This window comes from Vicugna pacos, chromosome 15 (genome assembly GCF_048564905.1).
Source record: "Vicugna pacos chromosome 15, VicPac4, whole genome shotgun sequence".
NCBI lineage: Eukaryota > Metazoa > Chordata > Mammalia > Artiodactyla > Camelidae > Vicugna > Vicugna pacos.
Genome location: NC_133001.1, coordinates 7,813 through 79,152, shown reverse-complemented (window position 1 = coordinate 79,152; position 71,340 = coordinate 7,813).

Sequence of the window (71,340 nt, the reverse complement as noted above, 5' to 3'; positions counted from 1 at the left end):
TAACGGAGGAGCAGCCGGCGAGTAGGTCTCTCTATTGGCCTGCCTATCTATCTATCTATCTATCTATCTATCTATCTATCTATCTATCTATCTATCTATCTATCTAACTATCTATCAAGTGGAGGCATAGCAGGAGCCAAGTGTGACTTTTTACTTGTGTGTCTGTTGGAGGAGGAGGTTAGTTTGTCTATCTACCTATCTACCTATTGGAAGAGAAGGAGGAGGCTAGTGTGTGTGTGTTTGTGCATGTCTGTCTGTCTATGTTTCTGTCTCCCTCTATAATGGATGAGGAGGAGGAGGTTAGGATAGATGGCTGTGTCTAAATGGAGGAAGACGCTAGTGTGTCTGACTGTCTATTTATTTGTCTCTCTGTCTGTCTAATGGAGGAAGCCTCTCAGTATTCGACTCACCTGGAGGGATGGCAATTGCCACCCTGAAGCAACAGAGGGTGCCCCCATTGCAGTCTGAGGGGGACAATGGATGGGAACCCACAGGCTTGCCAGGGCAGCCCGTGCCTGCCGCTTCTGCTCTTTCTATAGCTGCGCGCGCCAAGCCCCAGCCCGACCCCCGCCGCGCCCCACCCCACACCCGCTTCACGGGAGCCGGAAAACACAGAGATGTGCACCTCGAGTACCTAGGGTAGCAGAAACCAACCCTAGGACCGGCCAAGGGGGAGATCTGAGCAAATACAGGGGCTCGGTGGGGCAGACCCGCCTCCTCACTGCAGCCCCTTATCACACCGGGCCCGCCTTCGGGGCGAAGGCTGACATGGAAACATGGATACTGTGAACCCGGGGCAGGAGAGCCCGTTTCCAGGCCAGGCCCTTGTGGAGATGGGAGCAACCTGATCGGCTCACCCGATGTAGTCTGCTCCCCTCAACGTCCCTGTACCCAGAGATCACCGCAGCAGCCTCCCAGGACCTGGCTGACAAGGAGAATTAAATCCCGCACACCTGGGGTAGCAGAGGACATCCCGAGGCCAGGAGAGGGGGAGATGGTAGGAAAATGATCGACTCCCCGAGGCATCCCCCTTAGCTGCTGTGCCGCCTCCATATCTGCCGCTGAACTCTTCCCCTGACCTCAGCACGCCCGCTCCCAAAGCAGGGAGACTTCAAATGTCTGAGTCCGGTGAACTTGGGGGAGCGGATGCCACCCCCAGGCAAGGCAGGGTGGGACATGGGATAAAACGCTATGACTCGCCAGTGGCACTCCTGCCCCTGGTCAACGCTGCTGATCCCTGTCCACAGACCGCACCCCGACGCTAGTGTGTCTGTCTGTCTGACTGCCTGCCTAGAGGAGGATGGGAGAGGCTAGCCTATGTGTGTGCCCGTCTGCTTATCTAACGGAGGAGGAGGAGACTTGTATGTCTCTGTATCTTCCTGCCTGCCTATGTATCTATCTTTCTATCTATCTATCTATCTATCTATCTATCTATCTATCTATCTATCTATCTATCTACCTAACTACCTATCTATCTAAAGGAGGCATACCTATAGGCTAGTGTGCCTTTTTATGTGTCTGTGTATTGGAGGAGTAGGTTAGTGTGTCTATCTACATAACTTCAAATTTGAGGAAGAGGAGGAGGCTACCGTGTGTGTGTGTGTGTGTGTGTGTGTGTGTGTGTGTGTGTCTGTGTGTCTGTGTGTGCGTGCGGGTCTGTGTATCAATGAACCGGAAAGTCAAGGGGGGTATTCTACTGTATATTTGTATCAGTCTATGTGTGCACCTAATGGAGGGGGAGTAAGCTAGTATGTCTGTCTCTCTGTCACTGTAACAGATATCTATATATGTACGTTTATCTAATCGAGAAGAAGGAGGCTACAGTGTCTATCTCTCTGACTCTCAGGGGAGGAGAAGAGTAGTGTGTATGTCTGTCTGTGTGTCTGTGAGTCTGTCTGTATTATTATCTAATGGAGAAGAAGAAGGATTCCAAAGTGTCTGGCTATCTGTCTGTCCCTCTACAGGAGAACAAAGAGGCTAGTGTGTTTATCAGTCAATCTCACTATCTATCTAATGGAGGATGAGGAAGAGTCTATTGCGTTTCTCGATCTATTATCTAATGGAGGAGGAGATTAGTGTGTCTCACTACCTAATTAAGTGAGGAGAAGTAGGACGCCAGTGTGTGTATGTGTGTGTCTGTGGGTGTCTGCCTATGTATGTATGTGTCTACCTATAGAATGCATGAGGAAGAGGAGGTTAGGATATATGGCTGTTTCTAAATGGAGGAAGAGGCTAGTGTGTCTGTCTGTCTATTTCTTTGTCTCTCTGTGTGTCTACTGTAGGAAGAATCCCAGTATTCGTGCCACCTGGGGGGATGGCAATTGCCACCCTGAAGCAGCAGGGGGCGCCCCAACTGCAGTCTGAGTTTGCCGCAGGTTGGAAGTTCACAGGCTTGTCTAGCCACCCTTGGCCCCAGCTTCTTTGTTCCCTTTGGCCACCACCGCACCGCCCCCTCCCCGCCCCTTGACCACCCCTCGCCCGCCTCCCGGGTTCTTGCCAAAACATGAGTTAACCTCTTGTACCAGGGTACCAGAGACGGACCCCTGGACCGCCAAGGAGGAGATGATAGCTGATACAGGGGCTGGGTGGGGCAGCCCCGCCTCCTCACTGCAGCCTCTGTCCGTAGAACGCCTGCCTCCAGGGGGCAGGTGGACCTGGAAACATTCATTCTGTGAATCTGGGGCAGGAGATACCGCCCCCAGCCCAAGCCCCTGTATAGATGTGAGCAAACTGATCGTCTCAACCTGGGCAGTCCACTCCCTGGTACGTAACTGTCCCGTGAACTCACCTCACCATCATCCCATGACCTGGCTGACAAGAAGACTTAACTCCCGCAAACCTGGGAAGTAGATGCTGCCCAGAGCCCAGGAGATGGGGAGATGGGAGCAAAATGACCAAGTCGCCGAGGCATGCCCCTTAACTGCTGTGCTGCCTCTCCTCTGTCCCCAATCTCTTCCCAGGCCTTCACCACGCCTTCGCCAGGGGAGCAGGCCCGGCGGCAGGCGGGCAGAGTCCTACGAATCTGAAGGAGCGGAGGCCCCCCCAGACAAGGCAGCTAGGGACAAGGGAGAAAATCCTCTGTCTCGCCAGGGGCATCCTAATTCCCTGTCACCGCCGCCGACCCCAACCCAGACCGCACCCTGCCTCTAGTGAGTCTGTTTGTCTGACTTCCAGCCTAACTGCCTATCTATTGGAGGATGGGAGAGGCTACTCTATGTGTGTGTCTGTCTGTTTATCTAACGGAGGAAGAGGAGACTAGCATGTCTATCTCCTTGCCTGCATATATATCTATGTATCTCTCTATCTCTCTATCTATCTATCTCTCTCTCTATCTATCTATCTATGTGAGGCGTAGGAGTAGGCTAGTGTGTCTTTTATTTTTTTGTCTGTTGAAGGAGGAGGTTAATGTATCTATCTACCTATCTACCTATTTGAGCAAGCGGAGGGGGGCAGTGTGTGTGCGTGTGCGTGTTTGCGTGCGGGTCTGTCTACTATGTATCTGTAAGTAAAGGGGAAGGAGGCTACTGTGCCAGTCTATGAGTCTTTATATGCATCTAATGGAGGAGGAGAAGGCTAGTATTTCTGTCTGTGTGTCTGTTTATATATAAGATATCCATGTATGAGCTTATATCTAATCGAGTAGAAGGAGGAGGCCCGTGTGTCTGGCTATCTGTGTGTCTCTCTAGCATGTGTAGGTAGAGGCTTGTGTGTGTATCCATCAATCTCACTGACTATGTATCTAATGGAGGAAGATAAATAGTCTATTAAGTTTGTCTAAGTATTATCTAATGGAGGAGGAGATTAGTGTGTCTATGAACCTGAGTAATTTATGACCAGGAGGAGGCTAGAGTTTGTGTGTGGGGGGGCGTGTGTGTGTGTGTGTGTGTGTGTGTGTGTGTGTGTCTGAGTATGTATGTATCTTTCTAACTATTTAATGGATGAAGAGCAGGAGGTTAGGATATATGGCTGTTTCTAAATGGAGGAAGAGGCTAGTGTGTCTGTCTGTCTATTTCTTTGTCTCTCTGTGTGTCTACTGTAGGAAGAATCCCAGTATTCGTGCCACCTGGGGGGATGGCAATTGCCACCCTGAAGCAGCAGGGGGCGCCCCAACGCCCCAACTGCAGGCTGAGGGGGACACTGGATAGAAACCCACAGGCTTGCCTGGGCAGCCCATGCCTCCTGCTTCTGCCCTCTTGGTTTCCGCCACCGCCCCGCCCCAGCCCCGCCCCCGCCCCGCCCACAGGCCACCCCTGCCCGCCTCCCGGGAGCCGGGAAACGCAAAGATACGCAAAGATGTGCACCTCGTGTACCTAGGGTAGCAGAGATCAACCCTAGAACCGGCCAAGGGGGAGATCTGAGCAATAACAGGGGCTCGGTGGGGCAGCCCCGACTACTCACTGCAGCCCCTGATCGCACCGCGCCTGCCTCCAGGGCGGACGCTGACATGGAAACATGCATACGGTGAACCTGGGGCAGGAGAGGCCGCCCCCAGGCCAGGCCGCTGTGGAGATGGGAGCAAACTGATCGGCTGATCAGAGGCAGTCCACTCCCCACGACGTCCCTGTCCTCTGAAGTCACCTCACCAGCATCCCAGGACCTGGCTGACAAGGAGAACTCAATCCCGGAAACCTGGGTTAGCAGAGGCCGCCCCGAGGGCAGAAGAGGTGGAGTTCGGAGGAAAATGACCAAGCCGCCGAGGCATCCCCGTTTGCTGCTGTGCAGCCTCTGTCTCCGCCTCTGCTGCCGACCTCTTCCCCTGACCTCACCACGCCCGCTCCCAGGAGCAGGGCGACTTTAAAGGTTTGAGTCCGGTGAACTTGGGGGAGCAGATGCCTCCTCCAGGCAAGGCAGCTAGGGACATGGGAGAATATCCTCTAGCTCGACAGTGGCACCCTATTCCCCAGTCGCTTCCGTCAAACCCCTTCCCCAGAACACCCATGTCTGGATTGTGTGTCTGTCTGACTACCAGCCTGACTGCCTAGATATTTAAGAATGGGAGGGGCTAGTCTACGTGTGTGTCTGTCGTTTTACCTAACGGAGGAGCAGCCGGCGAGTAGGTCTCTCTATTGGCCTGCCTATCTATCTATCTATCTATCTATCTATCTATCTATCTATCTATCTATCTATCTATCTATCTAACTATCTATCAAGTGGAGGCATAGCAGGAGCCAAGTGTGACTTTTTACTTGTGTGTCTGTTGGAGGAGGAGGTTAGTTTGTCTATCTACCTATCTACCTATTGGAAGAGAAGGAGGAGGCTAGTGTGTGTGTGTTTGTGCATGTCTGTCTGTCTATGTTTCTGTCTCCCTCTATAATGGATGAGGAGGAGGAGGTTAGGATAGATGGCTGTGTCTAAATGGAGGAAGACGCTAGTGTGTCTGACTGTCTATTTATTTGTCTCTCTGTCTGTCTAATGGAGGAAGCCTCTCAGTATTCGACTCACCTGGAGGGATGGCAATTGCCACCCTGAAGCAACAGAGGGTGCCCCCATTGCAGTCTGAGGGGGACAATGGATGGGAACCCACAGGCTTGCCAGGGCAGCCCGTGCCTGCCGCTTCTGCTCTTTCTATAGCTGCGCGCGCCAAGCCCCAGCCCGACCCCCGCCGCGCCCCACCCCACACCCGCTTCACGGGAGCCGGAAAACACAGAGATGTGCACCTCGAGTACCTAGGGTAGCAGAAACCAACCCTAGGACCGGCCAAGGGGGAGATCTGAGCAAATACAGGGGCTCGGTGGGGCAGACCCGCCTCCTCACTGCAGCCCCTTATCACACCGGGCCCGCCTTCGGGGCGAAGGCTGACATGGAAACATGGATACTGTGAACCCGGGGCAGGAGAGCCCGTTTCCAGGCCAGGCCCTTGTGGAGATGGGAGCAACCTGATCGGCTCACCCGATGTAGTCTGCTCCCCTCAACGTCCCTGTACCCAGAGATCACCGCAGCAGCCTCCCAGGACCTGGCTGACAAGGAGAATTAAATCCCGCACACCTGGGGTAGCAGAGGACATCCCGAGGCCAGGAGAGGGGGAGATGGTAGGAAAATGATCGACTCCCCGAGGCATCCCCCTTAGCTGCTGTGCCGCCTCCATATCTGCCGCTGAACTCTTCCCCTGACCTCAGCACGCCCGCTCCCAAAGCAGGGAGACTTCAAATGTCTGAGTCCGGTGAACTTGGGGGAGCGGATGCCACCCCCAGGCAAGGCAGGGTGGGACATGGGATAAAACGCTATGACTCGCCAGTGGCACTCCTGCCCCTGGTCAACGCTGCTGATCCCTGTCCACAGACCGCACCCCGACGCTAGTGTGTCTGTCTGTCTGACTGCCTGCCTAGAGGAGGATGGGAGAGGCTAGCCTATGTGTGTGCCCGTCTGCTTATCTAACGGAGGAGGAGGAGACTTGTATGTCTCTGTATCTTCCTGCCTGCCTATGTATCTATCTTTCTATCTATCTATCTATCTATCTATCTATCTATCTATCTATCTATCTATCTATCTACCTAACTACCTATCTATCTAAAGGAGGCATACCTATAGGCTAGTGTGCCTTTTTATGTGTCTGTGTATTGGAGGAGTAGGTTAGTGTGTCTATCTACATAACTTCAAATTTGAGGAAGAGGAGGAGGCTACCGTGTGTGTGTGTGTGTGTGTGTGTGTGTGTCTGTGTGTCTGTGTGTGCGTGCGGGTCTGTGTATCAATGAACCGGAAAGTCAAGGGGGGTATTCTACTGTATATTTGTATCAGTCTATGTGTGCACCTAATGGAGGGGGAGTAAGCTAGTATGTCTGTCTCTCTGTCACTGTAACAGATATCTATATATGTACGTTTATCTAATCGAGAAGAAGGAGGCTACAGTGTCTATCTCTCTGACTCTCAGGGGAGGAGAAGAGTAGTGTGTATGTCTGTCTGTGTGTCTGTGAGTCTGTCTGTATTATTATCTAATGGAGAAGAAGAAGGATTCCAAAGTGTCTGGCTATCTGTCTGTCCCTCTACAGGAGAACAAAGAGGCTAGTGTGTTTATCAGTCAATCTCACTATCTATCTAATGGAGGATGAGGAAGAGTCTATTGCGTTTCTCGATCTATTATCTAATGGAGGAGGAGATTAGTGTGTCTCACTACCTAATTAAGTGAGGAGAAGTAGGACGCCAGTGTGTGTATGTGTGTGTCTGTGGGTGTCTGCCTATGTATGTATGTGTCTACCTATAGAATGCATGAGGAAGAGGAGGTTAGGATATATGGCTGTTTCTAAATGGAGGAAGAGGCTAGTGTGTCTGTCTGTCTATTTCTTTGTCTCTCTGTGTGTCTACTGTAGGAAGAATCCCAGTATTCGTGCCACCTGGGGGGATGGCAATTGCCACCCTGAAGCAGCAGGGGGCGCCCCAACTGCAGTCTGAGTTTGCCGCAGGTTGGAAGTTCACAGGCTTGTCTAGCCACCCTTGGCCCCAGCTTCTTTGTTCCCTTTGGCCACCACCGCACCGCCCCCTCCCCGCCCCTTGACCACCCCTCGCCCGCCTCCCGGGTTCTTGCCAAAACATGAGTTAACCTCTTGTACCAGGGTACCAGAGGCGGACCCCTGGACCGCCAAGGAGGAGATGATAGCTGATACAGGGGCTGGGTGGGGCAGCCCCGCCTCCTCACTGCAGCCTCTGTCCGTAGAACGCCTGCCTCCAGGGGGCAGGTGGACCTGGAAACATTCATTCTGTGAATCTGGGGCAGGAGATACCGCCCCCAGCCCAAGCCCCTGTATAGATGTGAGCAAACTGATCGTCTCAACCTGGGCAGTCCACTCCCTGGTACGTAACTGTCCCGTGAACTCACCTCACCATCATCCCATGACCTGGCTGACAAGAAGACTTAACTCCCGCAAACCTGGGAAGTAGATGCTGCCCAGAGCCCAGGAGATGGGGAGATGGGAGCAAAATGACCAAGTCGCCGAGGCATGCCCCTTAACTGCTGTGCTGCCTCTCCTCTGTCCCCAATCTCTTCCCAGGCCTTCACCACGCCTTCGCCAGGGGAGCAGGCCCGGCGGCAGGCGGGCAGAGTCCTACGAATCTGAAGGAGCGGAGGCCCCCCCAGACAAGGCAGCTAGGGACAAGGGAGAAAATCCTCTGTCTCGCCAGGGGCATCCTAATTCCCTGTCACCGCCGCCGACCCCAACCCAGACCGCACCCTGCCTCTAGTGAGTCTGTTTGTCTGACTTCCAGCCTAACTGCCTATCTATTGGAGGATGGGAGAGGCTACTCTATGTGTGTGTCTGTCTGTTTATCTAACGGAGGAAGAGGAGACTAGCATGTCTATCTCCTTGCCTGCATATATATCTATGTATCTCTCTATCTCTCTATCTATCTATCTCTCTCTCTATCTATCTATCTATGTGAGGCGTAGGAGTAGGCTAGTGTGTCTTTTATTTTTTTGTCTGTTGAAGGAGGAGGTTAATGTATCTATCTACCTATCTACCTATTTGAGCAAGCGGAGGGGGGCAGTGTGTGTGCGTGTGCGTGTTTGCGTGCGGGTCTGTCTACTATGTATCTGTAAGTAAAGGGGAAGGAGGCTACTGTGCCAGTCTATGAGTCTTTATATGCATCTAATGGAGGAGGAGAAGGCTAGTATTTCTGTCTGTGTGTCTGTTTATATATAAGATATCCATGTATGAGCTTATATCTAATCGAGTAGAAGGAGGAGGCCCGTGTGTCTGGCTATCTGTGTGTCTCTCTAGCATGTGTAGGTAGAGGCTTGTGTGTGTATCCATCAATCTCACTGACTATGTATCTAATGGAGGAAGATAAATAGTCTATTAAGTTTGTCTAAGTATTATCTAATGGAGGAGGAGATTAGTGTGTCTATGAACCTGAGTAATTTATGACCAGGAGGAGGCTAGAGTTTGTGTGTGGGGGGGCGTGTGTGTGTGTGTGTGTGTGTGTCTGAGTATGTATGTATCTTTCTAACTATTTAATGGATGAAGAGCAGGAGGTTAGGATATATGGCTGTTTTTAATGGAGGAAGAGGCTAGTGTGTCTGTCTGTCTATTTCTTTGTCTCTCTGTGTGTCTACTGTAGGAAGAATCCCAGTATTCGTGCCACCTGGGGGGATGGCAATTGCCACCCTGAAGCAGCAGGGGGCGCCCCAACGCCCCAACTGCAGGCTGAGGGGGACACTGGATAGAAACCCACAGGCTTGCCTGGGCAGCCCATGCCTCCTGCTTCTGCCCTCTTGGTTTCCGCCACCGCCCCGCCCCAGCCCCGCCCCCGCCCCGCCCACAGGCCACCCCTGCCCGCCTCCCGGGAGCCGGGAAACGCAAAGATACGCAAAGATGTGCACCTCGTGTACCTAGGGTAGCAGAGATCAACCCTAGAACCGGCCAAGGGGGAGATCTGAGCAATAACAGGGGCTCGGTGGGGCAGCCCCGACTACTCACTGCAGCCCCTGATCGCACCGCGCCTGCCTCCAGGGCGGACGCTGACATGGAAACATGCATACGGTGAACCTGGGGCAGGAGAGGCCGCCCCCAGGCCAGGCCGCTGTGGAGATGGGAGCAAACTGATCGGCTGATCAGAGGCAGTCCACTCCCCACGACGTCCCTGTCCTCTGAAGTCACCTCACCAGCATCCCAGGACCTGGCTGACAAGGAGAACTCAATCCCGGAAACCTGGGTTAGCAGAGGCCGCCCCGAGGGCAGAAGAGGTGGAGTTCGGAGGAAAATGACCAAGCCGCCGAGGCATCCCCGTTTGCTGCTGTGCAGCCTCTGTCTCCGCCTCTGCTGCCGACCTCTTCCCCTGACCTCACCACGCCCGCTCCCAGGAGCAGGGCGACTTTAAAGGTTTGAGTCCGGTGAACTTGGGGGAGCAGATGCCTCCTCCAGGCAAGGCAGCTAGGGACATGGGAGAATATCCTCTAGCTCGACAGTGGCACCCTATTCCCCAGTCGCTTCCGTCAAACCCCTTCCCCAGAACACCCATGTCTGGATTGTGTGTCTGTCTGACTACCAGCCTGACTGCCTAGATATTTAAGAATGGGAGGGGCTAGTCTACGTGTGTGTCTGTCGTTTTACCTAACGGAGGAGCAGCCGGCGAGTAGGTCTCTCTATTGGCCTGCCTATCTATCTATCTATCTATCTATCTATCTATCTATCTATCTATCTATCTAACTATCTATCAAGTGGAGGCATAGCAGGAGCCAAGTGTGACTTTTTACTTGTGTGTCTGTTGGAGGAGGAGGTTAGTTTGTCTATCTACCTATCTACCTATTGGAAGAGAAGGAGGAGGCTAGTGTGTGTGTGTTTGTGCATGTCTGTCTGTCTATGTTTCTGTCTCCCTCTATAATGGATGAGGAGGAGGAGGTTAGGATAGATGGCTGTGTCTAAATGGAGGAAGACGCTAGTGTGTCTGACTGTCTATTTATTTGTCTCTCTGTCTGTCTAATGGAGGAAGCCTCTCAGTATTCGACTCACCTGGAGGGATGGCAATTGCCACCCTGAAGCAACAGAGGGTGCCCCCATTGCAGTCTGAGGGGGACAATGGATGGGAACCCACAGGCTTGCCAGGGCAGCCCGTGCCTGCCGCTTCTGCTCTTTCTATAGCTGCGCGCGCCAAGCCCCAGCCCGACCCCCGCCGCGCCCCACCCCACACCCGCTTCACGGGAGCCGGAAAACACAGAGATGTGCACCTCGAGTACCTAGGGTAGCAGAAACCAACCCTAGGACCGGCCAAGGGGGAGATCTGAGCAAATACAGGGGCTCGGTGGGGCAGACCCGCCTCCTCACTGCAGCCCCTTATCACACCGGGCCCGCCTTCGGGGCGAAGGCTGACATGGAAACATGGATACTGTGAACCCGGGGCAGGAGAGCCCGTTTCCAGGCCAGGCCCTTGTGGAGATGGGAGCAACCTGATCGGCTCACCCGATGTAGTCTGCTCCCCTCAACGTCCCTGTACCCAGAGATCACCGCAGCAGCCTCCCAGGACCTGGCTGACAAGGAGAATTAAATCCCGCACACCTGGGGTAGCAGAGGACATCCCGAGGCCAGGAGAGGGGGAGATGGTAGGAAAATGATCGACTCCCCGAGGCATCCCCCTTAGCTGCTGTGCCGCCTCCATATCTGCCGCTGAACTCTTCCCCTGACCTCAGCACGCCCGCTCCCAAAGCAGGGAGACTTCAAATGTCTGAGTCCGGTGAACTTGGGGGAGCGGATGCCACCCCCAGGCAAGGCAGGGTGGGACATGGGATAAAACGCTATGACTCGCCAGTGGCACTCCTGCCCCTGGTCAACGCTGCTGATCCCTGTCCACAGACCGCACCCCGACGCTAGTGTGTCTGTCTGTCTGACTGCCTGCCTAGAGGAGGATGGGAGAGGCTAGCCTATGTGTGTGCCTGTCTGCTTATCTAACGGAGGAGGAGGAGACTTGTATGTCTCTGTATCTTCCTGCCTGCCTATGTATCTATCTTTCTATCTATCTATCTATCTATCTATCTATCTATCTATCTATCTATCTATCTATCTATCTATCTACCTAACTACCTATCTATCTAAAGGAGGCATACCTATAGGCTAGTGTGCCTTTTTATGTGTCTGTGTATTGGAGGAGTAGGTTAGTGTGTCTATCTACATAACTTCAAATTTGAGGAAGAGGAGGAGGCTACCGTGTGTGTGTGTGTGTGTGTGTGTGTGTGTGTGTGTGTGTCTGTGTGTCTGTGTGTGCGTGCGGGTCTGTGTATCAATGAACCGGAAAGTCAAGGGGGGTATTCTACTGTATATTTGTATCAGTCTATGTGTGCACCTAATGGAGGGGGAGTAAGCTAGTATGTCTGTCTCTCTGTCACTGTAACAGATATCTATATATGTACGTTTATCTAATCGAGAAGAAGGAGGCTACAGTGTCTATCTCTCTGACTCTCAGGGGAGGAGAAGAGTAGTGTGTATGTCTGTCTGTGTGTCTGTGAGTCTGTCTGTATTATTATCTAATGGAGAAGAAGAAGGATTCCAAAGTGTCTGGCTATCTGTCTGTCCCTCTACAGGAGAACAAAGAGGCTAGTGTGTTTATCAGTCAATCTCACTATCTATCTAATGGAGGATGAGGAAGAGTCTATTGCGTTTCTCGATCTATTATCTAATGGAGGAGGAGATTAGTGTGTCTCACTACCTAATTAAGTGAGGAGAAGTAGGACGCCAGTGTGTGTATGTGTGTGTCTGTGGGTGTCTGCCTATGTATGTATGTGTCTACCTATAGAATGCATGAGGAAGAGGAGGTTAGGATATATGGCTGTTTCTAAATGGAGGAAGAGGCTAGTGTGTCTGTCTGTCTATTTCTTTGTCTCTCTGTGTGTCTACTGTAGGAAGAATCCCAGTATTCGTGCCACCTGGGGGGATGGCAATTGCCACCCTGAAGCAGCAGGGGGCGCCCCAACTGCAGTCTGAGTTTGCCGCAGGTTGGAAGTTCACAGGCTTGTCTAGCCACCCTTGGCCCCAGCTTCTTTGTTCCCTTTGGCCACCACCGCACCGCCCCCTCCCCGCCCCTTGACCACCCCTCGCCCGCCTCCCGGGTTCTTGCCAAAACATGAGTTAACCTCTTGTACCAGGGTACCAGAGGCGGACCCCTGGACCGCCAAGGAGGAGATGATAGCTGATACAGGGGCTGGGTGGGGCAGCCCCGCCTCCTCACTGCAGCCTCTGTCCGTAGAACGCCTGCCTCCAGGGGGCAGGTGGACCTGGAAACATTCATTCTGTGAATCTGGGGCAGGAGATACCGCCCCCAGCCCAAGCCCCTGTATAGATGTGAGCAAACTGATCGTCTCAACCTGGGCAGTCCACTCCCTGGTACGTAACTGTCCCGTGAACTCACCTCACCATCATCCCATGACCTGGCTGACAAGAAGACTTAACTCCCGCAAACCTGGGAAGTAGATGCTGCCCAGAGCCCAGGAGATGGGGAGATGGGAGCAAAATGACCAAGTCGCCGAGGCATGCCCCTTAACTGCTGTGCTGCCTCTCCTCTGTCCCCAATCTCTTCCCAGGCCTTCACCACGCCTTCGCCAGGGGAGCAGGCCCGGCGGCAGGCGGGCAGAGTCCTACGAATCTGAAGGAGCGGAGGCCCCCCCAGACAAGGCAGCTAGGGACAAGGGAGAAAATCCTCTGTCTCGCCAGGGGCATCCTAATTCCCTGTCACCGCCGCCGACCCCAACCCAGACCGCACCCTGCCTCTAGTGAGTCTGTTTGTCTGACTTCCAGCCTAACTGCCTATCTATTGGAGGATGGGAGAGGCTACTCTATGTGTGTGTCTGTCTGTTTATCTAACGGAGGAAGAGGAGACTAGCATGTCTATCTCCTTGCCTGCATATATATCTATGTATCTCTCTATCTCTCTATCTCTCTATCTATCTATCTCTCTCTCTATCTATCTATCTATGTGAGGCGTAGGAGTAGGCTAGTGTGTCTTTTATTTTTTTGTCTGTTGAAGGAGGAGGTTAATGTATCTATCTACCTATCTACCTATTTGAGCAAGCGGAGGGGGGCAGTGTGTGTGCGTGTGCGTGTTTGCGTGCGGGTCTGTCTACTATGTATCTGTAAGTAAAGGGGAAGGAGGCTACTGTGCCAGTCTATGAGTCTTTATATGCATCTAATGGAGGAGGAGAAGGCTAGTATTTCTGTCTGTGTGTCTGTTTATATATAAGATATCCATGTATGAGCTTATATCTAATCGAGTAGAAGGAGGAGGCCCGTGTGTCTGGCTATCTGTGTGTCTCTCTAGCATGTGTAGGTAGAGGCTTGTGTGTGTATCCATCAATCTCACTGACTATGTATCTAATGGAGGAAGATAAATAGTCTATTAAGTTTGTCTAAGTATTATCTAATGGAGGAGGAGATTAGTGTGTCTATGAACCTGAGTAATTTATGACCAGGAGGAGGCTAGAGTTTGTGTGTGGGGGGGCGTGTGTGTGTGTGTGTGTGTGTGTCTGAGTATGTATGTATCTTTCTAACTATTTAATGGATGAAGAGCAGGAGGTTAGGATATATGGCTGTTTTTAATGGAGGAAGAGGCTAGTGTGTCTGTCTGTCTATTTCTTTGTCTCTCTGTGTGTCTACTGTAGGAAGAATCCCAGTATTCGTGCCACCTGGGGGGATGGCAATTGCCACCCTGAAGCAGCAGGGGGCGCCCCAACGCCCCAACTGCAGGCTGAGGGGGACACTGGATAGAAACCCACAGGCTTGCCTGGGCAGCCCATGCCTCCTGCTTCTGCCCTCTTGGTTTCCGCCACCGCCCCGCCCCAGCCCCGCCCCCGCCCCGCCCACAGGCCACCCCTGCCCGCCTCCCGGGAGCCGGGAAACGCAAAGATACGCAAAGATGTGCACCTCGTGTACCTAGGGTAGCAGAGATCAACCCTAGAACCGGCCAAGGGGGAGATCTGAGCAATAACAGGGGCTCGGTGGGGCAGCCCCGACTACTCACTGCAGCCCCTGATCGCACCGCGCCTGCCTCCAGGGCGGACGCTGACATGGAAACATGCATACGGTGAACCTGGGGCAGGAGAGGCCGCCCCCAGGCCAGGCCGCTGTGGAGATGGGAGCAAACTGATCGGCTGATCAGAGGCAGTCCACTCCCCACGACGTCCCTGTCCTCTGAAGTCACCTCACCAGCATCCCAGGACCTGGCTGACAAGGAGAACTCAATCCCGGAAACCTGGGTTAGCAGAGGCCGCCCCGAGGGCAGAAGAGGTGGAGTTCGGAGGAAAATGACCAAGCCGCCGAGGCATCCCCGTTTGCTGCTGTGCAGCCTCTGTCTCCGCCTCTGCTGCCGACCTCTTCCCCTGACCTCACCACGCCCGCTCCCAGGAGCAGGGCGACTTTAAAGGTTTGAGTCCGGTGAACTTGGGGGAGCAGATGCCTCCTCCAGGCAAGGCAGCTAGGGACATGGGAGAATATCCTCTAGCTCGACAGTGGCACCCTATTCCCCAGTCGCTTCCGTCAAACCCCTTCCCCAGAACACCCATGTCTGGATTGTGTGTCTGTCTGACTACCAGCCTGACTGCCTAGATATTTAAGAATGGGAGGGGCTAGTCTACGTGTGTGTCTGTCGTTTTACCTAACGGAGGAGCAGCCGGCGAGTAGGTCTCTCTATTGGCCTGCCTATCTATCTATCTATCTATCTATCTATCTATCTATCTATCTATCTATCTATCTATCTATCTAACTATCTATCAAGTGGAGGCATAGCAGGAGCCAAGTGTGACTTTTTACTTGTGTGTCTGTTGGAGGAGGAGGTTAGTTTGTCTATCTACCTATCTACCTATTGGAAGAGAAGGAGGAGGCTAGTGTGTGTGTGTTTGTGCATGTCTGTCTGTCTATGTTTCTGTCTCCCTCTATAATGGATGAGGAGGAGGAGGTTAGGATAGATGGCTGTGTCTAAATGGAGGAAGACGCTAGTGTGTCTGACTGTCTATTTATTTGTCTCTCTGTCTGTCTAATGGAGGAAGCCTCTCAGTATTCGACTCACCTGGAGGGATGGCAATTGCCACCCTGAAGCAACAGAGGGTGCCCCCATTGCAGTCTGAGGGGGACAATGGATGGGAACCCACAGGCTTGCCAGGGCAGCCCGTGCCTGCCGCTTCTGCTCTTTCTATAGCTGCGCGCGCCAAGCCCCAGCCCGACCCCCGCCGCGCCCCACCCCACACCCGCTTCACGGGAGCCGGAAAACACAGAGATGTGCACCTCGAGTACCTAGGGTAGCAGAAACCAACCCTAGGACCGGCCAAGGGGGAGATCTGAGCAAATACAGGGGCTCGGTGGGGCAGACCCGCCTCCTCACTGCAGCCCCTTATCACACCGGGCCCGCCTTCGGGGCGAAGGCTGACATGGAAACATGGATACTGTGAACCCGGGGCAGGAGAGCCCGTTTCCAGGCCAGGCCCTTGTGGAGATGGGAGCAACCTGATCGGCTCACCCGATGTAGTCTGCTCCCCTCAACGTCCCTGTACCCAGAGATCACCGCAGCAGCCTCCCAGGACCTGGCTGACAAGGAGAATTAAATCCCGCACACCTGGGGTAGCAGAGGACATCCCGAGGCCAGGAGAGGGGGAGATGGTAGGAAAATGATCGACTCCCCGAGGCATCCCCCTTAGCTGCTGTGCCGCCTCCATATCTGCCGCTGAACTCTTCCCCTGACCTCAGCACGCCCGCTCCCAAAGCAGGGAGACTTCAAATGTCTGAGTCCGGTGAACTTGGGGGAGCGGATGCCACCCCCAGGCAAGGCAGGGTGGGACATGGGATAAAACGCTATGACTCGCCAGTGGCACTCCTGCCCCTGGTCAACGCTGCTGATCCCTGTCCACAGACCGCACCCCGACGCTAGTGTGTCTGTCTGTCTGACTGCCTGCCTAGAGGAGGATGGGAGAGGCTAGCCTATGTGTGTGCCTGTCTGCTTATCTAACGGAGGAGGAGGAGACTTGTATGTCTCTGTATCTTCCTGCCTGCCTATGTATCTATCTTTCTATCTATCTATCTATCTATCTATCTATCTATCTATCTATCTATCTATCTATCTATCTATCTACCTAACTACCTATCTATCTAAAGGAGGCATACCTATAGGCTAGTGTGCCTTTTTATGTGTCTGTGTATTGGAGGAGTAGGTTAGTGTGTCTATCTACATAACTTCAAATTTGAGGAAGAGGAGGAGGCTACCGTGTGTGTGTGTGTGTGTGTGTGTGTGTGTGTGTGTGTGTCTGTGTGTCTGTGTGTGCGTGCGGGTCTGTGTATCAATGAACCGGAAAGTCAAGGGGGGTATTCTACTGTATATTTGTATCAGTCTATGTGTGCACCTAATGGAGGGGGAGTAAGCTAGTATGTCTGTCTCTCTGTCACTGTAACAGATATCTATATATGTACGTTTATCTAATCGAGAAGAAGGAGGCTACAGTGTCTATCTCTCTGACTCTCAGGGGAGGAGAAGAGTAGTGTGTATGTCTGTCTGTGTGTCTGTGAGTCTGTCTGTATTATTATCTAATGGAGAAGAAGAAGGATTCCAAAGTGTCTGGCTATCTGTCTGTCCCTCTACAGGAGAACAAAGAGGCTAGTGTGTTTATCAGTCAATCTCACTATCTATCTAATGGAGGATGAGGAAGAGTCTATTGCGTTTCTCGATCTATTATCTAATGGAGGAGGAGATTAGTGTGTCTCACTACCTAATTAAGTGAGGAGAAGTAGGACGCCAGTGTGTGTATGTGTGTGTCTGTGGGTGTCTGCCTATGTATGTATGTGTCTACCTATAGAATGCATGAGGAAGAGGAGGTTAGGATATATGGCTGTTTCTAAATGGAGGAAGAGGCTAGTGTGTCTGTCTGTCTATTTCTTTGTCTCTCTGTGTGTCTACTGTAGGAAGAATCCCAGTATTCGTGCCACCTGGGGGGATGGCAATTGCCACCCTGAAGCAGCAGGGGGCGCCCCAACTGCAGTCTGAGTTTGCCGCAGGTTGGAAGTTCACAGGCTTGTCTAGCCACCCTTGGCCCCAGCTTCTTTGTTCCCTTTGGCCACCACCGCACCGCCCCCTCCCCGCCCCTTGACCACCCCTCGCCCGCCTCCCGGGTTCTTGCCAAAACATGAGTTAACCTCTTGTACCAGGGTACCAGAGACGGACCCCTGGACCGCCAAGGAGGAGATGATAGCTGATACAGGGGCTGGGTGGGGCAGCCCCGCCTCCTCACTGCAGCCTCTGTCCGTAGAACGCCTGCCTCCAGGGGGCAGGTGGACCTGGAAACATTCATTCTGTGAATCTGGGGCAGGAGATACCGCCCCCAGCCCAAGCCCCTGTATAGATGTGAGCAAACTGATCGTCTCAACCTGGGCAGTCCACTCCCTGGTACGTAACTGTCCCGTGAACTCACCTCACCATCATCCCATGACCTGGCTGACAAGAAGACTTAACTCCCGCAAACCTGGGAAGTAGATGCTGCCCAGAGCCCAGGAGATGGGGAGATGGGAGCAAAATGACCAAGTCGCCGAGGCATGCCCCTTAACTGCTGTGCTGCCTCTCCTCTGTCCCCAATCTCTTCCCAGGCCTTCACCACGCCTTCGCCAGGGGAGCAGGCCCGGCGGCAGGCGGGCAGAGTCCTACGAATCTGAAGGAGCGGAGGCCCCCCCAGACAAGGCAGCTAGGGACAAGGGAGAAAATCCTCTGTCTCGCCAGGGGCATCCTAATTCCCTGTCACCGCCGCCGACCCCAACCCAGACCGCACCCTGCCTCTAGTGAGTCTGTTTGTCTGACTTCCAGCCTAACTGCCTATCTATTGGAGGATGGGAGAGGCTACTCTATGTGTGTGTCTGTCTGTTTATCTAACGGAGGAAGAGGAGACTAGCATGTCTATCTCCTTGCCTGCATATATATCTATGTATCTCTCTATCTCTCTATCTATCTATCTCTCTCTCTATCTATCTATCTATGTGAGGCGTAGGAGTAGGCTAGTGTGTCTTTTATTTTTTTGTCTGTTGAAGGAGGAGGTTAATGTATCTATCTACCTATCTACCTATTTGAGCAAGCGGAGGGGGGCAGTGTGTGTGCGTGTGCGTGTTTGCGTGCGGGTCTGTCTACTATGTATCTGTAAGTAAAGGGGAAGGAGGCTACTGTGCCAGTCTATGAGTCTTTATATGCATCTAATGGAGGAGGAGAAGGCTAGTATTTCTGTCTGTGTGTCTGTTTATATATAAGATATCCATGTATGAGCTTATATCTAATCGAGTAGAAGGAGGAGGCCCGTGTGTCTGGCTATCTGTGTGTCTCTCTAGCATGTGTAGGTAGAGGCTTGTGTGTGTATCCATCAATCTCACTGACTATGTATCTAATGGAGGAAGATAAATAGTCTATTAAGTTTGTCTAAGTATTATCTAATGGAGGAGGAGATTAGTGTGTCTATGAACCTGAGTAATTTATGACCAGGAGGAGGCTAGAGTTTGTGTGTGGGGGGGCGTGTGTGTGTGTGTGTGTGTGTGTGTGTGTGTGTGTCTGAGTATGTATGTATCTTTCTAACTATTTAATGGATGAAGAGCAGGAGGTTAGGATATATGGCTGTTTCTAAATGGAGGAAGAGGCTAGTGTGTCTGTCTGTCTATTTCTTTGTCTCTCTGTGTGTCTACTGTAGGAAGAATCCCAGTATTCGTGCCACCTGGGGTGATGGCAATTGCCACCCTGAAGCAGCAGGGGGCGCCCCAACGCCCCAACTGCAGGCTGAGGGGGACACTGGATAGAAACCCACAGGCTTGCCTGGGCAGCCCATGCCTCCTGCTTCTGCCCTCTTGGTTTCCGCCACCGCCCCGCCCCAGCCCCGCCCCCGCCCCGCCCACAGGCCACCCCTGCCCGCCTCCCGGGAGCCGGGAAACGCAAAGATACGCAAAGATGTGCACCTCGTGTACCTAGGGTAGCAGAGATCAACCCTAGAACCGGCCAAGGGGGAGATCTGAGCAATAACAGGGGCTCGGTGGGGCAGCCCCGACTACTCACTGCAGCCCCTGATCGCACCGCGCCTGCCTCCAGGGCGGACGCTGACATGGAAACATGCATACGGTGAACCTGGGGCAGGAGAGGCCGCCCCCAGGCCAGGCCGCTGTGGAGATGGGAGCAAACTGATCGGCTGATCAGAGGCAGTCCACTCCCCACGACGTCCCTGTCCTCTGAAGTCACCTCACCAGCATCCCAGGACCTGGCTGACAAGGAGAACTCAATCCCGGAAACCTGGGTTAGCAGAGGCCGCCCCGAGGGCAGAAGAGGTGGAGTTCGGAGGAAAATGACCAAGCCGCCGAGGCATCCCCGTTTGCTGCTGTGCAGCCTCTGTCTCCGCCTCTGCTGCCGACCTCTTCCCCTGACCTCACCACGCCCGCTCCCAGGAGCAGGGCGACTTTAAAGGTTTGAGTCCGGTGAACTTGGGGGAGCAGATGCCTCCTCCAGGCAAGGCAGCTAGGGACATGGGAGAATATCCTCTAGCTCGACAGTGGCACCCTATTCCCCAGTCGCTTCCGTCAAACCCCTTCCCCAGAACACCCATGTCTGGATTGTGTGTCTGTCTGACTACCAGCCTGACTGCCTAGATATTTAAGAATGGGAGGGGCTAGTCTACGTGTGTGTCTGTCGTTTTACCTAACGGAGGAGCAGCCGGCGAGTAGGTCTCTCTATTGGCCTGCCTATCTATCTATCTATCTATCTATCTATCTATCTATCTATCTATCTATCTATCTATCTAACTATCTATCAAGTGGAGGCATAGCAGGAGCCAAGTGTGACTTTTTACTTGTGTGTCTGTTGGAGGAGGAGGTTAGTTTGTCTATCTACCTATCTACCTATTGGAAGAGAAGGAGGAGGCTAGTGTGTGTGTGTTTGTGCATGTCTGTCTGTCTATGTTTCTGTCTCCCTCTATAATGGATGAGGAGGAGGAGGTTAGGATAGATGGCTGTGTCTAAATGGAGGAAGACGCTAGTGTGTCTGACTGTCTATTTATTTGTCTCTCTGTCTGTCTAATGGAGGAAGCCTCTCAGTATTCGACTCACCTGGAGGGATGGCAATTGCCACCCTGAAGCAACAGAGGGTGCCCCCATTGCAGTCTGAGGGGGACAATGGATGGGAACCCACAGGCTTGCCAGGGCAGCCCGTGCCTGCCGCTTCTGCTCTTTCTATAGCTGCGCGCGCCAAGCCCCAGCCCGACCCCCGCCGCGCCCCACCCCACACCCGCTTCACGGGAGCCGGAAAACACAGAGATGTGCACCTCGAGTACCTAGGGTAGCAGAAACCAACCCTAGGACCGGCCAAGGGGGAGATCTGAGCAAATACAGGGGCTCGGTGGGGCAGACCCGCCTCCTCACTGCAGCCCCTTATCACACCGGGCCCGCCTTCGGGGCGAAGGCTGACATGGAAACATGGATACTGTGAACCCGGGGCAGGAGAGCCCGTTTCCAGGCCAGGCCCTTGTGGAGATGGGAGCAACCTGATCGGCTCACCCGATGTAGTCTGCTCCCCTCAACGTCCCTGTACCCAGAGATCACCGCAGCAGCCTCCCAGGACCTGGCTGACAAGGAGAATTAAATCCCGCACACCTGGGGTAGCAGAGGACATCCCGAGGCCAGGAGAGGGGGAGATGGTAGGAAAATGATCGACTCCCCGAGGCATCCCCCTTAGCTGCTGTGCCGCCTCCATATCTGCCGCTGAACTCTTCCCCTGACCTCAGCACGCCCGCTCCCAAAGCAGGGAGACTTCAAATGTCTGAGTCCGGTGAACTTGGGGGAGCGGATGCCACCCCCAGGCAAGGCAGGGTGGGACATGGGATAAAACGCTATGACTCGCCAGTGGCACTCCTGCCCCTGGTCAACGCTGCTGATCCCTGTCCACAGACCGCACCCCGACGCTAGTGTGTCTGTCTGTCTGACTGCCTGCCTAGAGGAGGATGGGAGAGGCTAGCCTATGTGTGTGCCCGTCTGCTTATCTAACGGAGGAGGAGGAGACTTGTATGTCTCTGTATCTTCCTGCCTGCCTATGTATCTATCTTTCTATCTATCTATCTATCTATCTATCTATCTATCTATCTATCTACCTAACTACCTATCTATCTAAAGGAGGCATACCTATAGGCTAGTGTGCCTTTTTATGTGTCTGTGTATTGGAGGAGTAGGTTAGTGTGTCTATCTACATAACTTCAAATTTGAGGAAGAGGAGGAGGCTACCGTGTGTGTGTGTGTGTGTGTGTGTGTGTGTCTGTGTGTCTGTGTGTGCGTGCGGGTCTGTGTATCAATGAACCGGAAAGTCAAGGGGGGTATTCTACTGTATATTTGTATCAGTCTATGTGTGCACCTAATGGAGGGGGAGTAAGCTAGTATGTCTGTCTCTCTGTCACTGTAACAGATATCTATATATGTACGTTTATCTAATCGAGAAGAAGGAGGCTACAGTGTCTATCTCTCTGACTCTCAGGGGAGGAGAAGAGTAGTGTGTATGTCTGTCTGTGTGTCTGTGAGTCTGTCTGTATTATTATCTAATGGAGAAGAAGAAGGATTCCAAAGTGTCTGGCTATCTGTCTGTCCCTCTACAGGAGAACAAAGAGGCTAGTGTGTTTATCAGTCAATCTCACTATCTATCTAATGGAGGATGAGGAAGAGTCTATTGCGTTTCTCGATCTATTATCTAATGGAGGAGGAGATTAGTGTGTCTCACTACCTAATTAAGTGAGGAGAAGTAGGACGCCAGTGTGTGTATGTGTGTGTCTGTGGGTGTCTGCCTATGTATGTATGTGTCTACCTATAGAATGCATGAGGAAGAGGAGGTTAGGATATATGGCTGTTTCTAAATGGAGGAAGAGGCTAGTGTGTCTGTCTGTCTATTTCTTTGTCTCTCTGTGTGTCTACTGTAGGAAGAATCCCAGTATTCGTGCCACCTGGGGGGATGGCAATTGCCACCCTGAAGCAGCAGGGGGCGCCCCAACTGCAGTCTGAGTTTGCCGCAGGTTGGAAGTTCACAGGCTTGTCTAGCCACCCTTGGCCCCAGCTTCTTTGTTCCCTTTGGCCACCACCGCACCGCCCCCTCCCCGCCCCTTGACCACCCCTCGCCCGCCTCCCGGGTTCTTGCCAAAACATGAGTTAACCTCTTGTACCAGGGTACCAGAGACGGACCCCTGGACCGCCAAGGAGGAGATGATAGCTGATACAGGGGCTGGGTGGGGCAGCCCCGCCTCCTCACTGCAGCCTCTGTCCGTAGAACGCCTGCCTCCAGGGGGCAGGTGGACCTGGAAACATTCATTCTGTGAATCTGGGGCAGGAGATACCGCCCCCAGCCCAAGCCCCTGTATAGATGTGAGCAAACTGATCGTCTCAACCTGGGCAGTCCACTCCCTGGTACGTAACTGTCCCGTGAACTCACCTCACCATCATCCCATGACCTGGCTGACAAGAAGACTTAACTCCCGCAAACCTGGGAAGTAGATGCTGCCCAGAGCCCAGGAGATGGGGAGATGGGAGCAAAATGACCAAGTCGCCGAGGCATGCCCCTTAACTGCTGTGCTGCCTCTCCTCTGTCCCCAATCTCTTCCCAGGCCTTCACCACGCCTTCGCCAGGGGAGCAGGCCCGGCGGCAGGCGGGCAGAGTCCTACGAATCTGAAGGAGCGGAGGCCCCCCCAGACAAGGCAGCTAGGGACAAGGGAGAAAATCCTCTGTCTCGCCAGGGGCATCCTAATTCCCTGTCACCGCCGCCGACCCCAACCCAGACCGCACCCTGCCTCTAGTGAGTCTGTTTGTCTGACTTCCAGCCTAACTGCCTATCTATTGGAGGATGGGAGAGGCTACTCTATGTGTGTGTCTGTCTGTTTATCTAACGGAGGAAGAGGAGACTAGCATGTCTATCTCCTTGCCTGCATATATATCTATGTATCTCTCTATCTCTCTATCTCTCTATCTCTCTCTCTATCTATCTATCTATGTGAGGCGTAGGAGTAGGCTAGTGTGTCTTTTATTTTTTTGTCTGTTGAAGGAGGAGGTTAATGTATCTATCTACCTATCTACCTATTTGAGCAAGCGGAGGGGGGCAGTGTGTGTGCGTGTGCGTGTTTGCGTGCGGGTCTGTCTACTATGTATCTGTAAGTAAAGGGGAAGGAGGCTACTGTGCCAGTCTATGAGTCTTTATATGCATCTAATGGAGGAGGAGAAGGCTAGTATTTCTGTCTGTGTGTCTGTTTATATATAAGATATCCATGTATGAGCTTATATCTAATCGAGTAGAAGGAGGAGGCCCGTGTGTCTGGCTATCTGTGTGTCTCTCTAGCATGTGTAGGTAGAGGCTTGTGTGTGTATCCATCAATCTCACTGACTATGTATCTAATGGAGGAATATAAATAGTCTATTAAGTTTGTCTAAGTATTATCTAATGGAGGAGGAGATTAGTGTGTCTATGAACCTGAGTAATTTATGACCAGGAGGAGGCTAGAGTTTGTGTGTGGGGGGGCGTGTGTGTGTGTGTGTGTGTGTGTCTGAGTATGTATGTATCTTTCTAACTATTTAATGGATGAAGAGCAGGAGGTTAGGATATATGGCTGTTTTTAATGGAGGAAGAGGCTAGTGTGTCTGTCTGTCTATTTCTTTGTCTCTCTGTGTGTCTACTGTAGGAAGAATCCCAGTATTCGTGCCACCTGGGGGGATGGCAATTGCCACCCTGAAGCAGCAGGGGGCGCCCCAACGCCCCAACTGCAGGCTGAGGGGGACACTGGATAGAAACCCACAGGCTTGCCTGGGCAGCCCATGCCTCCTGCTTCTGCCCTCTTGGTTTCCGCCACCGCCCCGCCCCAGCCCCGCCCCCGCCCCGCCCACAGGCCACCCCTGCCCGCCTCCCGGGAGCCGGGAAACGCAAAGATACGCAAAGATGTGCACCTCGTGTACCTAGGGTAGCAGAGATCAACCCTAGAACCGGCCAAGGGGGAGATCTGAGCAATAACAGGGGCTCGGTGGGGCAGCCCCGACTACTCACTGCAGCCCCTGATCGCACCGCGCCTGCCTCCAGGGCGGACGCTGACATGGAAACATGCATACGGTGAACCTGGGGCAGGAGAGGCCGCCCCCAGGCCAGGCCGCTGTGGAGATGGGAGCAAACTGATCGGCTGATCAGAGGCAGTCCACTCCCCACGACGTCCCTGTCCTCTGAAGTCACCTCACCAGCATCCCAGGACCTGGCTGACAAGGAGAACTCAATCCCGGAAACCTGGGTTAGCAGAGGCCGCCCCGAGGGCAGAAGAGGTGGAGTTCGGAGGAAAATGACCAAGCCGCCGAGGCATCCCCGTTTGCTGCTGTGCAGCCTCTGTCTCCGCCTCTGCTGCCGACCTCTTCCCCTGACCTCACCACGCCCGCTCCCAGGAGCAGGGCGACTTTAAAGGTTTGAGTCCGGTGAACTTGGGGGAGCAGATGCCTCCTCCAGGCAAGGCAGCTAGGGACATGGGAGAATATCCTCTAGCTCGACAGTGGCACCCTATTCCCCAGTCGCTTCCGTCAAACCCCTTCCCCAGAACACCCATGTCTGGATTGTGTGTCTGTCTGACTACCAGCCTGACTGCCTAGATATTTAAGAATGGGAGGGGCTAGTCTACGTGTGTGTCTGTCGTTTTACCTAACGGAGGAGCAGCCGGCGAGTAGGTCTCTCTATTGGCCTGCCTGTCTATCTATCTATCTATCTATCTATCTATCTATCTATCTATCTATCTATCTATCTATCTATCTATCTAACTATCTATCAAGTGGAGGCATAGCAGGAGCCAAGTGTGACTTTTTACTTGTGTGTCTGTTGGAGGAGGAGGTTAGTTTGTCTATCTACCTATCTACCTATTGGAAGAGAAGGAGGAGGCTAGTGTGTGTGTGTTTGTGCATGTCTGTCTGTCTATGTTTCTGTCTCCCTCTATAATGGATGAGGAGGAGGAGGTTAGGATAGATGGCTGTGTCTAAATGGAGGAAGACGCTAGTGTGTCTGACTGTCTATTTATTTGTCTCTCTGTCTGTCTAATGGAGGAAGCCTCTCAGTATTCGACTCACCTGGAGGGATGGCAATTGCCACCCTGAAGCAACAGAGGGTGCCCCCATTGCAGTCTGAGGGGGACAATGGATGGGAACCCACAGGCTTGCCAGGGCAGCCCGTGCCTGCCGCTTCTGCTCTTTCTATAGCTGCGCGCGCCAAGCCCCAGCCCGACCCCCGCCGCGCCCCACCCCACACCCGCTTCACGGGAGCCGGAAAACACAGAGATGTGCACCTCGAGTACCTAGGGTAGCAGAAACCAACCCTAGGACCGGCCAAGGGGGAGATCTGAGCAAATACAGGGGCTCGGTGGGGCAGACCCGCCTCCTCACTGCAGCCCCTTATCACACCGGGCCCGCCTTCGGGGCGAAGGCTGACATGGAAACATGGATACTGTGAACCCGGGGCAGGAGAGCCCGTTTCCAGGCCAGGCCCTTGTGGAGATGGGAGCAACCTGATCGGCTCACCCGATGTAGTCTGCTCCCCTCAACGTCCCTGTACCCAGAGATCACCGCAGCAGCCTCCCAGGACCTGGCTGACAAGGAGAATTAAATCCCGCACACCTGGGGTAGCAGAGGACATCCCGAGGCCAGGAGAGGGGGAGATGGTAGGAAAATGATCGACTCCCCGAGGCATCCCCCTTAGCTGCTGTGCCGCCTCCATATCTGCCGCTGAACTCTTCCCCTGACCTCAGCACGCCCGCTCCCAAAGCAGGGAGACTTCAAATGTCTGAGTCCGGTGAACTTGGGGGAGCGGATGCCACCCCCAGGCAAGGCAGGGTGGGACATGGGATAAAACGCTATGACTCGCCAGTGGCACTCCTGCCCCTGGTCAACGCTGCTGATCCCTGTCCACAGACCGCACCCCGACGCTAGTGTGTCTGTCTGTCTGACTGCCTGCCTAGAGGAGGATGGGAGAGGCTAGCCTATGTGTGTGCCCGTCTGCTTATCTAACGGAGGAGGAGGAGACTTGTATGTCTCTGTATCTTCCTGCCTGCCTATGTATCTATCTTTCTATCTATCTATCTATCTATCTATCTATCTATCTATCTATCTATCTATCTATCTATCTACCTAACTACCTATCTATCTAAAGGAGGCATACCTATAGGCTAGTGTGCCTTTTTATGTGTCTGTGTATTGGAGGAGTAGGTTAGTGTGTCTATCTACATAACTTCAAATTTGAGGAAGAGGAGGAGGCTACCGTGTGTGTGTGTGTGTGTGTGTGTGTGTGTGTGTGTGTGTCTGTGTGTCTGTGTGTGCGTGCGGGTCTGTGTATCAATGAACCGGAAAGTCAAGGGGGGTATTCTACTGTATATTTGTATCAGTCTATGTGTGCACCTAATGGAGGGGGAGTAAGCTAGTATGTCTGTCTCTCTGTCACTGTAACAGATATCTATATATGTACGTTTATCTAATCGAGAAGAAGGAGGCTACAGTGTCTATCTCTCTGACTCTCAGGGGAGGAGAAGAGTAGTGTGTATGTCTGTCTGTGTGTCTGTGAGTCTGTCTGTATTATTATCTAATGGAGAAGAAGAAGGATTCCAAAGTGTCTGGCTATCTGTCTGTCCCTCTACAGGAGAACAAAGAGGCTAGTGTGTTTATCAGTCAATCTCACTATCTATCTAATGGAGGATGAGGAAGAGTCTATTGCGTTTCTCGATCTATTATCTAATGGAGGAGGAGATTAGTGTGTCTCACTACCTAATTAAGTGAGGAGAAGTAGGACGCCAGTGTGTGTATGTGTGTGTCTGTGGGTGTCTGCCTATGTATGTATGTGTCTACCTATAGAATGCATGAGGAAGAGGAGGTTAGGATATATGGCTGTTTCTAAATGGAGGAAGAGGCTAGTGTGTCTGTCTGTCTATTTCTTTGTCTCTCTGTGTGTCTACTGTAGGAAGAATCCCAGTATTCGTGCCACCTGGGGGGATGGCAATTGCCACCCTGAAGCAGCAGGGGGCGCCCCAACTGCAGTCTGAGTTTGCCGCAGGTTGGAAGTTCACAGGCTTGTCTAGCCACCCTTGGCCCCAGCTTCTTTGTTCCCTTTGGCCACCACCGCACCGCCCCCTCCCCGCCCCTTGACCACCCCTCGCCCGCCTCCCGGGTTCTTGCCAAAACATGAGTTAACCTCTTGTACCAGGGTACCAGAGGCGGACCCCTGGACCGCCAAGGAGGAGATGATAGCTGATACAGGGGCTGGGTGGGGCAGCCCCGCCTCCTCACTGCAGCCTCTGTCCGTAGAACGCCTGCCTCCAGGGGGCAGGTGGACCTGGAAACATTCATTCTGTGAATCTGGGGCAGGAGATACCGCCCCCAGCCCAAGCCCCTGTATAGATGTGAGCAAACTGATCGTCTCAACCTGGGCAGTCCACTCCCTGGTACGTAACTGTCCCGTGAACTCACCTCACCATCATCCCATGACCTGGCTGACAAGAAGACTTAACTCCCGCAAACCTGGGAAGTAGATGCTGCCCAGAGCCCAGGAGATGGGGAGATGGGAGCAAAATGACCAAGTCGCCGAGGCATGCCCCTTAACTGCTGTGCTGCCTCTCCTCTGTCCCCAATCTCTTCCCAGGCCTTCACCACGCCTTCGCCAGGGGAGCAGGCCCGGCGGCAGGCGGGCAGAGTCCTACGAATCTGAAGGAGCGGAGGCCCCCCCAGACAAGGCAGCTAGGGACAAGGGAGAAAATCCTCTGTCTCGCCAGGGGCATCCTAATTCCCTGTCACCGCCGCCGACCCCAACCCAGACCGCACCCTGCCTCTAGTGAGTCTGTTTGTCTGACTTCCAGCCTAACTGCCTATCTATTGGAGGATGGGAGAGGCTACTCTATGTGTGTGTCTGTCTGTTTATCTAACGGAGGAAGAGGAGACTAGCATGTCTATCTCCTTGCCTGCATATATATCTATGTATCTCTCTATCTCTCTATCTCTCTATCTATCTATCTCTCTCTCTATCTATCTATCTATGTGAGGCGTAGGAGTAGGCTAGTGTGTCTTTTATTTTTTTGTCTGTTGAAGGAGGAGGTTAATGTATCTATCTACCTATCTACCTATTTGAGCAAGCGGAGGGGGGCAGTGTGTGTGCGTGTGCGTGTTTGCGTGCGGGTCTGTCTACTATGTATCTGTAAGTAAAGGGGAAGGAGGCTACTGTGCCAGTCTATGAGTCTTTATATGCATCTAATGGAGGAGGAGAAGGCTAGTATTTCTGTCTGTGTGTCTGTTTATATATAAGATATCCATGTATGAGCTTATATCTAATCGAGTAGAAGGAGGAGGCCCGTGTGTCTGGCTATCTGTGTGTCTCTCTAGCATGTGTAGGTAGAGGCTTGTGTGTGTATCCATCAATCTCACTGACTATGTATCTAATGGAGGAAGATAAATAGTCTATTAAGTTTGTCTAAGTATTATCTAATGGAGGAGGAGATTAGTGTGTCTATGAACCTGAGTAATTTATGACCAGGAGGAGGCTAGAGTTTGTGTGTGGGGGGGCGTGTGTGTGTGTGTGTGTGTGTGTGTGTGTGTGTCTGAGTATGTATGTATCTTTCTAACTATTTAATGGATGAAGAGCAGGAGGTTAGGATATATGGCTGTTTCTAAATGGAGGAAGAGGCTAGTGTGTCTGTCTGTCTATTTCTTTGTCTCTCTGTGTGTCTACTGTAGGAAGAATCCCAGTATTCGTGCCACCTGGGGTGATGGCAATTGCCACCCTGAAGCAGCAGGGGGCGCCCCAACGCCCCAACTGCAGGCTGAGGGGGACACTGGATAGAAACCCACAGGCTTGCCTGGGCAGCCCATGCCTCCTGCTTCTGCCCTCTTGGTTTCCGCCACCGCCCCGCCCCAGCCCCGCCCCCGCCCCGCCCACAGGCCACCCCTGCCCGCCTCCCGGGAGCCGGGAAACGCAAAGATACGCAAAGATGTGCACCTCGTGTACCTAGGGTAGCAGAGATCAACCCTAGAACCGGCCAAGGGGGAGATCTGAGCAATAACAGGGGCTCGGTGGGGCAGCCCCGACTACTCACTGCAGCCCCTGATCGCACCGCGCCTGCCTCCAGGGCGGACGCTGACATGGAAACATGCATACGGTGAACCTGGGGCAGGAGAGGCCGCCCCCAGGCCAGGCCGCTGTGGAGATGGGAGCAAACTGATCGGCTGATCAGAGGCAGTCCACTCCCCACGACGTCCCTGTCCTCTGAAGTCACCTCACCAGCATCCCAGGACCTGGCTGACAAGGAGAACTCAATCCCGGAAACCTGGGTTAGCAGAGGCCGCCCCGAGGGCAGAAGAGGTGGAGTTCGGAGGAAAATGACCAAGCCGCCGAGGCATCCCCGTTTGCTGCTGTGCAGCCTCTGTCTCCGCCTCTGCTGCCGACCTCTTCCCCTGACCTCACCACGCCCGCTCCCAGGAGCAGGGCGACTTTAAAGGTTTGAGTCCGGTGAACTTGGGGGAGCAGATGCCTCCTCCAGGCAAGGCAGCTAGGGACATGGGAGAATATCCTCTAGCTCGACAGTGGCACCCTATTCCCCAGTCGCTTCCGTCAAACCCCTTCCCCAGAACACCCATGTCTGGATTGTGTGTCTGTCTGACTACCAGCCTGACTGCCTAGATATTTAAGAATGGGAGGGGCTAGTCTACGTGTGTGTCTGTCGTTTTACCTAACGGAGGAGCAGCCGGCGAGTAGGTCTCTCTATTGGCCTGCCTATCTATCTATCTATCTATCTATCTATCTATCTATCTATCTATCTATCTATCTAACTATCTATCAAGTGGAGGCATAGCAGGAGCCAAGTGTGACTTTTTACTTGTGTGTCTGTTGGAGGAGGAGGTTAGTTTGTCTATCTACCTATCTACCTATTGGAAGAGAAGGAGGAGGCTAGTGTGTGTGTGTTTGTGCATGTCTGTCTGTCTATGTTTCTGTCTCCCTCTATAATGGATGAGGAGGAGGAGGTTAGGATAGATGGCTGTGTCTAAATGGAGGAAGACGCTAGTGTGTCTGACTGTCTATTTATTTGTCTCTCTGTCTGTCTAATGGAGGAAGCCTCTCAGTATTCGACTCACCTGGAGGGATGGCAATTGCCACCCTGAAGCAACAGAGGGTGCCCCCATTGCAGTCTGAGGGGGACAATGGATGGGAACCCACAGGCTTGCCAGGGCAGCCCGTGCCTGCCGCTTCTGCTCTTTCTATAGCTGCGCGCGCCAAGCCCCAGCCCGACCCCCGCCGCGCCCCACCCCACACCCGCTTCACGGGAGCCGGAAAACACAGAGATGTGCACCTCGAGTACCTAGGGTAGCAGAAACCAACCCTAGGACCGGCCAAGGGGGAGATCTGAGCAAATACAGGGGCTCGGTGGGGCAGACCCGCCTCCTCACTGCAGCCCCTTATCACACCGGGCCCGCCTTCGGGGCGAAGGCTGACATGGAAACATGGATACTGTGAACCCGGGGCAGGAGAGCCCGTTTCCAGGCCAGGCCCTTGTGGAGATGGGAGCAACCTGATCGGCTCACCCGATGTAGTCTGCTCCCCTCAACGTCCCTGTACCCAGAGATCACCGCAGCAGCCTCCCAGGACCTGGCTGACAAGGAGAATTAAATCCCGCACACCTGGGGTAGCAGAGGACATCCCGAGGCCAGGAGAGGGGGAGATGGTAGGAAAATGATCGACTCCCCGAGGCATCCCCCTTAGCTGCTGTGCCGCCTCCATATCTGCCGCTGAACTCTTCCCCTGACCTCAGCACGCCCGCTCCCAAAGCAGGGAGACTTCAAATGTCTGAGTCCGGTGAACTTGGGGGAGCGGATGCCACCCCCAGGCAAGGCAGGGTGGGACATGGGATAAAACGCTATGACTCGCCAGTGGCACTCCTGCCCCTGGTCAACGCTGCTGATCCCTGTCCACAGACCGCACCCCGACGCTAGTGTGTCTGTCTGTCTGACTGCCTGCCTAGAGGAGGATGGGAGAGGCTAGCCTATGTGTGTGCCCGTCTGCTTATCTAACGGAGGAGGAGGAGACTTGTATGTCTCTGTATCTTCCTGCCTGCCTATGTATCTATCTTTCTATCTATCTATCTATCTATCTATCTATCTATCTATCTATCTATCTACCTAACTACCTATCTATCTAAAGGAGGCATACCTATAGGCTAGTGTGCCTTTTTATGTGTCTGTGTATTGGAGGAGTAGGTTAGTGTGTCTATCTACATAACTTCAAATTTGAGGAAGAGGAGGAGGCTACCGTGTGTGTGTGTGTGTGTGTGTGTGTGTGTCTGTGTGTCTGTGTGTGCGTGCGGGTCTGTGTATCAATGAACCGGAAAGTCAAGGGGGGTATTCTACTGTATATTTGTATCAGTCTATGTGTGCACCTAATGGAGGGGGAGTAAGCTAGTATGTCTGTCTCTCTGTCACTGTAACAGATATCTATATATGTACGTTTATCTAATCGAGAAGAAGGAGGCTACAGTGTCTATCTCTCTGACTCTCAGGGGAGGAGAAGAGTAGTGTGTATGTCTGTCTGTGTGTCTGTGAGTCTGTCTGTATTATTATCTAATGGAGAAGAAGAAGGATTCCAAAGTGTCTGGCTATCTGTCTGTCCCTCTACAGGAGAACAAAGAGGCTAGTGTGTTTATCAGTCAATCTCACTATCTATCTAATGGAGGATGAGGAAGAGTCTATTGCGTTTCTCGATCTATTATCTAATGGAGGAGGAGATTAGTGTGTCTCACTACCTAATTAAGTGAGGAGAAGTAGGACGCCAGTGTGTGTATGTGTGTGTCTGTGGGTGTCTGCCTATGTATGTATGTGTCTACCTATAGAATGCATGAGGAAGAGGAGGTTAGGATATATGGCTGTTTCTAAATGGAGGAAGAGGCTAGTGTGTCTGTCTGTCTATTTCTTTGTCTCTCTGTGTGTCTACTGTAGGAAGAATCCCAGTATTCGTGCCACCTGGGGGGATGGCAATTGCCACCCTGAAGCAGCAGGGGGCGCCCCAACTGCAGTCTGAGTTTGCCGCAGGTTGGAAGTTCACAGGCTTGTCTAGCCACCCTTGGCCCCAGCTTCTTTGTTCCCTTTGGCCACCACCGCACCGCCCCCTCCCCGCCCCTTGACCACCCCTCGCCCGCCTCCCGGGTTCTTGCCAAAACATGAGTTAACCTCTTGTACCAGGGTACCAGAGACGGACCCCTGGACCGCCAAGGAGGAGATGATAGCTGATACAGGGGCTGGGTGGGGCAGCCCCGCCTCCTCACTGCAGCCTCTGTCCGTAGAACGCCTGCCTCCAGGGGGCAGGTGGACCTGGAAACATTCATTCTGTGAATCTGGGGCAGGAGATACCGCCCCCAGCCCAAGCCCCTGTATAGATGTGAGCAAACTGATCGTCTCAACCTGGGCAGTCCACTCCCTGGTACGTAACTGTCCCGTGAACTCACCTCACCATCATCCCATGACCTGGCTGACAAGAAGACTTAACTCCCGCAAACCTGGGAAGTAGATGCTGCCCAGAGCCCAGGAGATGGGGAGATGGGAGCAAAATGACCAAGTCGCCGAGGCATGCCCCTTAACTGCTGTGCTGCCTCTCCTCTGTCCCCAATCTCTTCCCAGGCCTTCACCACGCCTTCGCCAGGGGAGCAGGCCCGGCGGCAGGCGGGCAGAGTCCTACGAATCTGAAGGAGCGGAGGCCCCCCCAGACAAGGCAGCTAGGGACAAGGGAGAAAATCCTCTGTCTCGCCAGGGGCATCCTAATTCCCTGTCACCGCCGCCGACCCCAACCCAGACCGCACCCTGCCTCTAGTGAGTCTGTTTGTCTGACTTCCAGCCTAACTGCCTATCTATTGGAGGATGGGAGAGGCTACTCTATGTGTGTGTCTGTCTGTTTATCTAACGGAGGAAGAGGAGACTAGCATGTCTATCTCCTTGCCTGCATATATATCTATGTATCTCTCTATCTCTCTATCTATCTATCTCTCTCTCTATCTATCTATCTATGTGAGGCGTAGGAGTAGGCTAGTGTGTCTTTTATTTTTTTGTCTGTTGAAGGAGGAGGTTAATGTATCTATCTACCTATCTACCTATTTGAGCAAGCGGAGGGGGGCAGTGTGTGTGCGTGTGCGTGTTTGCGTGCGGGTCTGTCTACTATGTATCTGTAAGTAAAGGGGAAGGAGGCTACTGTGCCAGTCTATGAGTCTTTATATGCATCTAATGGAGGAGGAGAAGGCTAGTATTTCTGTCTGTGTGTCTGTTTATATATAAGATATCCATGTATGAGCTTATATCTAATCGAGTAGAAGGAGGAGGCCCGTGTGTCTGGCTATCTGTGTGTCTCTCTAGCATGTGTAGGTAGAGGCTTGTGTGTGTATCCATCAATCTCACTGACTATGTATCTAATGGAGGAAGATAAATAGTCTATTAAGTTTGTCTAAGTATTATCTAATGGAGGAGGAGATTAGTGTGTCTATGAACCTGAGTAATTTATGACCAGGAGGAGGCTAGAGTTTGTGTGTGGGGGGGCGTGTGTGTGTGTGTGTGTGTGTGTCTGAGTATGTATGTATCTTTCTAACTATTTAATGGATGAAGAGCAGGAGGTTAGGATATATGGCTGTTTTTAATGGAGGAAGAGGCTAGTGTGTCTGTCTGTCTATTTCTTTGTCTCTCTGTGTGTCTACTGTAGGAAGAATCCCAGTATTCGTGCCACCTGGGGGGATGGCAATTGCCACCCTGAAGCAGCAGGGGGCGCCCCAACGCCCCAACTGCAGGCTGAGGGGGACACTGGATAGAAACCCACAGGCTTGCCTGGGCAGCCCATGCCTCCTGCTTCTGCCCTCTTGGTTTCCGCCACCGCCCCGCCCCAGCCCCGCCCCCGCCCCGCCCACAGGCCACCCCTGCCCGCCTCCCGGGAGCCGGGAAACGCAAAGATACGCAAAGATGTGCACCTCGTGTACCTAGGGTAGCAGAGATCAACCCTAGAACCGGCCAAGGGGGAGATCTGAGCAATAACAGGGGCTCGGTGGGGCAGCCCCGACTACTCACTGCAGCCCCTGATCGCACCGCGCCTGCCTCCAGGGCGGACGCTGACATGGAAACATGCATACGGTGAACCTGGGGCAGGAGAGGCCGCCCCCAGGCCAGGCCGCTGTGGAGATGGGAGCAAACTGATCGGCTGATCAGAGGCAGTCCACTCCCCACGACGTCCCTGTCCTCTGAAGTCACCTCACCAGCATCCCAGGACCTGGCTGACAAGGAGAACTCAATCCCGGAAACCTGGGTTAGCAGAGGCCGCCCCGAGGGCAGAAGAGGTGGAGTTCGGAGGAAAATGACCAAGCCGCCGAGGCATCCCCGTTTGCTGCTGTGCAGCCTCTGTCTCCGCCTCTGCTGCCGACCTCTTCCCCTGACCTCACCACGCCCGCTCCCAGGAGCAGGGCGACTTTAAAGGTTTGAGTCCGGTGAACTTGGGGGAGCAGATGCCTCCTCCAGGCAAGGCAGCTAGGGACATGGGAGAATATCCTCTAGCTCGACAGTGGCACCCTATTCCCCAGTCGCTTCCGTCAAACCCCTTCCCCAGAACACCCATGTCTGGATTGTGTGTCTGTCTGACTACCAGCCTGACTGCCTAGATATTTAAGAATGGGAGGGGCTAGTCTACGTGTGTGTCTGTCGTTTTACCTAACGGAGGAGCAGCCGGCGAGTAGGTCTCTCTATTGGCCTGCCTGTCTATCTATCTATCTATCTATCTATCTATCTATCTATCTATCTATCTATCTATCTATCTAACTATCTATCAAGTGGAGGCATAGCAGGAGCCAAGTGTGACTTTTTACTTGTGTGTCTGTTGGAGGAGGAGGTTAGTTTGTCTATCTACCTATCTACCTATTGGAAGAGAAGGAGGAGGCTAGTGTGTGTGTGTTTGTGCATGTCTGTCTGTCTATGTTTCTGTCTCCCTCTATAATGGATGAGGAGGAGGAGGTTAGGATAGATGGCTGTGTCTAAATGGAGGAAGACGCTAGTGTGTCTGACTGTCTATTTATTTGTCTCTCTGTCTGTCTAATGGAGGAAGCCTCTCAGTATTCGACTCACCTGGAGGGATGGCAATTGCCACCCTGAAGCAACAGAGGGTGCCCCCATTGCAGTCTGAGGGGGACAATGGATGGGAACCCACAGGCTTGCCAGGGCAGCCCGTGCCTGCCGCTTCTGCTCTTTCTATAGCTGCGCGCGCCAAGCCCCAGCCCGACCCCCGCCGCGCCCCACCCCACACCCGCTTCACGGGAGCCGGAAAACACAGAGATGTGCACCTCGAGTACCTAGGGTAGCAGAAACCAACCCTAGGACCGGCCAAGGGGGAGATCTGAGCAAATACAGGGGCTCGGTGGGGCAGACCCGCCTCCTCACTGCAGCCCCTTATCACACCGGGCCCGCCTTCGGGGCGAAGGCTGACATGGAAACATGGATACTGTGAACCCGGGGCAGGAGAGCCCGTTTCCAGGCCAGGCCCTTGTGGAGATGGGAGCAACCTGATCGGCTCACCCGATGTAGTCTGCTCCCCTCAACGTCCCTGTACCCAGAGATCACCGCAGCAGCCTCCCAGGACCTGGCTGACAAGGAGAATTAAATCCCGCACACCTGGGGTAGCAGAGGACATCCCGAGGCCAGGAGAGGGGGAGATGGTAGGAAAATGATCGACTCCCCGAGGCATCCCCCTTAGCTGCTGTGCCGCCTCCATATCTGCCGCTGAACTCTTCCCCTGACCTCAGCACGCCCGCTCCCAAAGCAGGGAGACTTCAAATGTCTGAGTCCGGTGAACTTGGGGGAGCGGATGCCACCCCCAGGCAAGGCAGGGTGGGACATGGGATAAAACGCTATGACTCGCCAGTGGCACTCCTGCCCCTGGTCAACGCTGCTGATCCCTGTCCACAGACCGCACCCCGACGCTAGTGTGTCTGTCTGTCTGACTGCCTGCCTAGAGGAGGATGGGAGAGGCTAGCCTATGTGTGTGCCCGTCTGCTTATCTAACGGAGGAGGAGGAGACTTGTATGTCTCTGTATCTTCCTGCCTGCCTATGTATCTATCTTTCTATCTATCTATCTATCTATCTATCTATCTATCTATCTATCTATCTATCTACCTAACTACCTATCTATCTAAAGGAGGCATACCTATAGGCTAGTGTGCCTTTTTATGTGTCTGTGTATTGGAGGAGTAGGTTAGTGTGTCTATCTACATAACTTCAAATTTGAGGAAGAGGAGGAGGCTACCGTGTGTGTGTGTGTGTGTGTGTGTGTGTGTGTGTCTGTGTGTCTGTGTGTGCGTGCGGGTCTGTGTATCAATGAACCGGAAAGTCAAGGGGGGTATTCTACTGTATATTTGTATCAGTCTATGTGTGCACCTAATGGAGGGGGAGTAAGCTAGTATGTCTGTCTCTCTGTCACTGTAACAGATATCTATATATGTACGTTTATCTAATCGAGAAGAAGGAGGCTACAGTGTCTATCTCTCTGACTCTCAGGGGAGGAGAAGAGTAGTGTGTATGTCTGTCTGTGTGTCTGTGAGTCTGTCTGTATTATTATCTAATGGAGAAGAAGAAGGATTCCAAAGTGTCTGGCTATCTGTCTGTCCCTCTACAGGAGAACAAAGAGGCTAGTGTGTTTATCAGTCAATCTCACTATCTATCTAATGGAGGATGAGGAAGAGTCTATTGCGTTTCTCGATCTATTATCTAATGGAGGAGATTAGTGTGTCTCACTACCTAATTAAGTGAGGAGAAGTAGGACGCCAGTGTGTGTATGTGTGTGTCTGTGGGTGTCTGCCTATGTATGTATGTGTCTACCTATAGAATGCATGAGGAAGAGGAGGTTAGGATATATGGCTGTTTCTAAATGGAGGAAGAGGCTAGTGTGTCTGTCTGTCTATTTCTTTGTCTCTCTGTGTGTCTACTGTAGGAAGAATCCCAGTATTCGTGCCACCTGGGGGGATGGCAATTGCCACCCTGAAGCAGCAGGGGGCGCCCCAACTGCAGTCTGAGTTTGCCGCAGGTTGGAAGTTCACAGGCTTGTCTAGCCACCCTTGGCCCCAGCTTCTTTGTTCCCTTTGGCCACCACCGCACCGCCCCCTCCCCGCCCCTTGACCACCCCTCGCCCGCCTCCCGGGTTCTTGCCAAAACATGAGTTAACCTCTTGTACCAGGGTACCAGAGACGGACCCCTGGACCGCCAAGGAGGAGATGATAGCTGATACAGGGGCTGGGTGGGGCAGCCCCGCCTCCTCACTGCAGCCTCTGTCCGTAGAACGCCTGCCTCCAGGGGGCAGGTGGACCTGGAAACATTCATTCTGTGAATCTGGGGCAGGAGATACCGCCCCCAGCCCAAGCCCCTGTATAGATGTGAGCAAACTGATCGTCTCAACCTGGGCAGTCCACTCCCTGGTACGTAACTGTCCCGTGAACTCACCTCACCATCATCCCATGACCTGGCTGACAAGAAGACTTAACTCCCGCAAACCTGGGAAGTAGATGCTGCCCAGAGCCCAGGAGATGGGGAGATGGGAGCAAAATGACCAAGTCGCCGAGGCATGCCCCTTAACTGCTGTGCTGCCTCTCCTCTGTCCCCAATCTCTTCCCAGGCCTTCACCACGCCTTCGCCAGGGGAGCAGGCCCGGCGGCAGGCGGGCAGAGTCCTACGAATCTGAAGGAGCGGAGGCCCCCCCAGACAAGGCAGCTAGGGACAAGGGAGAAAATCCTCTGTCTCGCCAGGGGCATCCTAATTCCCTGTCACCGCCGCCGACCCCAACCCAGACCGCACCCTGCCTCTAGTGAGTCTGTTTGTCTGACTTCCAGCCTAACTGCCTATCTATTGGAGGATGGGAGAGGCTACTCTATGTGTGTGTCTGTCTGTTTATCTAACGGAGGAAGAGGAGACTAGCATGTCTATCTCCTTGCCTGCATATATATCTATGTATCTCTCTATCTCTCTATCTATCTCTCTCTCTCTCTATCTATCTATCTATGTGAGGCGTAGGAGTAGGCTAGTGTGTCTTTTATTTTTTTGTCTGTTGAAGGAGGAGGTTAATGTATCTATCTACCTATCTACCTATTTGAGCAAGCGGAGGGGGGCAGTGTGTGTGCGTGTGCGTGTTTGCGTGCGGGTCTGTCTACTATGTATCTGTAAGTAAAGGGGAAGGAGGCTACTGTGCCAGTCTATGAGTCTTTATATGCATCTAATGGAGGAGGAGAAGGCTAGTATTTCTGTCTGTGTGTCTGTTTATATATAAGATATCCATGTATGAGCTTATATCTAATCGAGTAGAAGGAGGAGGCCCGTGTGTCTGGCTATCTGTGTGTCTCTCTAGCATGTGTAGGTAGAGGCTTGTGTGTGTATCCATCAATCTCACTGACTATGTATCTAATGGAGGAAGATAAATAGTCTATTAAGTTTGTCTAAGTATTATCTAATGGAGGAGGAGATTAGTGTGTCTATGAACCTGAGTAATTTATGACCAGGAGGAGGCTAGAGTTTGTGTGTGGGGGGGCGTGTGTGTGTGTGTGTGTGTGTGTCTGAGTATGTATGTATCTTTCTAACTATTTAATGGATGAAGAGCAGGAGGTTAGGATATATGGCTGTTTTTAATGGAGGAAGAGGCTAGTGTGTCTGTCTGTCTATTTCTTTGTCTCTCTGTGTGTCTACTGTAGGAAGAATCCCAGTATTCGTGCCACCTGGGGGGATGGCAATTGCCACCCTGAAGCAGCAGGGGGCGCCCCAACGCCCCAACTGCAGGCTGAGGGGGACACTGGATAGAAACCCACAGGCTTGCCTGGGCAGCCCATGCCTCCTGCTTCTGCCCTCTTGGTTTCCGCCACCGCCCCGCCCCAGCCCCGCCCCCGCCCCGCCCACAGGCCACCCCTGCCCGCCTCCCGGGAGCCGGGAAACGCAAAGATACGCAAAGATGTGCACCTCGTGTACCTAGGGTAGCAGAGATCAACCCTAGAACCGGCCAAGGGGGAGATCTGAGCAATAACAGGGGCTCGGTGGGGCAGCCCCGACTACTCACTGCAGCCCCTGATCGCACCGCGCCTGCCTCCAGGGCGGACGCTGACATGGAAACATGCATACGGTGAACCTGGGGCAGGAGAGGCCGCCCCCAGGCCAGGCCGCTGTGGAGATGGGAGCAAACTGATCGGCTGATCAGAGGCAGTCCACTCCCCACGACGTCCCTGTCCTCTGAAGTCACCTCACCAGCATCCCAGGACCTGGCTGACAAGGAGAACTCAATCCCGGAAACCTGGGTTAGCAGAGGCCGCCCCGAGGGCAGAAGAGGTGGAGTTCGGAGGAAAATGACCAAGCCGCCGAGGCATCCCCGTTTGCTGCTGTGCAGCCTCTGTCTCCGCCTCTGCTGCCGACCTCTTCCCCTGACCTCACCACGCCCGCTCCCAGGAGCAGGGCGACTTTAAAGGTTTGAGTCCGGTGAACTTGGGGGAGCAGATGCCTCCTCCAGGCAAGGCAGCTAGGGACATGGGAGAATATCCTCTAGCTCGACAGTGGCACCCTATTCCCCAGTCGCTTCCGTCAAACCCCTTCCCCAGAACACCCATGTCTGGATTGTGTGTCTGTCTGACTACCAGCCTGACTGCCTAGATATTTAAGAATGGGAGGGGCTAGTCTACGTGTGTGTCTGTCGTTTTACCTAACGGAGGAGCAGCCGGCGAGTAGGTCTCTCTATTGGCCTGCCTGTCTATCTATCTATCTATCTATCTATCTATCTATCTATCTATCTATCTAACTATCTATCAAGTGGAGGCATAGCAGGAGCCAAGTGTGACTTTTTACTTGTGTGTCTGTTGGAGGAGGAGGTTAGTTTGTCTATCTACCTATCTACCTATTGGAAGAGAAGGAGGAGGCTAGTGTGTGTGTGTTTGTGCATGTCTGTCTGTCTATGTTTCTGTCTCCCTCTATAATGGATGAGGAGGAGGAGGTTAGGATAGATGGCTGTGTCTAAATGGAGGAAGACGCTAGTGTGTCTGACTGTCTATTTATTTGTCTCTCTGTCTGTCTAATGGAGGAAGCCTCTCAGTATTCGACTCACCTGGAGGGATGGCAATTGCCACCCTGAAGCAACAGAGGGTGCCCCCATTGCAGTCTGAGGGGGACAATGGATGGGAACCCACAGGCTTGCCAGGGCAGCCCGTGCCTGCCGCTTCTGCTCTTTCTATAGCTGCGCGCGCCAAGCCCCAGCCCGACCCCCGCCGCGCCCCACCCCACACCCGCTTCACGGGAGCCGGAAAACACAGAGATGTGCACCTCGAGTACCTAGGGTAGCAGAAACCAACCCTAGGACCGGCCAAGGGGGAGATCTGAGCAAATACAGGGGCTCGGTGGGGCAGACCCGCCTCCTCACTGCAGCCCCTTATCACACCGGGCCCGCCTTCGGGGCGAAGGCTGACATGGAAACATGGATACTGTGAACCCGGGGCAGGAGAGCCCGTTTCCAGGCCAGGCCCTTGTGGAGATGGGAGCAACCTGATCGGCTCACCCGATGTAGTCTGCTCCCCTCAACGTCCCTGTACCCAGAGATCACCGCAGCAGCCTCCCAGGACCTGGCTGACAAGGAGAATTAAATCCCGCACACCTGGGGTAGCAGAGGACATCCCGAGGCCAGGAGAGGGGGAGATGGTAGGAAAATGATCGACTCCCCGAGGCATCCCCCTTAGCTGCTGTGCCGCCTCCATATCTGCCGCTGAACTCTTCCCCTGACCTCAGCACGCCCGCTCCCAAAGCAGGGAGACTTCAAATGTCTGAGTCCGGTGAACTTGGGGGAGCGGATGCCACCCCCAGGCAAGGCAGGGTGGGACATGGGATAAAACGCTATGACTCGCCAGTGGCACTCCTGCCCCTGGTCAACGCTGCTGATCCCTGTCCACAGACCGCACCCCGACGCTAGTGTGTCTGTCTGTCTGACTGCCTGCCTAGAGGAGGATGGGAGAGGCTAGCCTATGTGTGTGCCCGTCTGCTTATCTAACGGAGGAGGAGGAGACTTGTATGTCTCTGTATCTTCCTGCCTGCCTATGTATCTATCTTTCTATCTATCTATCTATCTATCTATCTATCTATCTATCTATCTATCTATCTATCTATCTATCTATCTACCTAACTACCTATCTATCTAAAGGAGGCATACCTATAGGCTAGTGTGCCTTTTTATGTGTCTGTGTATTGGAGGAGTAGGTTAGTGTGTCTATCTACATAACTTCAAATTTGAGGAAGAGGAGGAGGCTACCGTGTGTGTGTGTGTGTGTGTGTGTGTGTGTGTGTGTGTGTGTCTGTGTGTCTGTGTGTGCGTGCGGGTCTGTGTATCAATGAACCGGAAAGTCAAGGGGGGTATTCTACTGTATATTTGTATCAGTCTATGTGTGCACCTAATGGAGGGGGAGTAAGCTAGTATGTCTGTCTCTCTGTCACTGTAACAGATATCTATATATGTACGTTTATCTAATCGAGAAGAAGGAGGCTACAGTGTCTATCTCTCTGACTCTCAGGGGAGGAGAAGAGTAGTGTGTATGTCTGTCTGTGTGTCTGTGAGTCTGTCTGTATTATTATCTAATGGAGAAGAAGAAGGATTCCAAAGTGTCTGGCTATCTGTCTGTCCCTCTACAGGAGAACAAAGAGGCTAGTGTGTTTATCAGTCAATCTCACTATCTATCTAATGGAGGATGAGGAAGAGTCTATTGCGTTTCTCGATCTATTATCTAATGGAGGAGGAGATTAGTGTGTCTCACTACCTAATTAAGTGAGGAGAAGTAGGACGCCAGTGTGTGTATGTGTGTGTCTGTGGGTGTCTGCCTATGTATGTATGTGTCTACCTATAGAATGCATGAGGAAGAGGAGGTTAGGATATATGGCTGTTTCTAAATGGAGGAAGAGGCTAGTGTGTCTGTCTGTCTATTTCTTTGTCTCTCTGTGTGTCTACTGTAGGAAGAATCCCAGTATTCGTGCCACCTGGGGGGATGGCAATTGCCACCCTGAAGCAGCAGGGGGCGCCCCAACTGCAGTCTGAGTTTGCCGCAGGTTGGAAGTTCACAGGCTTGTCTAGCCACCCTTGGCCCCAGCTTCTTTGTTCCCTTTGGCCACCACCGCACCGCCCCCTCCCCGCCCCTTGACCACCCCTCGCCCGCCTCCCGGGTTCTTGCCAAAACATGAGTTAACCTCTTGTACCAGGGTACCAGAGGCGGACCCCTGGACCGCCAAGGAGGAGATGATAGCTGATACAGGGGCTGGGTGGGGCAGCCCCGCCTCCTCACTGCAGCCTCTGTCCGTAGAACGCCTGCCTCCAGGGGGCAGGTGGACCTGGAAACATTCATTCTGTGAATCTGGGGCAGGAGATACCGCCCCCAGCCCAAGCCCCTGTATAGATGTGAGCAAACTGATCGTCTCAACCTGGGCAGTCCACTCCCTGGTACGTAACTGTCCCGTGAACTCACCTCACCATCATCCCATGACCTGGCTGACAAGAAGACTTAACTCCCGCAAACCTGGGAAGTAGATGCTGCCCAGAGCCCAGGAGATGGGGAGATGGGAGCAAAATGACCAAGTCGCCGAGGCATGCCCCTTAACTGCTGTGCTGCCTCTCCTCTGTCCCCAATCTCTTCCCAGGCCTTCACCACGCCTTCGCCAGGGGAGCAGGCCCGGCGGCAGGCGGGCAGAGTCCTACGAATCTGAAGGAGCGGAGGCCCCCCCAGACAAGGCAGCTAGGGACAAGGGAGAAAATCCTCTGTCTCGCCAGGGGCATCCTAATTCCCTGTCACCGCCGCCGACCCCAACCCAGACCGCACCCTGCCTCTAGTGAGTCTGTTTGTCTGACTTCCAGCCTAACTGCCTATCTATTGGAGGATGGGAGAGGCTACTCTATGTGTGTGTCTGTCTGTTTATCTAACGGAGGAAGAGGAGACTAGCATGTCTATCTCCTTGCCTGCATATATATCTATGTATCTCTCTATCTCTCTATCTATCTATCTCTCTCTCTATCTATCTATCTATGTGAGGCGTAGGAGTAGGCTAGTGTGTCTTTTATTTTTTTGTCTGTTGAAGGAGGAGGTTAATGTATCTATCTACCTATCTACCTATTTGAGCAAGCGGAGGGGGGCAGTGTGTGTGCGTGTGCGTGTTTGCGTGCGGGTCTGTCTACTATGTATCTGTAAGTAAAGGGGAAGGAGGCTACTGTGCCAGTCTATGAGTCTTTATATGCATCTAATGGAGGAGGAGAAGGCTAGTATTTCTGTCTGTGTGTCTGTTTATATATAAGATATCCATGTATGAGCTTATATCTAATCGAGTAGAAGGAGGAGGCCCGTGTGTCTGGCTATCTGTGTGTCTCTCTAGCATGTGTAGGTAGAGGCTTGTGTGTGTATCCATCAATCTCACTGACTATGTATCTAATGGAGGAAGATAAATAGTCTATTAAGTTTGTCTAAGTATTATCTAATGGAGGAGGAGATTAGTGTGTCTATGAACCTGAGTAATTTATGACCAGGAGGAGGCTAGAGTTTGTGTGTGGGGGGGCGTGTGTGTGTGTGTGTGTGTGTGTCTGAGTATGTATGTATCTTTCTAACTATTTAATGGATGAAGAGCAGGAGGTTAGGATATATGGCTGTTTTTAATGGAGGAAGAGGCTAGTGTGTCTGTCTGTCTATTTCTTTGTCTCTCTGTGTGTCTACTGTAGGAAGAATCCCAGTATTCGTGCCACCTGGGGGGATGGCAATTGCCACCCTGAAGCAGCAGGGGGCGCCCCAACGCCCCAACTGCAGGCTGAGGGGGACACTGGATAGAAACCCACAGGCTTGCCTGGGCAGCCCATGCCTCCTGCTTCTGCCCTCTTGGTTTCCGCCACCGCCCCGCCCCAGCCCCGCCCCCGCCCCGCCCACAGGCCACCCCTGCCCGCCTCCCGGGAGCCGGGAAACGCAAAGATACGCAAAGATGTGCACCTCGTGTACCTAGGGTAGCAGAGATCAACCCTAGAACCGGCCAAGGGGGAGATCTGAGCAATAACAGGGGCTCGGTGGGGCAGCCCCGACTACTCACTGCAGCCCCTGATCGCACCGCGCCTGCCTCCAGGGCGGACGCTGACATGGAAACATGCATACGGTGAACCTGGGGCAGGAGAGGCCGCCCCCAGGCCAGGCCGCTGTGGAGATGGGAGCAAACTGATCGGCTGATCAGAGGCAGTCCACTCCCCACGACGTCCCTGTCCTCTGAAGTCACCTCACCAGCATCCCAGGACCTGGCTGACAAGGAGAACTCAATCCCGGAAACCTGGGTTAGCAGAGGCCGCCCCGAGGGCAGAAGAGGTGGAGTTCGGAGGAAAATGACCAAGCCGCCGAGGCATCCCCGTTTGCTGCTGTGCAGCCTCTGTCTCCGCCTCTGCTGCCGACCTCTTCCCCTGACCTCACCACGCCCGCTCCCAGGAGCAGGGCGACTTTAAAGGTTTGAGTCCGGTGAACTTGGGGGAGCAGATGCCTCCTCCAGGCAAGGCAGCTAGGGACATGGGAGAATATCCTCTAGCTCGACAGTGGCACCCTATTCCCCAGTCGCTTCCGTCAAACCCCTTCCCCAGAACACCCATGTCTGGATTGTGTGTCTGTCTGACTACCAGCCTGACTGCCTAGATATTTAAGAATGGGAGGGGCTAGTCTACGTGTGTGTCTGTCGTTTTACCTAACGGAGGAGCAGCCGGCGAGTAGGTCTCTCTATTGGCCTGCCTGTCTATCTATCTATCTATCTATCTATCTATCTATCTATCTATCTATCTATCTATCTAACTATCTATCAAGTGGAGGCATAGCAGGAGCCAAGTGTGACTTTTTACTTGTGTGTCTGTTGGAGGAGGAGGTTAGTTTGTCTATCTACCTATCTACCTATTGGAAGAGAAGGAGGAGGCTAGTGTGTGTGTGTTTGTGCATGTCTGTCTGTCTATGTTTCTGTCTCCCTCTATAATGGATGAGGAGGAGGAGGTTAGGATAGATGGCTGTGTCTAAATGGAGGAAGACGCTAGTGTGTCTGACTGTCTATTTATTTGTCTCTCTGTCTGTCTAATGGAGGAAGCCTCTCAGTATTCGACTCACCTGGAGGGATGGCAATTGCCACCCTGAAGCAACAGAGGGTGCCCCCATTGCAGTCTGAGGGGGACAATGGATGGGAACCCACAGGCTTGCCAGGGCAGCCCGTGCCTGCCGCTTCTGCTCTTTCTATAGCTGTGCGCGCCAAGCCCCAGCCCGACCCCCGCCGCGCCCCACCCCACACCCGCTTCACGGGAGCCGGAAAACACAGAGATGTGCACCTCGAGTACCTAGGGTAGCAGAAACCAACCCTAGGACCGGCCAAGGGGGAGATCTGAGCAAATACAGGGGCTCGGTGGGGCAGACCCGCCTCCTCACTGCAGCCCCTTATCACACCGGGCCCGCCTTCGGGGCGAAGGCTGACATGGAAACATGGATACTGTGAACCCGGGGCAGGAGAGCCCGTTTCCAGGCCAGGCCCTTGTGGAGATGGGAGCAACCTGATCGGCTCACCCGATGTAGTCTGCTCCCCTCAACGTCCCTGTACCCAGAGATCACCGCAGCAGCCTCCCAGGACCTGGCTGACAAGGAGAATTAAATCCCGCACACCTGGGGTAGCAGAGGACATCCCGAGGCCAGGAGAGGGGGAGATGGTAGGAAAATGATCGACTCCCCGAGGCATCCCCCTTAGCTGCTGTGCCGCCTCCATATCTGCCGCTGAACTCTTCCCCTGACCTCAGCACGCCCGCTCCCAAAGCAGGGAGACTTCAAATGTCTGAGTCCGGTGAACTTGGGGGAGCGGATGCCACCCCCAGGCAAGGCAGGGTGGGACATGGGATAAAACGCTATGACTCGCCAGTGGCACTCCTGCCCCTGGTCAACGCTGCTGATCCCTGTCCACAGACCGCACCCCGACGCTAGTGTGTCTGTCTGTCTGACTGCCTGCCTAGAGGAGGATGGGAGAGGCTAGCCTATGTGTGTGCCCGTCTGCTTATCTAACGGAGGAGGAGGAGACTTGTATGTCTCTGTATCTTCCTGCCTGCCTATGTATCTATCTTTCTATCTATCTATCTATCTATCTATCTATCTATCTATCTATCTATCTATCTATCTACCTAACTACCTATCTATCTAAAGGAGGCATACCTATAGGCTAGTGTGCCTTTTTATGTGTCTGTGTATTGGAGGAGTAGGTTAGTGTGTCTATCTACATAACTTCAAATTTGAGGAAGAGGAGGAGGCTACCGTGTGTGTGTGTGTGTGTGTGTGTGTGTGTGTGTGTGTGTCTGTGTGTCTGTGTGTGCGTGCGGGTCTGTGTATCAATGAACCGGAAAGTCAAGGGGGGTATTCTACTGTATATTTGTATCAGTCTATGTGTGCACCTAATGGAGGGGGAGTAAGCTAGTATGTCTGTCTCTCTGTCACTGTAACAGATATCTATATATGTACGTTTATCTAATCGAGAAGAAGGAGGCTACAGTGTCTATCTCTCTGACTCTCAGGGGAGGAGAAGAGTAGTGTGTATGTCTGTCTGTGTGTCTGTGAGTCTGTCTGTATTATTATCTAATGGAGAAGAAGAAGGATTCCAAAGTGTCTGGCTATCTGTCTGTCCCTCTACAGGAGAACAAAGAGGCTAGTGTGTTTATCAGTCAATCTCACTATCTATCTAATGGAGGATGAGGAAGAGTCTATTGCGTTTCTCGATCTATTATCTAATGGAGGAGGAGATTAGTGTGTCTCACTACCTAATTAAGTGAGGAGAAGTAGGACGCCAGTGTGTGTATGTGTGTGTCTGTGGGTGTCTGCCTATGTATGTATGTGTCTACCTATAGAATGCATGAGGAAGAGGAGGTTAGGATATATGGCTGTTTCTAAATGGAGGAAGAGGCTAGTGTGTCTGTCTGTCTATTTCTTTGTCTCTCTGTGTGTCTACTGTAGGAAGAATCCCAGTATTCGTGCCACCTGGGGGGATGGCAATTGCCACCCTGAAGCAGCAGGGGGCGCCCCAACTGCAGTCTGAGTTTGCCGCAGGTTGGAAGTTCACAGGCTTGTCTAGCCACCCTTGGCCCCAGCTTCTTTGTTCCCTTTGGCCACCACCGCACCGCCCCCTCCCCGCCCCTTGACCACCCCTCGCCCGCCTCCCGGGTTCTTGCCAAAACATGAGTTAACCTCTTGTACCAGGGTACCAGAGACGGACCCCTGGACCGCCAAGGAGGAGATGATAGCTGATACAGGGGCTGGGTGGGGCAGCCCCGCCTCCTCACTGCAGCCTCTGTCCGTAGAACGCCTGCCTCCAGGGGGCAGGTGGACCTGGAAACATTCATTCTGTGAATCTGGGGCAGGAGATACCGCCCCCAGCCCAAGCCCCTGTATAGATGTGAGCAAACTGATCGTCTCAACCTGGGCAGTCCACTCCCTGGTACGTAACTGTCCCGTGAACTCACCTCACCATCATCCCATGACCTGGCTGACAAGAAGACTTAACTCCCGCAAACCTGGGAAGTAGATGCTGCCCAGAGCCCAGGAGATGGGGAGATGGGAGCAAAATGACCAAGTCGCCGAGGCATGCCCCTTAACTGCTGTGCTGCCTCTCCTCTGTCCCCAATCTCTTCCCAGGCCTTCACCACGCCTTCGCCAGGGGAGCAGGCCCGGCGGCAGGCGGGCAGAGTCCTACGAATCTGAAGGAGCGGAGGCCCCCCCAGACAAGGCAGCTAGGGACAAGGGAGAAAATCCTCTGTCTCGCCAGGGGCATCCTAATTCCCTGTCACCGCCGCCGACCCCAACCCAGACCGCACCCTGCCTCTAGTGAGTCTGTTTGTCTGACTTCCAGCCTAACTGCCTATCTATTGGAGGATGGGAGAGGCTACTCTATGTGTGTGTCTGTCTGTTTATCTAACGGAGGAAGAGGAGACTAGCATGTCTATCTCCTTGCCTGCATATATATCTATGTATCTCTCTATCTCTCTATCTATCTATCTCTCTCTCTATCTATCTATCTATGTGAGGCGTAGGAGTAGGCTAGTGTGTCTTTTATTTTTTTGTCTGTTGAAGGAGGAGGTTAATGTATCTATCTACCTATCTACCTATTTGAGCAAGCGGAGGGGGGCAGTGTGTGTGCGTGTGCGTGTTTGCGTGCGGGTCTGTCTACTATGTATCTGTAAGTAAAGGGGAAGGAGGCTACTGTGCCAGTCTATGAGTCTTTATATGCATCTAATGGAGGAGGAGAAGGCTAGTATTTCTGTCTGTGTGTCTGTTTATATATAAGATATCCATGTATGAGCTTATATCTAATCGAGTAGAAGGAGGAGGCCCGTGTGTCTGGCTATCTGTGTGTCTCTCTAGCATGTGTAGGTAGAGGCTTGTGTGTGTATCCATCAATCTCACTGACTATGTATCTAATGGAGGAAGATAAATAGTCTATTAAGTTTGTCTAAGTATTATCTAATGGAGGAGGAGATTAGTGTGTCTATGAACCTGAGTAATTTATGACCAGGAGGAGGCTAGAGTTTGTGTGTGGGGGGGCGTGTGTGTGTGTGTGTGTGTGTGTCTGAGTATGTATGTATCTTTCTAACTATTTAATGGATGAAGAGCAGGAGGTTAGGATATATGGCTGTTTTTAATGGAGGAAGAGGCTAGTGTGTCTGTCTGTCTATTTCTTTGTCTCTCTGTGTGTCTACTGTAGGAAGAATCCCAGTATTCGTGCCACCTGGGGGGATGGCAATTGCCACCCTGAAGCAGCAGGGGGCGCCCCAACGCCCCAACTGCAGGCTGAGGGGGACACTGGATAGAAACCCACAGGCTTGCCTGGGCAGCCCATGCCTCCTGCTTCTGCCCTCTTGGTTTCCGCCACCGCCCCGCCCCAGCCCCGCCCCCGCCCCGCCCACAGGCCACCCCTGCCCGCCTCCCGGGAGCCGGGAAACGCAAAGATACGCAAAGATGTGCACCTCGTGTACCTAGGGTAGCAGAGATCAACCCTAGAACCGGCCAAGGGGGAGATCTGAGCAATAACAGGGGCTCGGTGGGGCAGCCCCGACTACTCACTGCAGCCCCTGATCGCACCGCGCCTGCCTCCAGGGCGGACGCTGACATGGAAACATGCATACGGTGAACCTGGGGCAGGAGAGGCCGCCCCCAGGCCAGGCCGCTGTGGAGATGGGAGCAAACTGATCGGCTGATCAGAGGCAGTCCACTCCCCACGACGTCCCTGTCCTCTGAAGTCACCTCACCAGCATCCCAGGACCTGGCTGACAAGGAGAACTCAATCCCGGAAACCTGGGTTAGCAGAGGCCGCCCCGAGGGCAGAAGAGGTGGAGTTCGGAGGAAAATGACCAAGCCGCCGAGGCATCCCCGTTTGCTGCTGTGCAGCCTCTGTCTCCGCCTCTGCTGCCGACCTCTTCCCCTGACCTCACCACGCCCGCTCCCAGGAGCAGGGCGACTTTAAAGGTTTGAGTCCGGTGAACTTGGGGGAGCAGATGCCTCCTCCAGGCAAGGCAGCTAGGGACATGGGAGAATATCCTCTAGCTCGACAGTGGCACCCTATTCCCCAGTCGCTTCCGTCAAACCCCTTCCCCAGAACACCCATGTCTGGATTGTGTGTCTGTCTGACTACCAGCCTGACTGCCTAGATATTTAAGAATGGGAGGGGCTAGTCTACGTGTGTGTCTGTCGTTTTACCTAACGGAGGAGCAGCCGGCGAGTAGGTCTCTCTATTGGCCTGCCTGTCTATCTATCTATCTATCTATCTATCTATCTATCTATCTATCTATCTATCTATCTATCTATCTATCTAACTATCTATCAAGTGGAGGCATAGCAGGAGCCAAGTGTGACTTTTTACTTGTGTGTCTGTTGGAGGAGGAGGTTAGTTTGTCTATCTACCTATCTACCTATTGGAAGAGAAGGAGGAGGCTAGTGTGTGTGTGTTTGTGCATGTCTGTCTGTCTATGTTTCTGTCTCCCTCTATAATGGATGAGGAGGAGGAGGTTAGGATAGATGGCTGTGTCTAAATGGAGGAAGACGCTAGTGTGTCTGACTGTCTATTTATTTGTCTCTCTGTCTGTCTAATGGAGGAAGCCTCTCAGTATTCGACTCACCTGGAGGGATGGCAATTGCCACCCTGAAGCAACAGAGGGTGCCCCCATTGCAGTCTGAGGGGGACAATGGATGGGAACCCACAGGCTTGCCAGGGCAGCCCGTGCCTGCCGCTTCTGCTCTTTCTATAGCTGCGCGCGCCAAGCCCCAGCCCGACCCCCGCCGCGCCCCACCCCACACCCGCTTCACGGGAGCCGGAAAACACAGAGATGTGCACCTCGAGTACCTAGGGTAGCAGAAACCAACCCTAGGACCGGCCAAGGGGGAGATCTGAGCAAATACAGGGGCTCGGTGGGGCAGACCCGCCTCCTCACTGCAGCCCCTTATCACACCGGGCCCGCCTTCGGGGCGAAGGCTGACATGGAAACATGGATACTGTGAACCCGGGGCAGGAGAGCCCGTTTCCAGGCCAGGCCCTTGTGGAGATGGGAGCAACCTGATCGGCTCACCCGATGTAGTCTGCTCCCCTCAACGTCCCTGTACCCAGAGATCACCGCAGCAGCCTCCCAGGACCTGGCTGACAAGGAGAATTAAATCCCGCACACCTGGGGTAGCAGAGGACATCCCGAGGCCAGGAGAGGGGGAGATGGTAGGAAAATGATCGACTCCCCGAGGCATCCCCCTTAGCTGCTGTGCCGCCTCCATATCTGCCGCTGAACTCTTCCCCTGACCTCAGCACGCCCGCTCCCAAAGCAGGGAGACTTCAAATGTCTGAGTCCGGTGAACTTGGGGGAGCGGATGCCACCCCCAGGCAAGGCAGGGTGGGACATGGGATAAAACGCTATGACTCGCCAGTGGCACTCCTGCCCCTGGTCAACGCTGCTGATCCCTGTCCACAGACCGCACCCCGACGCTAGTGTGTCTGTCTGTCTGACTGCCTGCCTAGAGGAGGATGGGAGAGGCTAGCCTATGTGTGTGCCCGTCTGCTTATCTAACGGAGGAGGAGGAGACTTGTATGTCTCTGTATCTTCCTGCCTGCCTATGTATCTATCTTTCTATCTATCTATCTATCTATCTATCTATCTATCTATCTATCTATCTATCTATCTACCTAACTACCTATCTATCTAAAGGAGGCATACCTATAGGCTAGTGTGCCTTTTTATGTGTCTGTGTATTGGAGGAGTAGGTTAGTGTGTCTATCTACATAACTTCAAATTTGAGGAAGAGGAGGAGGCTACCGTGTGTGTGTGTGTGTGTGTGTGTGTGTGTGTGTGTGTGTCTGTGTGTCTGTGTGTGCGTGCGGGTCTGTGTATCAATGAACCGGAAAGTCAAGGGGGGTATTCTACTGTATATTTGTATCAGTCTATGTGTGCACCTAATGGAGGGGGAGTAAGCTAGTATGTCTGTCTCTCTGTCACTGTAACAGATATCTATATATGTACGTTTATCTAATCGAGAAGAAGGAGGCTACAGTGTCTATCTCTCTGACTCTCAGGGGAGGAGAAGAGTAGTGTGTATGTCTGTCTGTGTGTCTGTGAGTCTGTCTGTATTATTATCTAATGGAGAAGAAGAAGGATTCCAAAGTGTCTGGCTATCTGTCTGTCCCTCTACAGGAGAACAAAGAGGCTAGTGTGTTTATCAGTCAATCTCACTATCTATCTAATGGAGGATGAGGAAGAGTCTATTGCGTTTCTCGATCTATTATCTAATGGAGGAGGAGATTAGTGTGTCTCACTACCTAATTAAGTGAGGAGAAGTAGGACGCCAGTGTGTGTATGTGTGTGTCTGTGGGTGTCTGCCTATGTATGTATGTGTCTACCTATAGAATGCATGAGGAAGAGGAGGTTAGGATATATGGCTGTTTCTAAATGGAGGAAGAGGCTAGTGTGTCTGTCTGTCTATTTCTTTGTCTCTCTGTGTGTCTACTGTAGGAAGAATCCCAGTATTCGTGCCACCTGGGGGGATGGCAATTGCCACCCTGAAGCAGCAGGGGGCGCCCCAACTGCAGTCTGAGTTTGCCGCAGGTTGGAAGTTCACAGGCTTGTCTAGCCACCCTTGGCCCCAGCTTCTTTGTTCCCTTTGGCCACCACCGCACCGCCCCCTCCCCGCCCCTTGACCACCCCTCGCCCGCCTCCCGGGTTCTTGCCAAAACATGAGTTAACCTCTTGTACCAGGGTACCAGAGACGGACCCCTGGACCGCCAAGGAGGAGATGATAGCTGATACAGGGGCTGGGTGGGGCAGCCCCGCCTCCTCACTGCAGCCTCTGTCCGTAGAACGCCTGCCTCCAGGGGGCAGGTGGACCTGGAAACATTCATTCTGTGAATCTGGGGCAGGAGATACCGCCCCCAGCCCAAGCCCCTGTATAGATGTGAGCAAACTGATCGTCTCAACCTGGGCAGTCCACTCCCTGGTACGTAACTGTCCCGTGAACTCACCTCACCATCATCCCATGACCTGGCTGACAAGAAGACTTAACTCCCGCAAACCTGGGAAGTAGATGCTGCCCAGAGCCCAGGAGATGGGGAGATGGGAGCAAAATGACCAAGTCGCCGAGGCATGCCCCTTAACTGCTGTGCTGCCTCTCCTCTGTCCCCAATCTCTTCCCAGGCCTTCACCACGCCTTCGCCAGGGGAGCAGGCCCGGCGGCAGGCGGGCAGAGTCCTACGAATCTGAAGGAGCGGAGGCCCCCCCAGACAAGGCAGCTAGGGACAAGGGAGAAAATCCTCTGTCTCGCCAGGGGCATCCTAATTCCCTGTCACCGCCGCCGACCCCAACCCAGACCGCACCCTGCCTCTAGTGAGTCTGTTTGTCTGACTTCCAGCCTAACTGCCTATCTATTGGAGGATGGGAGAGGCTACTCTATGTGTGTGTCTGTCTGTTTATCTAACGGAGGAAGAGGAGACTAGCATGTCTATCTCCTTGCCTGCATATATATCTATGTATCTCTCTATCTCTCTATCTATCTATCTCTCTCTCTATCTATCTATCTATGTGAGGCGTAGGAGTAGGCTAGTGTGTCTTTTATTTTTTTGTCTGTTGAAGGAGGAGGTTAATGTATCTATCTACCTATCTACCTATTTGAGCAAGCGGAGGGGGGCAGTGTGTGTGCGTGTGCGTGTTTGCGTGCGGGTCTGTCTACTATGTATCTGTAAGTAAAGGGGAAGGAGGCTACTGTGCCAGTCTATGAGTCTTTATATGCATCTAATGGAGGAGGAGAAGGCTAGTATTTCTGTCTGTGTGTCTGTTTATATATAAGATATCCATGTATGAGCTTATATCTAATCGAGTAGAAGGAGGAGGCCCGTGTGTCTGGCTATCTGTGTGTCTCTCTAGCATGTGTAGGTAGAGGCTTGTGTGTGTATCCATCAATCTCACTGACTATGTATCTAATGGAGGAAGATAAATAGTCTATTAAGTTTGTCTAAGTATTATCTAATGGAGGAGGAGATTAGTGTGTCTATGAACCTGAGTAATTTATGACCAGGAGGAGGCTAGAGTTTGTGTGTGGGGGGGCGTGTGTGTGTGTGTGTGTGTGTGTGTGTGTGTGTGTCTGAGTATGTATGTATCTTTCTAACTATTTAATGGATGAAGAGCAGGAGGTTAGGATATATGGCTGTTTCTAAATGGAGGAAGAGGCTAGTGTGTCTGTCTGTCTATTTCTTTGTCTCTCTGTGTGTCTACTGTAGGAAGAATCCCAGTATTCGTGCCACCTGGGGGGATGGCAATTGCCACCCTGAAGCAGCAGGGGGCGCCCCAACGCCCCAACTGCAGGCTGAGGGGGACACTGGATAGAAACCCACAGGCTTGCCTGGGCAGCCCATGCCTCCTGCTTCTGCCCTCTTGGTTTCCGCCACCGCCCCGCCCCAGCCCCGCCCCCGCCCCGCCCACAGGCCACCCCTGCCCGCCTCCCGGGAGCCGGGAAACGCAAAGATACGCAAAGATGTGCACCTCGTGTACCTAGGGTAGCAGAGATCAACCCTAGAACCGGCCAAGGGGGAGATCTGAGCAATAACAGGGGCTCGGTGGGGCAGCCCCGACTACTCACTGCAGCCCCTGATCGCACCGCGCCTGCCTCCAGGGCGGACGCTGACATGGAAACATGCATACGGTGAACCTGGGGCAGGAGAGGCCGCCCCCAGGCCAGGCCGCTGTGGAGATGGGAGCAAACTGATCGGCTGATCAGAGGCAGTCCACTCCCCACGACGTCCCTGTCCTCTGAAGTCACCTCACCAGCATCCCAGGACCTGGCTGACAAGGAGAACTCAATCCCGGAAACCTGGGTTAGCAGAGGCCGCCCCGAGGGCAGAAGAGGTGGAGTTCGGAGGAAAATGACCAAGCCGCCGAGGCATCCCCGTTTGCTGCTGTGCAGCCTCTGTCTCCGCCTCTGCTGCCGACCTCTTCCCCTGACCTCACCACGCCCGCTCCCAGGAGCAGGGCGACTTTAAAGGTTTGAGTCCGGTGAACTTGGGGGAGCAGATGCCTCCTCCAGGCAAGGCAGCTAGGGACATGGGAGAATATCCTCTAGCTCGACAGTGGCACCCTATTCCCCAGTCGCTTCCGTCAAACCCCTTCCCCAGAACACCCATGTCTGGATTGTGTGTCTGTCTGACTACCAGCCTGACTGCCTAGATATTTAAGAATGGGAGGGGCTAGTCTACGTGTGTGTCTGTCGTTTTACCTAACGGAGGAGCAGCCGGCGAGTAGGTCTCTCTATTGGCCTGCCTGTCTATCTATCTATCTATCTATCTATCTATCTATCTATCTATCTATCTATCTATCTATCTATCTAACTATCTATCAAGTGGAGGCATAGCAGGAGCCAAGTGTGACTTTTTACTTGTGTGTCTGTTGGAGGAGGAGGTTAGTTTGTCTATCTACCTATCTACCTATTGGAAGAGAAGGAGGAGGCTAGTGTGTGTGTGTTTGTGCATGTCTGTCTGTCTATGTTTCTGTCTCCCTCTATAATGGATGAGGAGGAGGAGGTTAGGATAGATGGCTGTGTCTAAATGGAGGAAGACGCTAGTGTGTCTGACTGTCTATTTATTTGTCTCTCTGTCTGTCTAATGGAGGAAGCCTCTCAGTATTCGACTCACCTGGAGGGATGGCAATTGCCACCCTGAAGCAACAGAGGGTGCCCCCATTGCAGTCTGAGGGGGACAATGGATGGGAACCCACAGGCTTGCCAGGGCAGCCCGTGCCTGCCGCTTCTGCTCTTTCTATAGCTGCGCGCGCCAAGCCCCAGCCCGACCCCCGCCGCGCCCCACCCCACACCCGCTTCACGGGAGCCGGAAAACACAGAGATGTGCACCTCGAGTACCTAGGGTAGCAGAAACCAACCCTAGGACCGGCCAAGGGGGAGATCTGAGCAAATACAGGGGCTCGGTGGGGCAGACCCGCCTCCTCACTGCAGCCCCTTATCACACCGGGCCCGCCTTCGGGGCGAAGGCTGACATGGAAACATGGATACTGTGAACCCGGGGCAGGAGAGCCCGTTTCCAGGCCAGGCCCTTGTGGAGATGGGAGCAACCTGATCGGCTCACCCGATGTAGTCTGCTCCCCTCAACGTCCCTGTACCCAGAGATCACCGCAGCAGCCTCCCAGGACCTGGCTGACAAGGAGAATTAAATCCCGCACACCTGGGGTAGCAGAGGACATCCCGAGGCCAGGAGAGGGGGAGATGGTAGGAAAATGATCGACTCCCCGAGGCATCCCCCTTAGCTGCTGTGCCGCCTCCATATCTGCCGCTGAACTCTTCCCCTGACCTCAGCACGCCCGCTCCCAAAGCAGGGAGACTTCAAATGTCTGAGTCCGGTGAACTTGGGGGAGCGGATGCCACCCCCAGGCAAGGCAGGGTGGGACATGGGATAAAACGCTATGACTCGCCAGTGGCACTCCTGCCCCTGGTCAACGCTGCTGATCCCTGTCCACAGACCGCACCCCGACGCTAGTGTGTCTGTCTGTCTGACTGCCTGCCTAGAGGAGGATGGGAGAGGCTAGCCTATGTGTGTGCCCGTCTGCTTATCTAACGGAGGAGGAGGAGACTTGTATGTCTCTGTATCTTCCTGCCTGCCTATGTATCTATCTTTCTATCTATCTATCTATCTATCTATCTATCTATCTATCTATCTATCTACCTAACTACCTATCTATCTAAAGGAGGCATACCTATAGGCTAGTGTGCCTTTTTATGTGTCTGTGTATTGGAGGAGTAGGTTAGTGTGTCTATCTACATAACTTCAAATTTGAGGAAGAGGAGGAGGCTACCGTGTGTGTGTGTGTGTGTGTGTGTGTGTGTGTCTGTGTGTCTGTGTGTGCGTGCGGGTCTGTGTATCAATGAACCGGAAAGTCAAGGGGGGTATTCTACTGTATATTTGTATCAGTCTATGTGTGCATCTAATGGAGGGGGAGTAAGCTAGTATGTCTGTCTCTCTGTCACTGTAACAGATATCTATATATGTACGTTTATCTAATCGAGAAGAAGGAGGCTACAGTGTCTATCTCTCTGACTCTCAGGGGAGGAGAAGAGTAGTGTGTATGTCTGTCTGTGTGTCTGTGAGTCTGTCTGTATTATTATCTAATGGAGAAGAAGAAGGATTCCAAAGTGTCTGGCTATCTGTCTGTCCCTCTACAGGAGAACAAAGAGGCTAGTGTGTTTATCAGTCAATCTCACTATCTATCTAATGGAGGATGAGGAAGAGTCTATTGCGTTTCTCGATCTATTATCTAATGGAGGAGATTAGTGTGTCTCACTACCTAATTAAGTGAGGAGAAGTAGGACGCCAGTGTGTGTATGTGTGTGTCTGTGGGTGTCTGCCTATGTATGTATGTGTCTACCTATAGAATGCATGAGGAAGAGGAGGTTAGGATATATGGCTGTTTCTAAATGGAGGAAGAGGCTAGTGTGTCTGTCTGTCTATTTCTTTGTCTCTCTGTGTGTCTACTGTAGGAAGAATCCCAGTATTCGTGCCACCTGGGGGGATGGCAATTGCCACCCTGAAGCAGCAGGGGGCGCCCCAACTGCAGTCTGAGTTTGCCGCAGGTTGGAAGTTCACAGGCTTGTCTAGCCACCCTTGGCCCCAGCTTCTTTGTTCCCTTTGGCCACCACCGCACCGCCCCCTCCCCGCCCCTTGACCACCCCTCGCCCGCCTCCCGGGTTCTTGCCAAAACATGAGTTAACCTCTTGTACCAGGGTACCAGAGACGGACCCCTGGACCGCCAAGGAGGAGATGATAGCTGATACAGGGGCTGGGTGGGGCAGCCCCGCCTCCTCACTGCAGCCTCTGTCCGTAGAACGCCTGCCTCCAGGGGGCAGGTGGACCTGGAAACATTCATTCTGTGAATCTGGGGCAGGAGATACCGCCCCCAGCCCAAGCCCCTGTATAGATGTGAGCAAACTGATCGTCTCAACCTGGGCAGTCCACTCCCTGGTACGTAACTGTCCCGTGAACTCACCTCACCATCATCCCATGACCTGGCTGACAAGAAGACTTAACTCCCGCAAACCTGGGAAGTAGATGCTGCCCAGAGCCCAGGAGATGGGGAGATGGGAGCAAAATGACCAAGTCGCCGAGGCATGCCCCTTAACTGCTGTGCTGCCTCTCCTCTGTCCCCAATCTCTTCCCAGGCCTTCACCACGCCTTCGCCAGGGGAGCAGGCCCGGCGGCAGGCGGGCAGAGTCCTACGAATCTGAAGGAGCGGAGGCCCCCCCAGACAAGGCAGCTAGGGACAAGGGAGAAAATCCTCTGTCTCGCCAGGGGCATCCTAATTCCCTGTCACCGCCGCCGACCCCAACCCAGACCGCACCCTGCCTCTAGTGAGTCTGTTTGTCTGACTTCCAGCCTAACTGCCTATCTATTGGAGGATGGGAGAGGCTACTCTATGTGTGTGTCTGTCTGTTTATCTAACGGAGGAAGAGGAGACTAGCATGTCTATCTCCTTGCCTGCATATATATCTATGTATCTCTCTATCTCTCTATCTATCTCTCTCTCTCTCTATCTATCTATCTATGTGAGGCGTAGGAGTAGGCTAGTGTGTCTTTTATTTTTTTGTCTGTTGAAGGAGGAGGTTAATGTATCTATCTACCTATCTACCTATTTGAGCAAGCGGAGGGGGGCAGTGTGTGTGCGTGTGCGTGTTTGCGTGCGGGTCTGTCTACTATGTATCTGTAAGTAAAGGGGAAGGAGGCTACTGTGCCAGTCTATGAGTCTTTATATGCATCTAATGGAGGAGGAGAAGGCTAGTATTTCTGTCTGTGTGTCTGTTTATATATAAGATATCCATGTATGAGCTTATATCTAATCGAGTAGAAGGAGGAGGCCCGTGTGTCTGGCTATCTGTGTGTCTCTCTAGCATGTGTAGGTAGAGGCTTGTGTGTGTATCCATCAATCTCACTGACTATGTATCTAATGGAGGAAGATAAATAGTCTATTAAGTTTGTCTAAGTATTATCTAATGGAGGAGGAGATTAGTGTGTCTATGAACCTGAGTAATTTATGACCAGGAGGAGGCTAGAGTTTGTGTGTGGGGGGGCGTGTGTGTGTGTGTGTGTGTGTGTCTGAGTATGTATGTATCTTTCTAACTATTTAATGGATGAAGAGCAGGAGGTTAGGATATATGGCTGTTTTTAATGGAGGAAGAGGCTAGTGTGTCTGTCTGTCTATTTCTTTGTCTCTCTGTGTGTCTACTGTAGGAAGAATCCCAGTATTCGTGCCACCTGGGGGGATGGCAATTGCCACCCTGAAGCAGCAGGGGGCGCCCCAACGCCCCAACTGCAGGCTGAGGGGGACACTGGATAGAAACCCACAGGCTTGCCTGGGCAGCCCATGCCTCCTGCTTCTGCCCTCTTGGTTTCCGCCACCGCCCCGCCCCAGCCCCGCCCCCGCCCCGCCCACAGGCCACCCCTGCCCGCCTCCCGGGAGCCGGGAAACGCAAAGATACGCAAAGATGTGCACCTCGTGTACCTAGGGTAGCAGAGATCAACCCTAGAACCGGCCAAGGGGGAGATCTGAGCAATAACAGGGGCTCGGTGGGGCAGCCCCGACTACTCACTGCAGCCCCTGATCGCACCGCGCCTGCCTCCAGGGCGGACGCTGACATGGAAACATGCATACGGTGAACCTGGGGCAGGAGAGGCCGCCCCCAGGCCAGGCCGCTGTGGAGATGGGAGCAAACTGATCGGCTGATCAGAGGCAGTCCACTCCCCACGACGTCCCTGTCCTCTGAAGTCACCTCACCAGCATCCCAGGACCTGGCTGACAAGGAGAACTCAATCCCGGAAACCTGGGTTAGCAGAGGCCGCCCCGAGGGCAGAAGAGGTGGAGTTCGGAGGAAAATGACCAAGCCGCCGAGGCATCCCCGTTTGCTGCTGTGCAGCCTCTGTCTCCGCCTCTGCTGCCGACCTCTTCCCCTGACCTCACCACGCCCGCTCCCAGGAGCAGGGCGACTTTAAAGGTTTGAGTCCGGTGAACTTGGGGGAGCAGATGCCTCCTCCAGGCAAGGCAGCTAGGGACATGGGAGAATATCCTCTAGCTCGACAGTGGCACCCTATTCCCCAGTCGCTTCCGTCAAACCCCTTCCCCAGAACACCCATGTCTGGATTGTGTGTCTGTCTGACTACCAGCCTGACTGCCTAGATATTTAAGAATGGGAGGGGCTAGTCTACGTGTGTGTCTGTCGTTTTACCTAACGGAGGAGCAGCCGGCGAGTAGGTCTCTCTATTGGCCTGCCTGTCTATCTATCTATCTATCTATCTATCTATCAATCTATCTATCTATCTATCTATCTATCTATCTATCTATCTAACTATCTATCAAGTGGAGGCATAGCAGGAGCCAAGTGTGACTTTTTACTTGTGTGTCTGTTGGAGGAGGAGGTTAGTTTGTCTATCTACCTATCTACCTATTGGAAGAGAAGGAGGAGGCTAGTGTGTGTGTGTTTGTGCATGTCTGTCTGTCTATGTTTCTGTCTCCCTCTATAATGGATGAGGAGGAGGAGGTTAGGATAGATGGCTGTGTCTAAATGGAGGAAGACGCTAGTGTGTCTGACTGTCTATTTATTTGTCTCTCTGTCTGTCTAATGGAGGAAGCCTCTCAGTATTCGACTCACCTGGAGGGATGGCAATTGCCACCCTGAAGCAACAGAGGGTGCCCCCATTGCAGTCTGAGGGGGACAATGGATGGGAACCCACAGGCTTGCCAGGGCAGCCCGTGCCTGCCGCTTCTGCTCTTTCTATAGCTGCGCGCGCCAAGCCCCAGCCCGACCCCCGCCGCGCCCCACCCCACACCCGCTTCACGGGAGCCGGAAAACACAGAGATGTGCACCTCGAGTACCTAGGGTAGCAGAAACCAACCCTAGGACCGGCCAAGGGGGAGATCTGAGCAAATACAGGGGCTCGGTGGGGCAGACCCGCCTCCTCACTGCAGCCCCTTATCACACCGGGCCCGCCTTCGGGGCGAAGGCTGACATGGAAACATGGATACTGTGAACCCGGGGCAGGAGAGCCCGTTTCCAGGCCAGGCCCTTGTGGAGATGGGAGCAACCTGATCGGCTCACCCGATGTAGTCTGCTCCCCTCAACGTCCCTGTACCCAGAGATCACCGCAGCAGCCTCCCAGGACCTGGCTGACAAGGAGAATTAAATCCCGCACACCTGGGGTAGCAGAGGACATCCCGAGGCCAGGAGAGGGGGAGATGGTAGGAAAATGATCGACTCCCCGAGGCATCCCCCTTAGCTGCTGTGCCGCCTCCATATCTGCCGCTGAACTCTTCCCCTGACCTCAGCACGCCCGCTCCCAAAGCAGGGAGACTTCAAATGTCTGAGTCCGGTGAACTTGGGGGAGCGGATGCCACCCCCAGGCAAGGCAGGGTGGGACATGGGATAAAACGCTATGACTCGCCAGTGGCACTCCTGCCCCTGGTCAACGCTGCTGATCCCTGTCCACAGACCGCACCCCGACGCTAGTGTGTCTGTCTGTCTGACTGCCTGCCTAGAGGAGGATGGGAGAGGCTAGCCTATGTGTGTGCCCGTCTGCTTATCTAACGGAGGAGGAGGAGACTTGTATGTCTCTGTATCTTCCTGCCTGCCTATGTATCTATCTTTCTATCTATCTATCTATCTATCTATCTATCTATCTATCTATCTATCTACCTAACTACCTATCTATCTAAAGGAGGCATACCTATAGGCTAGTGTGCCTTTTTATGTGTCTGTGTATTGGAGGAGTAGGTTAGTGTGTCTATCTACATAACTTCAAATTTGAGGAAGAGGAGGAGGCTACCGTGTGTGTGTGTGTGTGTGTGTGTGTGTGTGTCTGTGTGTCTGTGTGTGCGTGCGGGTCTGTGTATCAATGAACCGGAAAGTCAAGGGGGGTATTCTACTGTATATTTGTATCAGTCTATGTGTGCATCTAATGGAGGGGGAGTAAGCTAGTATGTCTGTCTCTCTGTCACTGTAACAGATATCTAAATATGTACGTTTATCTAATCGAGAAGAAGGAGGCTACAGTGTCTATCTCTCTGACTCTCAGGGGAGGAGAAGAGTAGTGTGTATGTCTGTCTGTGTGTCTGTGAGTCTGTCTGTATTATTATCTAATGGAGAAGAAGAAGGATTCCAAAGTGTCTGGCTATCTGTCTGTCCCTCTACAGGAGAACAAAGAGGCTAGTGTGTTTATCAGTCAATCTCACTATCTATCTAATGGAGGATGAGGAAGAGTCTATTGCGTTTCTCGATCTATTATCTAATGGAGGAGATTAGTGTGTCTCACTACCTAATTAAGTGAGGAGAAGTAGGACGCCAGTGTGTGTATGTGTGTGTCTGTGGGTGTCTGCCTATGTATGTATGTGTCTACCTATAGAATGCATGAGGAAGAGGAGGTTAGGATATATGGCTGTTTCTAAATGGAGGAAGAGGCTAGTGTGTCTGTCTGTCTATTTCTTTGTCTCTCTGTGTGTCTACTGTAGGAAGAATCCCAGTATTCGTGCCACCTGGGGGGATGGCAATTGCCACCCTGAAGCAGCAGGGGGCGCCCCAACTGCAGTCTGAGTTTGCCGCAGGTTGGAAGTTCACAGGCTTGTCTAGCCACCCTTGGCCCCAGCTTCTTTGTTCCCTTTGGCCACCACCGCACCGCCCCCTCCCCGCCCCTTGACCACCCCTCGCCCGCCTCCCGGGTTCTTGCCAAAACATGAGTTAACCTCTTGTACCAGGGTACCAGAGACGGACCCCTGGACCGCCAAGGAGGAGATGATAGCTGATACAGGGGCTGGGTGGGGCAGCCCCGCCTCCTCACTGCAGCCTCTGTCCGTAGAACGCCTGCCTCCAGGGGGCAGGTGGACCTGGAAACATTCATTCTGTGAATCTGGGGCAGGAGATACCGCCCCCAGCCCAAGCCCCTGTATAGATGTGAGCAAACTGATCGTCTCAACCTGGGCAGTCCACTCCCTGGTACGTAACTGTCCCGTGAACTCACCTCACCATCATCCCATGACCTGGCTGACAAGAAGACTTAACTCCCGCAAACCTGGGAAGTAGATGCTGCCCAGAGCCCAGGAGATGGGGAGATGGGAGCAAAATGACCAAGTCGCCGAGGCATGCCCCTTAACTGCTGTGCTGCCTCTCCTCTGTCCCCAATCTCTTCCCAGGCCTTCACCACGCCTTCGCCAGGGGAGCAGGCCCGGCGGCAGGCGGGCAGAGTCCTACGAATCTGAAGGAGCGGAGGCCCCCCCAGACAAGGCAGCTAGGGACAAGGGAGAAAATCCTCTGTCTCGCCAGGGGCATCCTAATTCCCTGTCACCGCCGCCGACCCCAACCCAGACCGCACCCTGCCTCTAGTGAGTCTGTTTGTCTGACTTCCAGCCTAACTGCCTATCTATTGGAGGATGGGAGAGGCTACTCTATGTGTGTGTCTGTCTGTTTATCTAACGGAGGAAGAGGAGACTAGCATGTCTATCTCCTTGCCTGCATATATATCTATGTATCTCTCTATCTCTCTATCTATCTATCTCTCTCTCTATCTATCTATCTATGTGAGGCGTAGGAGTAGGCTAGTGTGTCTTTTATTTTTTTGTCTGTTGAAGGAGGAGGTTAATGTATCTATCTACCTATCTACCTATTTGAGCAAGCGGAGGGGGGCAGTGTGTGTGCGTGTGCGTGTTTGCGTGCGGGTCTGTCTACTATGTATCTGTAAGTAAAGGGGAAGGAGGCTACTGTGCCAGTCTATGAGTCTTTATATGCATCTAATGGAGGAGGAGAAGGCTAGTATTTCTGTCTGTGTGTCTGTTTATATATAAGATATCCATGTATGAGCTTATATCTAATCGAGTAGAAGGAGGAGGCCCGTGTGTCTGGCTATCTGTGTGTCTCTCTAGCATGTGTAGGTAGAGGCTTGTGTGTGTATCCATCAATCTCACTGACTATGTATCTAATGGAGGAAGATAAATAGTCTATTAAGTTTGTCTAAGTATTATCTAATGGAGGAGGAGATTAGTGTGTCTATGAACCTGAGTAATTTATGACCAGGAGGAGGCTAGAGTTTGTGTGTGGGGGGGCGTGTGTGTGTGTGTGTGTGTGTGTCTGAGTATGTATGTATCTTTCTAACTATTTAATGGATGAAGAGCAGGAGGTTAGGATATATGGCTGTTTTTAATGGAGGAAGAGGCTAGTGTGTCTGTCTGTCTATTTCTTTGTCTCTCTGTGTGTCTACTGTAGGAAGAATCCCAGTATTCGTGCCACCTGGGGGGATGGCAATTGCCACCCTGAAGCAGCAGGGGGCGCCCCAACGCCCCAACTGCAGGCTGAGGGGGACACTGGATAGAAACCCACAGGCTTGCCTGGGCAGCCCATGCCTCCTGCTTCTGCCCTCTTGGTTTCCGCCACCGCCCCGCCCCAGCCCCGCCCCCGCCCCGCCCACAGGCCACCCCTGCCCGCCTCCCGGGAGCCGGGAAACGCAAAGATACGCAAAGATGTGCACCTCGTGTACCTAGGGTAGCAGAGATCAACCCTAGAACCGGCCAAGGGGGAGATCTGAGCAATAACAGGGGCTCGGTGGGGCAGCCCCGACTACTCACTGCAGCCCCTGATCGCACCGCGCCTGCCTCCAGGGCGGACGCTGACATGGAAACATGCATACGGTGAACCTGGGGCAGGAGAGGCCGCCCCCAGGCCAGGCCGCTGTGGAGATGGGAGCAAACTGATCGGCTGATCAGAGGCAGTCCACTCCCCACGACGTCCCTGTCCTCTGAAGTCACCTCACCAGCATCCCAGGACCTGGCTGACAAGGAGAACTCAATCCCGGAAACCTGGGTTAGCAGAGGCCGCCCCGAGGGCAGAAGAGGTGGAGTTCGGAGGAAAATGACCAAGCCGCCGAGGCATCCCCGTTTGCTGCTGTGCAGCCTCTGTCTCCGCCTCTGCTGCCGACCTCTTCCCCTGACCTCACCACGCCCGCTCCCAGGAGCAGGGCGACTTTAAAGGTTTGAGTCCGGTGAACTTGGGGGAGCAGATGCCTCCTCCAGGCAAGGCAGCTAGGGACATGGGAGAATATCCTCTAGCTCGACAGTGGCACCCTATTCCCCAGTCGCTTCCGTCAAACCCCTTCCCCAGAACACCCATGTCTGGATTGTGTGTCTGTCTGACTACCAGCCTGACTGCCTAGATATTTAAGAATGGGAGGGGCTAGTCTACGTGTGTGTCTGTCGTTTTACCTAACGGAGGAGCAGCCGGCGAGTAGGTCTCTCTATTGGCCTGCCTATCTATCTATCTATCTATCTATCTATCTATCTATCTATCTATCTATCTATCTAACTATCTATCAAGTGGAGGCATAGCAGGAGCCAAGTGTGACTTTTTACTTGTGTGTCTGTTGGAGGAGGAGGTTAGTTTGTCTATCTACCTATCTACCTATTGGAAGAGAAGGAGGAGGCTAGTGTGTGTGTGTTTGTGCATGTCTGTCTGTCTATGTTTCTGTCTCCCTCTATAATGGATGAGGAGGAGGAGGTTAGGATAGATGGCTGTGTCTAAATGGAGGAAGACGCTAGTGTGTCTGACTGTCTATTTATTTGTCTCTCTGTCTGTCTAATGGAGGAAGCCTCTCAGTATTCGACTCACCTGGAGGGATGGCAATTGCCACCCTGAAGCAACAGAGGGTGCCCCCATTGCAGTCTGAGGGGGACAATGGATGGGAACCCACAGGCTTGCCAGGGCAGCCCGTGCCTGCCGCTTCTGCTCTTTCTATAGCTGCGCGCGCCAAGCCCCAGCCCGACCCCCGCCGCGCCCCACCCCACACCCGCTTCACGGGAGCCGGAAAACACAGAGATGTGCACCTCGAGTACCTAGGGTAGCAGAAACCAACCCTAGGACCGGCCAAGGGGGAGATCTGAGCAAATACAGGGGCTCGGTGGGGCAGACCCGCCTCCTCACTGCAGCCCCTTATCACACCGGGCCCGCCTTCGGGGCGAAGGCTGACATGGAAACATGGATACTGTGAACCCGGGGCAGGAGAGCCCGTTTCCAGGCCAGGCCCTTGTGGAGATGGGAGCAACCTGATCGGCTCACCCGATGTAGTCTGCTCCCCTCAACGTCCCTGTACCCAGAGATCACCGCAGCAGCCTCCCAGGACCTGGCTGACAAGGAGAATTAAATCCCGCACACCTGGGGTAGCAGAGGACATCCCGAGGCCAGGAGAGGGGGAGATGGTAGGAAAATGATCGACTCCCCGAGGCATCCCCCTTAGCTGCTGTGCCGCCTCCATATCTGCCGCTGAACTCTTCCCCTGACCTCAGCACGCCCGCTCCCAAAGCAGGGAGACTTCAAATGTCTGAGTCCGGTGAACTTGGGGGAGCGGATGCCACCCCCAGGCAAGGCAGGGTGGGACATGGGATAAAACGCTATGACTCGCCAGTGGCACTCCTGCCCCTGGTCAACGCTGCTGATCCCTGTCCACAGACCGCACCCCGACGCTAGTGTGTCTGTCTGTCTGACTGCCTGCCTAGAGGAGGATGGGAGAGGCTAGCCTATGTGTGTGCCCGTCTGCTTATCTAACGGAGGAGGAGGAGACTTGTATGTCTCTGTATCTTCCTGCCTGCCTATGTATCTATCTTTCTATCTATCTATCTATCTATCTATCTATCTATCTATCTATCTATCTACCTAACTACCTATCTATCTAAAGGAGGCATACCTATAGGCTAGTGTGCCTTTTTATGTGTCTGTGTATTGGAGGAGTAGGTTAGTGTGTCTATCTACATAACTTCAAATTTGAGGAAGAGGAGGAGGCTACCGTGTGTGTGTGTGTGTGTGTGTGTGTGTGTCTGTGTGTCTGTGTGTGCGTGCGGGTCTGTGTATCAATGAACCGGAAAGTCAAGGGGGGTATTCTACTGTATATTTGTATCAGTCTATGTGTGCACCTAATGGAGGGGGAGTAAGCTAGTATGTCTGTCTCTCTGTCACTGTAACAGATATCTATATATGTACGTTTATCTAATCGAGAAGAAGGAGGCTACAGTGTCTATCTCTCTGACTCTCAGGGGAGGAGAAGAGTAGTGTGTATGTCTGTCTGTGTGTCTGTGAGTCTGTCTGTATTATTATCTAATGGAGAAGAAGAAGGATTCCAAAGTGTCTGGCTATCTGTCTGTCCCTCTACAGGAGAACAAAGAGGCTAGTGTGTTTATCAGTCAATCTCACTATCTATCTAATGGAGGATGAGGAAGAGTCTATTGCGTTTCTCGATCTATTATCTAATGGAGGAGGAGATTAGTGTGTCTCACTACCTAATTAAGTGAGGAGAAGTAGGACGCCAGTGTGTGTATGTGTGTGTCTGTGGGTGTCTGCCTATGTATGTATGTGTCTACCTATAGAATGCATGAGGAAGAGGAGGTTAGGATATATGGCTGTTTCTAAATGGAGGAAGAGGCTAGTGTGTCTGTCTGTCTATTTCTTTGTCTCTCTGTGTGTCTACTGTAGGAAGAATCCCAGTATTCGTGCCACCTGGGGGGATGGCAATTGCCACCCTGAAGCAGCAGGGGGCGCCCCAACTGCAGTCTGAGTTTGCCGCAGGTTGGAAGTTCACAGGCTTGTCTAGCCACCCTTGGCCCCAGCTTCTTTGTTCCCTTTGGCCACCACCGCACCGCCCCCTCCCCGCCCCTTGACCACCCCTCGCCCGCCTCCCGGGTTCTTGCCAAAACATGAGTTAACCTCTTGTACCAGGGTACCAGAGACGGACCCCTGGACCGCCAAGGAGGAGATGATAGCTGATACAGGGGCTGGGTGGGGCAGCCCCGCCTCCTCACTGCAGCCTCTGTCCGTAGAACGCCTGCCTCCAGGGGGCAGGTGGACCTGGAAACATTCATTCTGTGAATCTGGGGCAGGAGATACCGCCCCCAGCCCAAGCCCCTGTATAGATGTGAGCAAACTGATCGTCTCAACCTGGGCAGTCCACTCCCTGGTACGTAACTGTCCCGTGAACTCACCTCACCATCATCCCATGACCTGGCTGACAAGAAGACTTAACTCCCGCAAACCTGGGAAGTAGATGCTGCCCAGAGCCCAGGAGATGGGGAGATGGGAGCAAAATGACCAAGTCGCCGAGGCATGCCCCTTAACTGCTGTGCTGCCTCTCCTCTGTCCCCAATCTCTTCCCAGGCCTTCACCACGCCTTCGCCAGGGGAGCAGGCCCGGCGGCAGGCGGGCAGAGTCCTACGAATCTGAAGGAGCGGAGGCCCCCCCAGACAAGGCAGCTAGGGACAAGGGAGAAAATCCTCTGTCTCGCCAGGGGCATCCTAATTCCCTGTCACCGCCGCCGACCCCAACCCAGACCGCACCCTGCCTCTAGTGAGTCTGTTTGTCTGACTTCCAGCCTAACTGCCTATCTATTGGAGGATGGGAGAGGCTACTCTATGTGTGTGTCTGTCTGTTTATCTAACGGAGGAAGAGGAGACTAGCATGTCTATCTCCTTGCCTGCATATATATCTATGTATCTCTCTATCTCTCTATCTATCTCTCTCTCTCTCTATCTATCTATCTATGTGAGGCGTAGGAGTAGGCTAGTGTGTCTTTTATTTTTTTGTCTGTTGAAGGAGGAGGTTAATGTATCTATCTACCTATCTACCTATTTGAGCAAGCGGAGGGGGGCAGTGTGTGTGCGTGTGCGTGTTTGCGTGCGGGTCTGTCTACTATGTATCTGTAAGTAAAGGGGAAGGAGGCTACTGTGCCAGTCTATGAGTCTTTATATGCATCTAATGGAGGAGGAGAAGGCTAGTATTTCTGTCTGTGTGTCTGTTTATATATAAGATATCCATGTATGAGCTTATATCTAATCGAGTAGAAGGAGGAGGCCCGTGTGTCTGGCTATCTGTGTGTCTCTCTAGCATGTGTAGGTAGAGGCTTGTGTGTGTATCCATCAATCTCACTGACTATGTATCTAATGGAGGAAGATAAATAGTCTATTAAGTTTGTCTAAGTATTATCTAATGGAGGAGGAGATTAGTGTGTCTATGAACCTGAGTAATTTATGACCAGGAGGAGGCTAGAGTTTGTGTGTGGGGGGGCGTGTGTGTGTGTGTGTGTGTGTGTCTGAGTATGTATGTATCTTTCTAACTATTTAATGGATGAAGAGCAGGAGGTTAGGATATATGGCTGTTTTTAATGGAGGAAGAGGCTAGTGTGTCTGTCTGTCTATTTCTTTGTCTCTCTGTGTGTCTACTGTAGGAAGAATCCCAGTATTCGTGCCACCTGGGGGGATGGCAATTGCCACCCTGAAGCAGCAGGGGGCGCCCCAACGCCCCAACTGCAGGCTGAGGGGGACACTGGATAGAAACCCACAGGCTTGCCTGGGCAGCCCATGCCTCCTGCTTCTGCCCTCTTGGTTTCCGCCACCGCCCCGCCCCAGCCCCGCCCCCGCCCCGCCCACAGGCCACCCCTGCCCGCCTCCCGGGAGCCGGGAAACGCAAAGATACGCAAAGATGTGCACCTCGTGTACCTAGGGTAGCAGAGATCAACCCTAGAACCGGCCAAGGGGGAGATCTGAGCAATAACAGGGGCTCGGTGGGGCAGCCCCGACTACTCACTGCAGCCCCTGATCGCACCGCGCCTGCCTCCAGGGCGGACGCTGACATGGAAACATGCATACGGTGAACCTGGGGCAGGAGAGGCCGCCCCCAGGCCAGGCCGCTGTGGAGATGGGAGCAAACTGATCGGCTGATCAGAGGCAGTCCACTCCCCACGACGTCCCTGTCCTCTGAAGTCACCTCACCAGCATCCCAGGACCTGGCTGACAAGGAGAACTCAATCCCGGAAACCTGGGTTAGCAGAGGCCGCCCCGAGGGCAGAAGAGGTGGAGTTCGGAGGAAAATGACCAAGCCGCCGAGGCATCCCCGTTTGCTGCTGTGCAGCCTCTGTCTCCGCCTCTGCTGCCGACCTCTTCCCCTGACCTCACCACGCCCGCTCCCAGGAGCAGGGCGACTTTAAAGGTTTGAGTCCGGTGAACTTGGGGGAGCAGATGCCTCCTCCAGGCAAGGCAGCTAGGGACATGGGAGAATATCCTCTAGCTCGACAGTGGCACCCTATTCCCCAGTCGCTTCCGTCAAACCCCTTCCCCAGAACACCCATGTCTGGATTGTGTGTCTGTCTGACTACCAGCCTGACTGCCTAGATATTTAAGAATGGGAGGGGCTAGTCTACGTGTGTGTCTGTCGTTTTACCTAACGGAGGAGCAGCCGGCGAGTAGGTCTCTCTATTGGCCTGCCTATCTATCTATCTATCTATCTATCTATCTATCTATCTATCTATCTATCTATCAAGTGGAGGCATAGCAGGAGCCAAGTGTGACTTTTTACTTGTGTGTCTGTTGGAGGAGGAGGTTAGTTTGTCTATCTACCTATCTACCTATTGGAAGAGAAGGAGGAGGCTAGTGTGTGTGTGTTTGTGCATGTCTGTCTGTCTATGTTTCTGTCTCCCTCTATAATGGATGAGGAGGAGGAGGTTAGGATAGATGGCTGTGTCTAAATGGAGGAAGACGCTAGTGTGTCTGACTGTCTATTTATTTGTCTCTCTGTCTGTCTAATGGAGGAAGCCTCTCAGTATTCGACTCACCTGGAGGGATGGCAATTGCCACCCTGAAGCAACAGAGGGTGCCCCCATTGCAGTCTGAGGGGGACAATGGATGGGAACCCACAGGCTTGCCAGGGCAGCCCGTGCCTGCCGCTTCTGCTCTTTCTATAGCTGCGCGCGCCAAGCCCCAGCCCGACCCCCGCCGCGCCCCACCCCACACCCGCTTCACGGGAGCCGGAAAACACAGAGATGTGCACCTCGAGTACCTAGGGTAGCAGAAACCAACCCTAGGACCGGCCAAGGGGGAGATCTGAGCAAATACAGGGGCTCGGTGGGGCAGACCCGCCTCCTCACTGCAGCCCCTTATCACACCGGGCCCGCCTTCGGGGCGAAGGCTGACATGGAAACATGGATACTGTGAACCCGGGGCAGGAGAGCCCGTTTCCAGGCCAGGCCCTTGTGGAGATGGGAGCAACCTGATCGGCTCACCCGATGTAGTCTGCTCCCCTCAACGTCCCTGTACCCAGAGATCACCGCAGCAGCCTCCCAGGACCTGGCTGACAAGGAGAATTAAATCCCGCACACCTGGGGTAGCAGAGGACATCCCGAGGCCAGGAGAGGGGGAGATGGTAGGAAAATGATCGACTCCCCGAGGCATCCCCCTTAGCTGCTGTGCCGCCTCCATATCTGCCGCTGAACTCTTCCCCTGACCTCAGCACGCCCGCTCCCAAAGCAGGGAGACTTCAAATGTCTGAGTCCGG